The sequence below is a fragment of the Apteryx mantelli genome, chromosome 9, assembly GCF_036417845.1.
Source record: "Apteryx mantelli isolate bAptMan1 chromosome 9, bAptMan1.hap1, whole genome shotgun sequence".
Classification (NCBI taxonomy): Eukaryota; Metazoa; Chordata; class Aves; order Apterygiformes; family Apterygidae; genus Apteryx; species Apteryx mantelli.
The window spans coordinates 16,512,828-16,584,916 of record NC_089986.1 but is presented as its reverse complement, the minus strand read 5'-3'; the positions used below and the strand labels follow the sequence as shown (position 1 = coordinate 16,584,916).

General features: G+C 38.9%; 1 protein-coding gene across 2 annotated transcripts; it reads left to right on the top strand.

The window, feature by feature from the left end:
- Nucleotides 1-35,200: 35,200 nt before the first annotated feature.
- On the top strand, nt 35,201-62,678 carry AGTR1 (angiotensin II receptor type 1). 2 transcript variants are annotated; one of them, XM_067301460.1, is made up of 2 exons: nt 35,201-35,229; nt 60,936-62,678. In XM_067301460.1, the coding sequence occupies exon 2, from the start codon at nt 60,988-60,990 to the stop codon at nt 62,026-62,028; it is 1,041 nt and encodes a 346-aa protein (XP_067157561.1). In that variant the 5' UTR covers nt 35,201-35,229; nt 60,936-60,987; the 3' UTR covers nt 62,029-62,678. The 2 variants fall into 2 exon arrangements, with proteins under 2 accessions (XP_067157561.1, XP_013799776.1); XM_013944322.2 differs by lacking the exon at nt 35,201-35,229 and adding an exon at nt 40,633-40,656.
- The last annotated feature ends 9,411 nt before the right edge of the window (nt 62,679-72,089 follow it).

The following is a 72,089-nucleotide window of genomic DNA, read 5'->3' as shown; positions in this document are numbered from 1 at the left end:
ACAAGAGTCAAAACTTCGAAAGCTATGCTGTGTTCACCACAAGTGTATTCCTATCTTAGCTGTCACTGTCAAGCACTTTCACTTGGAAAGTGGCCCAATAACCATATGGTAACTTTCCACAGAGATTTCTTGATTTGCAGAGCTCAAAGAAATTCTCAGAAGTTGGAAGGGTATAACCGGTTTCTGTTTGCAGATGGGGCAACCAAAGGGCAAAAAGAAGCAAACATTCATGTAACAAGCCAATAGCAGAGCTAGGTGCTAGATGTTAGCCATCGAGACGCTACAGTTCGCAGAGTTAAGATGTTCACATAATTTAGAGACACTTGGTCCTTTGCTTGCCCTCCCATGCTCCACATGCCACCCATATCCTTGTACTTTCACTTGAAATGGATGTGAACTCAAAAACACAAAGCAAGAAGGATACTATCATGAGGACGTGGGCTTGGCAGACCAGAAAGGATGTCGAGGCTGCCACAAAGAGGAGCTCAGCAGGCAAAAATGGAAGCAAAGCACTTTTCTGACTGGTTTTCCAAGGAAGCAATTCTTACATTATCATATCAGTCCCTCCTAACTTTGGAGCATATTGCCCAAAACTTCAACAAAATTTGTCAGAGGAGCATAGGTCTTGGACACGAAGGTCCTACAACAGATGCCCAGGGGCATGATGCAGCCCCATGCTGCCCCTAAAGCCGCTTATTTCGTCTGCGGCAGCCAAGAGTCAGGGCTTCACAGACCTTCCAAGCAGTCAAGAGGAGCAGCAGGCTCGAGACAGAACATTGGCAGGTCAGTCTTCGCTCACACAGCTCTGCTGCTGTCTCTTGTCCAGCCAGCAAGCCAAACATACACAGGTATGAAATATGGTACCATATGTGATAACCTAGGGAAGCCAAGCTTCATTAATTTTATTACTCATAAACTATTTATACAGAGAGGAAAATCCCTGGAAGAGAATCAACAGACATTTTAGACTTTTTATTGTTTATATTGATAAGGGGCAGGATGTCCAGTGATAAACATAATTTCTTTTTCCTTTAAACTATGTACTGAATTCATCACCCAAGCCTCTTACAACCTTGAAAATGGGCACTGCATTATAAAGTATCCTAATAGTAACTTCAGGAAATCTAGAGCAGAAAAGTTTACCAAGTCTATACACAGAACTTAACGTCTACATATGCACACTCACCTCCCACCCTTCATATTTCTGTGTTGCCAGGAACCAGCAAGACAGCTGGCAATGCTGATTTATTTATTTTTTTTTCATATCTCATTTTTTCCTCTTCTGAATTGATGCTTATCATTTGCCTCTAACAAACCTTTAAAAAAGCCTATAAAGTCATCATGATTCTGAATGCATACAGGAACAAAATAACATTTTTGCATCTCATGAACTAAAAGTTTGTTTTATTTAATATTAAGTGGTGTACCCAGGAGCCCAACTATCCTCTCACATCCATCAATGTAATTTCATTACGTCTGATGATTTAAACCAATAAGAGGGCTGGAACAGACTATAATATTGATAAAAATATACTTCCAAAATTCTGTGGAACTGAATGGAAAGTTGCATATCTTCTTCCAGAAGAATCAGAAATTAGACACAAACACACACAAAAACAAAAAGAGACAGACAGAATGACTTCCAGGTTAAAACAAGTCTTAATGTTTGCTAAATGGTAGAAATAAATTTTTTAAAAAAAGCATCAGTATAGATATTATACACTCCTATTTTTTACTCCTAAAATAACCACCAAAATGGCAACATGCATTTGCCTTAACCCATAAGAATAGCTACTTTTTTTCTGCATAAGAAATGAAGTTTCATTAGATTTCACTTATTTAAAAAAAAAAAAACCACAGTTCTGGAACACTAAAACTTTCTGAATAAATTCACATACTCTGAACTAAGTGATTAACTCTTCAAGTTGCTCCACTTTTCAGCGTAATCAAGGGAGTCTTTTCCATTAGTTCAAAGGAAGCTAGATTTAACTTTTGCAGACATAGCTTATGTGGAGGTTAAGCATTAAATTCACTAACACACACAGAAGAGAACAGTCGTGCATGTTTATACCAAACATGTTCCATAGAAACCACTTTTGGATGGCAACTTAAAACACCCTAAGTAAATCGGGGGGGGGGGGGGGGGGAAGGGGCAGCAAGGGAGGAGGAAGACACGGACACATTTTCATAGAAGCATAAACTATATCATATATTTGGTTCTAGTTTGTCAAATTTTGTCCAAAAGCACATTTTAAAAAACATCTTATGTCAAAACAGTTCTTTAGCTCATTGGCTAACATTTCACTGTAGAGACTGCATTAAAAAAAGAATTTTGATTTTGGTCATGAGGCCTTAAAAAATAACAATCCCTTTGCAAGCACTAAGCCAGCTGTTATCATGCAGCTGCAACAGAAGGGATTTGCACCTCTCTCTTATTCTGAGCTCAAGCTTCACATTGGGTGTCTCATCCTACAGTTCTACTGTCCCGATTACTGCCCTAGGATGTCTCTGGGTGGGCCATCCCCTTTTCTATGAAACTAGATTATCCAAATGACATGAAATCTGCAAAAATTGCCTGAGAAAATAAATAAATAATAGACTTTATCTGAAAATATACCACTGATCAGGCAAAGCTGCCATTAGCTTTTTATTAATAATAATGAAATACTGCCTACACTGATTCAGAGAATGTAGTTCATCAAGAACATCATTTCTAAATAACTACAAGATCTCCTTGGCCAAGAAGGAAAACACATGCTTTCAAAACTATCAGGGTCTGAAATGATGTCAACAGCGTAGGAAGAATTAAATCTCAAACCTATTGGAAGAAGAGTATTTTTCAGTCCACTTTCCACACTTGAGTATATTAACTATGCTATGTTAAACCTGCAATGCAAAAACGTGTCAGGTATTCTTTTCAAACTGTTTATATTGGTTGCCTTTCCAGAGTATTGTTTAAATGTTTATGTCTCTCCCTTCACTGCAAGCATTGCAACTCCACCATTAAATGAATAAATAAATAAATAAATTCAGATATTGGTTCACAGACAAAGGACCCTAGTCAAAATAACTTAAAATCCCAGTCCTTCTGAAAGCAGCACTTGAATAGACCTAGCCAACACAGCACCACATCACCTCCTAGCTCCACGCTCGGGAGGGAGCTGGCTGAACACCCGTGGGTTGCAGCCCTACAGCACTACTCAGAGCTCCATCTTGAAGATCCAAGGAACATCACTGTGCTTTACCCAACAGTCTGCAAAGTAGGATCTTCTTAAATGGAAAATTGCAGGGAGAGGGTGTCAATAAAGTTACAACATGCAGGTAATTTTTTCCTGTTAGCTGACGAACTCTTACAGATTTTTCCATGGATACCTCACATTATTTTATAGACCTGCAGCTAAAAGCAAAATCTCTATAAACAGAGTTAGGTTGGTGATAGAAGACAGTGAAGCACAAAGCCTAAAAAGAACCAGATGTAATAATATCTTCAACGCGTTTCAGTTGACTTTATGGATTTTAGGGGTTACTACTTGATTTTATTGCGCAGCAACAAGGACCAAAATACAAAGCATACTACAAACAAATCCTTTCATAGGAGACTGAATATGCCTTTTGATTCCATTTCTGTATTGCTTTAGGTTTAAAAAAAGATTAGAAAAAAAGGCTGCGCTACATGAAGATATGTGCCATTACAAGTAGCCCTAATGATTCAATACTCCGAAAGTAAAAGACATGTATGTGAAAAGGGCTCTCCACCCTTCTTAAGCTCTGCTCAAAGCTTTTGTGGAATCTACCCTGGCACATGCAAACAGTCCTTAAAAGGTCTCCTCACCAGTAAAACATGTAGGTGATATGTTATGGAGTACAGATAGTTATGCTGACTGCAGGACAGAATACACCTTCCTGTACTCTACACATCAGCCTCTTCTTTCTAGAGCTGATATATAACTCTCATATACTTTAACCACGCCACCTTCTAAATAACAGTACAGCTAGGGTTTTCCTCTGGGAAAGATGATTTTGGCCAATGTGATGTTTATAGAATCAAGCTTCAGGGAAGTTTTGTTATTGATTACATTCCCAGAAAGAGTAGAAACTTTAAACCATGCTTTATGCTAGAGCCAAGGCAAATCTAATACACCAAACTGCCACTCTACTTCCTGATATTTACTGGGCTGCTTTATAAAACCAGGCCAAAGAACTGATAGAAGTGGTTGGAGCCTTTCTTTCTACAACACTTTTGTTAGCAAGAGCTTTTCATGACAGTTTTTCAAATTATCGACTAACAAAGTATTTTATCATCTTTGGCTTCCAGATTAATGCATAAATGGGACAGAAGTGGTTCATGGATCACAAAACAAAAGGCAAGCCTAGTTGTCTGGCACAATCAAACACAAGACATAATTCAAGGTTAAATCAAAAGATTTCATTACACTCACAGTGTTTGTCAACAGTTAAATCTCTTTTATATGTGCAAAGCATTTAACATTTAAGCAATTGTCTTTCCAGCTATCTGTCACTGCATGAATCACCTCTAACGCAACACAGCACAATACTTACTGGGGAGAGCTGCTGTCCTGCTACGCAGATACAGAAAGAGTCTTGTCTTAGGTAAATTAGTAACAAAATGTTGTGTTTAGTGGGTTTATTAAAATTCTCTGAGGGAAATCATGAGTACCTTTTAAAGCATTTCTTTATCATATGAGTCATGGCCCACATGACAGAAACTTCTGTCTGTGTTTAAATGCGTGTGTCCTGCTGCTGAAATCAATGGAATATTTATGACAAAACCAGAAAACATTCCCATGAACCTTTGCAGAACTGGATTTTAATTTCAAGTCCTTGAGCTGCATTCAAATATGAACTCAAAACCAGTGGAGGTCTTGGAGCACAACTGTGAGAATTCCCTCCATTCCCTAATCTTCAATGATAATTTTAAATAACTTCCCCAAAAAAGAACACCCTACTAAAAAAGAAAAGAAAGCATCTTGAAATCCAAAACACAGTGATGTGGCCTCTCTCCAAAACTAATTTTAAGTGGTCTTTTAAACCTTAATTCAAACACGTTACCTTTATCTAACACCCCAGGAAAGAGAACAAAGTCAAGTCAACCTTGAGTTCACGACATAACAAATTCATTGTCTTCAACCAAAACTCTCTAGCCCCTGAGCTAAAGTCTTGCATTTATCTCCACATCAACCCAGTGGGGAAAAGCTTAGTATTAGTCTATTTTTACAGAGAGGAAGCTGAGACTTACAGTTTGAGACCAAAGTGCCTACAAATTTTTGCACCATGTTGATGCTTTTGAAATGATATTTTTTCACGTATTTATTGTTAGACACTCAAAATCACATTTTCTATTGTCTGCGAGAACTCAACACTCTTGCAAATGAAACAGAACTTCAGATTGGGCATTTGCAGAAGGACGAAAATCAGTGGTTACCTGTGAAAACTTCAGTTTAAGATGACATGTCTAACACCACGGACAAACCTTGCAGCATAGGCAGGGACAGAATCCAATCCTCCAAGCTGCATTCCATTTTTTTTTCTTTTTTTTACCAGTAGACTGTTCATTTTAATGCAGTCTCCCGCCTCATTTACTCCACACCTCTCCGTTTCTGTAACATGGGAGGCAGGGGGTCTACAGACAAAAAATAACAGTGATTCATTTCCATGGCAGTTCTACCTTGAGCAGCACATCAGGCTAGGGATGTTTGAAAAGATAAGTTATGATCACGTAATTAAACAATGTATCATAACTCATCACCAAAAGGGATGAATTAGGGTATGACAGGCAACTTTAATACTCTCATTTTCTAAATTCTGCCTGCTTGACATCGCAACCTACCCTTCCTTAAATACATCCTTCACATAATTTTGAAGGGTTTTTAAAAGCAGAATGAAAGCAACAAGAAATCCATCGTGACAAGACTTGGAATTTGCAAGTCCCCACAGAGATCTCCACCACTTGAGCTGATGACTGATAGTTGTAATACTCATGGTCTCCCTGCTCTCCTCACAAAGCATCAGAACACAAGTTCCCGGTCTTCAGTCCCCACGCACAAATGCAAGGTGTCAGACATGAGGAATTATGAGAGGAGGAAGTACTTTTTCTTTCTCACAAAACAGCATGTGCAGAAAGTGGCAAAAGCCATCTTTCTGGTAAAAAGCTCACATGCTCCTGCTCCAATGCACAGGAGTGCCAGAGCCTCTAATATAAGAGGCTTTTTTTTTTTTTTAATAAATTATGAAAAACTGTCCTCTCAAAATTCCCTGCACGGTTCCAACTGAAACTTTGCAAGAATGCTCAGCCTCAGACAGGCAACTATTATGGAAAACAGCAGCCTCACTGCCCGAAAGATGATAACGTTGCAACCATCCAAAACAGTATAGGGAAAAAAAAAAATCACTCTAGCTCTTGGTCTGTGCTGTAAAACACTCAAGAACAACCTATAGCTTCAGCTTTCTAATAATTCATTTGGTGCTTAATGTTAACGGGACCAAATTCTTCACCCTGTTGAAATCAGTGACAGAACTCCACAGTGACTGTTCACTACATGCCTCTCTGGCCCCAATATAGGTAGGGGGATGTTTGTTGGAGAAAAAAAAAATTTTTTTTGAATCTTTCAAATCTACCTATTGTTATCAACCAATAGGACATAGTATAGTATATTTCTCCTAAATGTAACATCTCGAATTATTCACAAAATAATTTACCCCATATAGTCCTCCAGGAGCTAGATGGTTTGCCTTAGAAACGGTGGCTTTATTCCACTGTGGGGTTAAGAAGAAAGCCTTAAAATATTAGCTTTTGAATTGAATTTAGACAGTTTCTGAAATGAAATTTCATCTCCCTTACTGAATTTAGTAATCAATCCATATATTTTTCTTGAAAGCTCTTTTCTCTTCTGCCCCAGACAGAGATAATGAGCGTACTGAATCATCCACGCGTTTCTTCATTTTTCACACATTTAAACTTAAATCTCATAGCAGTTTGGCTCTGACACTAAGGGGAAATGACCACACAAGTCTGATCGATTCTCCAAGAAAAAACATCACTTTAACTTTACAGTGTTTTTTGAGATCAGTCTTTCCTTCAAAGACTTTAACAAAGGTTATTTTATAGGATGAATATAGAAAAAGAAGAAATGTATTTAAATTATTAATTACATAGTCACAGTTTTTTCACTATTATTACAGGGGAAAACAATTATATCAGGTTTTCTTCAAGGTAAGAATTAACATCTCTCCTTAGATGAATCAAAGTTAGCTATTATTTTAGGACCCTAACAGAAATCAAAAGAAAAAGATCAGAGAATACACTCTTTGGAAAAAGAGCTGTATTTTGCTTTATTATACAACACAACAATAAATGATTTCCTTATCCTAATTAAAGTGCCCAGTCACACTGCAGCTCAAATAAATAGTATTACTGGAAACATGAGTCTAAAATAATTTTGTGACATATAAATGCATTATAGGCATAAGATAGCCCTTCTAATTATAACCAAGAAAACATGAAAACCTTATAGAGTCAGTAAAACATAAAAGGAAGAATCTCTTTTCTCAAGCAAAAAATATTTTTGGACCTAAACACATTGAACTAAGTGCTTATTACTGCACAGACTTCTAATGCAAACCAAACTGCCAAAGAAATATGGTACAGTATACTTTGATTTCAAAGCTAGTTCAATTTTTGCACTATTTTTTTTGTTTTGTATTTCTTCATTTTCAGTTTGTATCTTAAAATGAAGCTGAAAATACAGGGCATCAGAAATGCCCTGGAAGAAACGTGCTTAATTCGGCTGTGTCTCATGAATGACCTACCTGCACATGAGTAACTTCAACTGAAAGTACAAGCTGCAAACAGCAAATGTACAACAGCCCTTAAAAAGCAGCTTCATTTTAAACAAGTAATATTAAAAAGTATGAACAACTACTATATCACTATATTCATACATACAGGTTACATGTGTGAAACAACCTTCCTAGTTCCAGCAAAGCTCTGGATAGCTCCAATGAGAACAAAGAAAACCTGAAGTATTTGTACACACACAGCAGCTAGAGGGCATCGACAAGCATTAGCTGCAGTGTGGATTTCATTCCGCAGTTACCTGGGAAGGACACAGTATCCCCCTTAGTGCAGACCATTCATAAGATCTGTAAATTGACTGAACTTCTGTACCTTTTAAATCACAAAAAAGACTGCATGACTAAGGATTTTCTTCCAACCTTAACATTTTATGTCTGATGTGCAACTGTTCTCCATCGTTACACAGCATAAATACAGAATTCCCCAAACTGGTTATCATACATGGGTGGAAGTTGTACCTTGCTTAGGGTTATTGTAGATACAACAGGAAATTCAAAGAATCTTAAATTTTCCCTGTTCCTAACAATAAATTTGTAACCTCTTTAAAAAGCAGTCTTGGCAGACAGCTTACATTATTCTTTTAATGCCACTGACCCCATCGTTCTAAATCTTTATCTGCATCACTATTCTCAAACATATTACTGACATTTAATACTTATGGGAGATGGAAAAGTCACGACCTCTTCCATCAGGAAGTTGTTCATCACTGGATTTTATCCAAGGGGAATGTTAATGATGATACAGAAAAGCAGTCAAGCATCTTTCATAAATATAAAAAGCCTCTCCTGTTAAGGATATGTTTCCGGCTTACTGTGGGAATTACAGTCAGAGGTGACATATTAAACTTGGTTTGTTTGCGTGAACTCTTATTTTATAATATAGAAAAACAGCTTCAAAATTATTCTACCTGACAGCTGAGGGACTGCTCCAACTTGTCCATTCAAGTCAAAAGTAAGATCTAAGTTGAACATGAGGAATTGGACCAGGACCCTGTGCTTTCATTGTGCTGTGCAAACTTACTCCAAATTGTAAGACTTCTCTTTGCAAGGCTCTGATGAGTAAATATATTACAGGAATTATCAAAATAGGATGAAGAACTGCCCTGGTGGGTCAGACCTGAGGTCCATCTGGCCACGCACTCTGCCTCAGCAGCGGCAGTAAGAGACGCTCTTGGGAAGAGCACCTAAGTGCCCTGTGTGTGGTCCCTCTGACTCCCTCAGGAGAGATAGCCTGGGTTTCTCTCACTCTCAATAACCTTCCTGAGGATGCCCAAGATTTTGTTGGCTTTTTTGGCTGCCTCATTGATAGGATGTTTTCAAGAAACTGTCAGTGATAACCCCAAGACCTCTTCCCTGAGTTTTAATTGCCAGGTCTGAGTTCAAGATCATGTTGGCACACGTTCCCCCCACAATGTTACTTGCATTATTTATACTGAAGCTGATCTGCCACCTTTTTGTCCATTCACACAGGGGTTTTTTGTTTTGTTTTTTTTAAAGAGTTGCTCTTAGAGCACCACAGGCTATAAGAGACAATGTTGAACTTGAGGCATTGCTGTCAAACACAGTCACATTAGGAAATATCTAGTAATCTACATGCAAAGGAATAAAAGGATAAAGAAAAAATCCAAGAGGTTGTACTGGATAAAACTGAGAATCTCCTTCAGAGTGATAATAGGCATTTATTATTATTTGTTTGTGTCAGAGTGGTAAACTATAAATTTAAAGAGAAAAGTGTCATTACTTTCCTGCAGTAACTGACTAAGACTTGAAACTGAAGAAAAAAAAAGTTAAGTTTCTCCTGTCTAGAAGACTTGGAAACCATAAAAAACAGTTATTTCTTTCCTTCTACTATGAAATTACAGGAGCGACATGATTGCATTAGCCTAGAGAGAACAAGACAAGATATCTATTACTATCATCACACTCATCATACTCTATTTGGCTAGTGTTGAGAAAACTCCAGTTCCCTTTTGCAAAGTTAATGCAGTCAAAATTAATGGAGTTCAGTTAAAAAAAAAAAAAAAGAAAAAGCTAGCATCAGCTTCACAACTGTTTACATAGCAAGTACTGAGAGACAGCTTCACTGTTGAACAGATAAGGCTAACTCCTCACTTTGGCTAAACTTCTGCTGCCCCACTGAAGATAGCTGGGGTAGCAGTTAACATACAGCACGACTAAGACCAAGGAGGGTCAGCTCCAGATCAGTTTACACTTGACAGAGCTCCCCTGAAGGCAATAAGTTAGGTATGAGGAATCTGACCTACTGTGTATTAGATCTGTTAGCATTTTGTAGCTCCATCTCTGTGGCACCCATACAGCTGAAAAGGAAGGGCCACATTGCTAATGAAAAGAGCCAGCAGAGTTGCCAGTGGCTTTTTCCTCCCTAAGCGAGGATTCCTCTTGCCTCCTGTTCTCTGGAGGCAGCAATAAGCCTGCTCTCAAATCCACTGTGTGAAGCATAGAGCAAAACCACATAAGACACCCAACAACACGATTTTTCAGAGAATTTTAGGAGAGAGGTACTTTGATCCATTTCAGAGATCTTTTTGTTTTTCTCCAGCACATTCCTTTGGCTATTTAACTCAGCTAAATGGAAAGCTGCTCTTTGAATTATTTGTAATAAAAAAAAAAAAGGACAAAGCACAATCTCCTCCTTGGCCATACTGCAAATGAATTCATTTTGATCAATTTTAGAGTGATCAGCAATTTTATAGGTGTTAAATGAAGTTAAATCCTTATATATCAATGGAGCTGTTCATGCAAATAGAGACTGATTGCACAATAAAAATTTCCTGAGTTATATGCCTAAATAATGTCCAATTACCAGCAGGCTTTGCTGTTTGGGACCTATTTTGCAGAATGCTGAATACTGTTGTATTACAGTACATTTAAGATCTTTCATTTTCATAAATTTTAATGGCTATTTCATCCTACAGTGTCTACTGTATTTCAGAATCATTATGATAATATTGAATTATTTAGCAATCAGATAAATCAGATTCTGCCTTGGGTACAGTAATTTAAATCTAGCATAGTATATGATAGAAGGGACTCTGGTCACTGGTATTTATGTTGCTTCACGAATTAAAGCAAACATGCTGTGCCCAATTATATTTAGAATTTTTTTTATTTGTAATTTTATTTATATAAATAGTAGCTGTCAGGTTGCATTACAAATGAATGTGTGTATACATACAAAGGTACATATACCCAGAGGTTTCTTTTAATATATATATGGCATCTAAACTTTTGCATTACTAGCTTTTTTCCACAACTGGTCTATGAGGTACGAATTTTTATTGATTTAGGATTTGATCTAACTATTAGACTACCATAAAGCCACTTTATCGGCCTTGTCAAATATACAGAGTTATTTTATTGCTAATGTAAATCATTCACTCTGTGAGTTGCTCTGCAAACCTCCTTTCTCTGCAAATGAAAATATGATTGGACAGAGTCACCATGCAGTGCACTGGAGGTGAGAACAAATGCACGAAGCGTGAAATAAATGTAGCAGAACAAGGATCTCATTGCTAACAGTTGTTTGGCAGCACAATGTACTATCCTCAGAGGTAATGAGACTCATATCTACACAAGCACAGAAGACGCATCAGTTCCAGGGAGCCCCACAACCGAGATCTTGCTTCACAAGATGCCTCACTTTGGGTTACAGGAAGCTGGGGAGCAAGCATTCCTACAGGCAATAGCGATCTCCTGAGCCAGCTGGCAAAGCAGTATTGATTTGATATTGATTGTTGTGCCACTATCCAAGTGGTATGACAAGTGGTTAGTGTTGATTTAATAGTATATTCCTCCTTGGTGTAATTAGATACTAAAAAGGTAGATCGAGTCCTAATCTGGCCCCTTTTAGACATATTCAATTTAATTGGGTAAAAAATAGAGCTCTTATCAGGTAGAAGCTGTTGTCGTGGCTGACAAGGAAACAGAGCAGTGAAACAAAGCTGAGATGACTAAGTAAGAGGAGAGCAAGATCACTGAGAGCTTGTGGTGGAGTATGAGAGAATGAGACATGCAAATAAACCTACAGTCAGAAAGCCCAGAAGACCAGTCCAACATGCTCAGAAGGGCAAGTATCCAGAAAGCTCTTTTCACGGTTTCTATTATCCCTTCTCTCTGGTGAGCTCTTTCTGAAAGCAACCTGTCGGGAAAATATGCAAACCTAGCAAAGACCTTAATCATCCACAGAAGTAAGTGTGCTCATTTGGGATGAGTTGTGCTCTCCCCTCCAGGCAGACTTTGCACGTAGTCCCTGTGTGCAAGAACCAACACACCAGGTCACAGGACAGGGCACAGCTGCCTAGTTCATTGCAGAAGGACATGTCCTGTTATGTGACAGGGAAGGTGCTACTTGGCTCAGCTCAGATACGAGCCTCCAAACAGGCCTTCTCTCCGTTTGCAGCATTGCTGAGACTGCACTACCTTGGCCAGGTCATTGAAGAGGAATCACCTCTTCCTCAAGCACTCTCTACCTCAGGCACCACTGAGTCTCATCTCCTGCAAGGACAGAAACTGTGCATGAGGTGCCAGAGATGGAGTGCAAGGCAAAGGTCATCAGAACAGGTCTCTGATTCACCTTCTCTACCAAAGATCAGTAGGGAGCTACATGACCCCACAAGTAGAAGTAAATTGATTACAGCTCTGTATCATCCCCTATTCTTTAATAGGTGTGAAAAGCACCAATAATAAAGGTTCTTGATTTAAAAAAAAAAAAAAAAAAAAGCTGTTTGTCCTGGATAACTCAAGGGAGGTTGTCATCTCATAAGGTATTACTTTCTGTTGCAAGCACCGGAAATACAGAAGACAACTGCAGACTGATATTTATCACAGATACTACCTGGAAGTTTATGAAGGGACATCATTGCCAAAAGATTGAAATTATCCATACACACATGCTGAAAATCCTGCAAAGTCAGTATTTGATTACACACAGACCAGTCCCACAGTCCTTACTCATATCAACAAACAACCAAAAAAAACAGTGTATTCTATTATAATGGAAGAAATCTAATGGACTTTTAAATATAAACACATTCTATGCAAGGTACACAGAGGCAATAGCAACTGTTTAATTCATTAGACAATGCCAAACAGGTGGCCAAAAGTAATTCTTAGGTTTTTTTAAGAGCCATTATCCCTTCTCTTCCCACTTTTGAAGAAAAGTTTTCAGGATACAACATGATAAACAGAATTACAGGTGACCCTTCAGTAGTGTTTTCATCTGATAAAAGTAAAACCAGGATACTATAAATCTAACTCATATTCAGGCATTTCTTAATTCTTATACAAATCAGAACAATTGATAAGGATCATGCTTTGAACATTTGCCATCCTATTTTTCAGCTAAGAATCCTCCACATTAGTCTGCATTAGCAATTTCTAAAACAGCAGTGCTAGCCAGACATTGTACTTCAGGATAACTAAATGGATTCGTAAGAAAACAATAGATATTACTGAAAACAGCACAAGTTAGTACTCTTCAGTACATGCTGTTAAGCGTGTGCATGGGAGGAAGGACATACTCAGAGAATGCTAAAGGAGTAATTTGTTTACAAGATTTTTTTTTTTTAAAAAAAAAAGCTTTTCTTTTAAAGCAGATATAATCTAATAAACAATTTGCCCAGAACACAGCCTGATCCACTTGGAAACCAAGTGACATTTTTTTAACTATTGATAATGCTAATCTCTAGTAAAATTAACATTTATCAACACTTATTATATATTCATTAAGTGTCATATTCAGACCACTTATACTTCAGGGCAACTGTCCTTCAGTCAATGCAGCAAAATGTACAAGGGCTAATAAAAACAACCGAAAGATGATTTAGCACACAGGATGTGGCAAGATTGGTAAGGCAGACATTTGTTACTATGCAAGAAAATCACATTGCACATTGTGGTTCTTTGAAAGCCAATTCCAAAAAAACTAGCTTGCCTGAAGGAAATCAAGTGCATTTCAGATCGGGACCTTCTTTACATGGAACTGCAAACACTGCACAGTCCTAACCTACAGATACAGCAATGTTTTACCATACAGAAATACTAAGAAGCAGAAGGAAAAATAGCATCAAAGTGAGATAGCATCACAAGGGGGAGAATGGAAACTAGATATATTCTCTTTTATGTATAGAATGATTCCTGGATAAGAATTCAGGATCATAAGATATAAGAATATCTTCTTATATATATAAGAAGATATAAGAAAAGATATAAGAAAAGAGAATCTAATTCCCTGGGTAAGATTGAAGAAAGGGACAGAAGTGGAACCAGAGGTCTGCTTCCACCTATAGTATACAGCTCTGTCGGAGAGGGGGCCCAAACACTTTCCTGGAGCCACATCAGTGCAGAGTTGAACAGCCCATTGCAGCTTGAACTCCAGGGCACATATGCCTGCACAGGCTGTGTCAGCTCAGGCAAAGCCTGGACCCACAATGGTCAGATTTTGCTTTATTTATTTAAGCCAGCCAAGTTAAAGGTCCACTGGCAGGAGGACATCCAGAATGAGATTGCATTGAGAAGATATATTGGTGAGACAAACTAGGACAGGTAATTAACCAAAGCAATCACCCAAAAGAGACTGTAGCTGGACAGGAGGAAGGAGTCCAGGGAGAAGAAGGGAGCATACATGAAACACTGAAAATGGCTGCAGGCAGGAAGGTGACCTTGAGTGAAGGTTTCACAGCTTACGATGCAATACATAGCTGTTTGCTAACACAAGGTACTGTGCTCTATATTTAAAAAACACTTTTGTCTAATTTGCAGCAATGTTTTCATCAAAGATGACAAATAATCAGATAAGAATGATTCATCACAGCAGGCTCCAAAAGGACAGAATTAAACAAATACATACCTGTATCCCTGGCTAACACCCAAGTGTGGTAGATTACCATAGTAACACAGAAAGAACATAAGAGACAAGAATTAGAACCAAGATATTCTCTGTGCAAGGGGCTGCAGAACAGCAGAATCCCATTTGGTGATCCCAAATGGAACAGATTTTCAGGAGAACACTGTAGAAAGGGCATCTTCAAAAGACTAGTTCCATAAGTGAGAAGTACTTTTGCCTACCACTTCATCATTTCAATTTCATCATTTCAAGAAGCACTCAGGACTCAGCATCAGAGCAAAGGCCTGGAGAAGATTTAGCAATAGTCTGTGACATACCGCTTTCCACAGAAGTGATCTGGTTTTACAGTGCATCCAAATCCATGTTCTGCACAGAGGGCAGAATTCACTGCAACGAATCACAGTCATTCAATTATTGAGGCCGAGTAGTAATTTTCAGAGGCTGAAGAACAGAACAGAGAAAATACTGTTTATACATTTCTAATCTTTTTGTCAAGCTCTCATTTTTCAGTACTACTCCCTTGGAATTTGTTAGCATTTCTTGAAGGGGAACTATTCCCACTGGATCAATTTTATTTTGCCCTTAAGTCTTCCTGGTACTACCACAGGCCTCCTTGGCAACCACGTCTCTGTTACTGTGGTAGCACCGTACATATAAACTAATACAGTAAAAGAATATTTAATGCAAAGCATGTTTTGGCAAAACAGTTGTAAATAAGAGGAATCTGGTACTTATTATGCAATAAATACCATAATTAAAACCAGATACATGCGTGTCCTTTACGCATTTTAATTAGAAAGCTTTGAGAAATATACACGAGGTCAGAAGCAAGAAGGACATTCTGACAAAGAGTTTGATTATCACTTACTGTAAAATAAACAGATGTGCACTTTGTGTGCATTTTGGCATGCTCAAGAGTTTTTTTTTATGTACAAAACAAGACAGGGCAAGACTGTTCCTGTACTCCAACCTGCTTCTGAAGAAATACATTGTGCATCTAAAAGTTTTAAGTAAAACAGATCAGCACTTTGTTAGTATTGAGTTAGGATATGAAGTTTTCTCTGACCAAAATACCAACTGATCACAGGGCAACTTGAAAAAAAGGACCCCAAAAAATATAATTTAACCTAAGGAAAGGATCATTTTAATAACTGAAATAGCAAACACTTGCAAGGAGATAGGAGGGTAAAATAGAAAAGATTAAAAAAAAAAAGTCAAGTATCCATTCTTCCCATCTTTGAATGCAAAGATTTATCAGAAAGTCACAATTCAACAACATAATCCAGCAGTTACTAAATGATCTGCTTTCTTGCCGTTGCCATCTTGTGTACTCCCTTCTAAGTTTTTGTTCAGCTATATGATTTCCACAGACATTTTTCTAGATGCTTTTTCTTGTCCTTCCCAAGACTGAAAACATAGGGAGTTTTACTATAGACACATGCACCCTCACTGTGCCTGGAGTACAGAATCTTCGTCCACTTCCTTTTAGCTCATAACACCAGTGCAAAGACAAGATTGAGACACATAAGAATCAACTTTGTTTCACCCAACTAACAATGCTTTATCTTCGACAAACTTCTGGCACCATTGTCCAAGAAACATTCGTTTTAGTGTCTTCCTCAGAGAATTAATAGAAATACTACCCAGAGTAGCCAATCAAGAAATTTTGTCTCAAGCAAATCTACATCTTGAGAGATCCGATTCCAGTGCTCTCGCATCTCTGAGCATACAGAAACACTTAAAGAAGCTTCTTTCTGGCTGTTGTTCTGGGACAGGACTTTCATTAAACACCCCATATTTGCAACTCTTCAGATTTCATCAAAAGGACTAATTATTTATTGTTTTTGTGCTGTCACCATTCCAGTAAATATGAATGGTAGAACTTCTCTCCTTCTCCTGCATGACACTAACTTGCTCACTTCATTTTCCAGTTATAACAAAGGCACAAGAGAAGTGCCAGACCTTGTGCTTCATTTTGTTCACAGGCTAAGTGAAGTACATGCTTTGAAAGAGATGGTCATATGGGCATCTGGAGTTCTGTTTTCGGTTTTTACAGCCCTCAGTGATGAGTAACATTAGATAAAAAAGCCACAGCATTAGATAAGAAAAATAAAATCTACTGTGTGGTAGTAACAGAGAGAGAACATGAAGGGAAGTGACATTTCTCTATTTAATAAGTATTACTAGAGTGTCATGGAAAGTTTTTTTGTGTTATTTAATCTGAAACTTTGATTTTGGGATGAATAGTCAAAGCCAGTGACTTCAATCTCTCATTGTTCATCTAAAGTCATTAGCAGAGACTTTGACTTTAGATTAAACAATGTAAGCTTTCACTGACATTTCAATAGCATTTTATTAACATTTGATAGTGTTCAGAAATAAAAGCATCATTTCTCTATTAGCCACTTCAAGGTTCCAAGGGCTGATGATCCTCCAGATCACTGATACTTTCTTGTCTAGCATTGCTAACAGGTACAAATTGGAATTTTTAGATCAAAAAACCTTCAAATTTTACCTTAGAATACAAGAAAAGCACTTTATACATTTTTCCATAGGTACAAATGTGTGTAACAATGAGAAATCAATTACTTCATTCCAAGTCAAGTCACCTACTCTGTGGAATCAACACTGCCTATTCCAGGAGACAACAATGGAGCAAAGTCCTTTAGCAGAACATCAATTATTATATGACTTGCTATCACACAGCTCCTAACACCCAAGGGGTACAAAAGAGCCAAAGACCCTCCAAAGATCCAGAAGACCTTTAATGGGACTTATCTAAGTCCAACCTCAAAGCTGGAAACAAAAATCCTCCCTGTAAACTTAGTTTTTGCAGTTTTTCCTCCAGAGAGGCTTTCAGCAAGAGTCTGATTTTTTACATAAAAATAAATAAGGTTAAAACATCTGTGACATCATATACATACTCAGTTCTGCAGATCTCATTCTGTCAAAGTTTCATAATGTAAGAAGTGTACGGTAAAGTATATAGAGAGAGAAAAAGAGATGCAAATTTCTCTATTTACCCTCAGCCCAACAAAGGCTAATTAAGGCCAGACTCATCTTCATAGATGAACCAAATTAAATTATGAAAAATCAAAATGTTTATTTCCTTACAAATAGAAAAACATACAAGAAAAACAGATCTATGGGAGAAATTGCATTTAAGAAGTATACATATATGCCCACCACATTCTCCTACAAATCCATCCTTATAAATGGCTACAATGTTACCTTTCATTTTATTTCTGCCTCCCTTATTTTTCCCCCTCTTGCTGCCAGTGTCACACAGTGCTTTTTCTCTTCCTTACCAGCATTGAGATGAAGTGTAAACTCCCCAAGGCAAGGCTAACCACAACAGGCAACTTCACCTTTCTAACAAGACAGAGTCCCTTGCCTGCAGGTCTAAAGGCCTTGAGACAACAGGTTGCTAGTGAGGAATTTCTGGCTGAAGGTTACAAAGACTGCAAAGCAGCCTGAGCAAAGACAAGTACAGAACAGTTAATCACAACCAACATTTCTGCCAGCGGGGTTAATTTCAGTGTTGGTGCGCTCCACAGGGCCGCGACGTGCTCCGACTCAGTCTGCCACATCCAGGCAGCCCAGGTTGCGAGATGCTCAATATTCTAGCTGCACCCAACCACATTTATAATCTTAGTTCACTAATGAGCCAAGTGACATTTAAAATAAACAAACCACCAGACTAGGAAAAAAGAAACCTACCCCCTCCTCTGAGCTGGGACTAACTGGATTATATCACCCCAGCTCACTTCAGCCTCCACCTGTGTTTGGCATCTCTCACAGGTGGGGCAGGCAGAGGCTAACAGCACTCTCAGCACCTCATTAACCCCATGTGGGCTGTCATTACTTCAAGGCTGCTTCCAATATTCAAGTATTTTTAATCATATGCTATCTCCATCAATCACAATCACTGCGAGTGCCTTGAAGCCCTTTTCAAATTGATAGTGCTTTTCCAAGATCGACTTGGAAATGTATTTTAGAGCAAATGAGCAACAGTTAGCCAAATGTAACACATTAACCCTGATTTGGGGAAAGAAGAAAGATATGGAGTTGAAAATATAAACATCTGCTAGCCAACTTGATACAAAATGAATCCACTGCTATACTTCTATATGCTTTAGAGAACTCTTACATTTCTTTTTAATTGGGAATAGCCATATAAATCTTGAATAAAAGTGTATGCTCTGATCTCTCAAAGATCTTAAGATATGTAAAGACTGATTAGAATAACAAAATATATTTAAGTATCAGTCTCCACCCATGTGGGCTCTACAATAAGACAACTGTCAGAAGCAAGTTATACATCTTAAGCTCCAGGCATCAAAATTAATTATTTCACACCAGAGCGTGGCTCAAAAGGGCCCACTGTAATTAGGATAATAAGCATTAGCACACATTGTGACTATTATGTGCTTTTTCTTTAAGTTTATAAATCCCTTTTAGACATAATTAATTTTAATTTTTCAGTTTGTGTTTTTATTTTATTCTTATTAAAATGCATAATTTTGAACATATACTAAAGTGTATATAATCTCCCCACATGAACAACATCTATTGTTCTCAGTCTTTAGTACATTAATCGTGTGGATTCTAAATACAATTAATATTCATTCAATATTGTTATTCCATAAAGCTTCCAGCTAGGATTAGGAACTTTTGGAAACAAAATTTAATATGCAGGGAAGATAATCATATTATGTTAATTTTAAACTATATGCATGTATTAAAAATGAAAGGAAAATCAGCTCATATTGCTTTTAGCACTGGAGACCTGGCCCACAGCACACAAATCAAAACCAGTTCCTCCATTGATGGCAAACTGCAGATCAGACTACAGGTGAGATGGGCCCCAGTCGGGATGTAGTTCACTGCATACGACACATTTACTGCTGCACGGGAGGTGCGAGCTAATGTACCTGTCATATTCTCGTCACCTCATCCGAGCCCCTAACTAAGAGAGCGAACAGATGCTGAGGTGGAAGCAGACACTTCATTAATTGCTTCTTTTAGGATTAGCAATGAAGTGTGTAATGTATAACATTTAACCTCCGTGCTCCCAAAACACCCTCTGCTCCTGTACCTTTCGGTCAGCCACTCGCACCCCACTCTCTCCATCTCCTGCACCAGCACACTGCACAAAGATGGAAAAGGAGGATTTTGCCTTAAGCCAGAAGAACATTTATAATCATTGGACTTTGTACCACTAGCATAGTTTAATCGTGCTTTTGTTTTTAAATGTGGTGGTTGTTTGCTTTAGAAAGTGCTAGAAGGCAACATTGTCTTCTGGTGGCGGATACCATATTTATAACTACATCTCAGAGTCAATTTATGAAACAATTTATTAACCTACAAAAAGTGTTGTTGGTAAGGGGGAAATTTTTGAAAATTTTCTGCATGTTGTCATTATGAAAATCACAGTATTTTCTATGACATTTAGGGTTGTTAACCCTACACTCCAACCAATTTTTTCCAGTTAATTACCGCTTTTCTCCCTAATTTTCTCCAAAATCTTGGATGTCAAAATGTGCGTAATTTCTTCCCTCAGATTATGTTATAGCATTAGAATTATCTTTAAAACAGCTATCATTTTCCACTCAGAACTTGCTATGTTTTAGAAGTGAACAAAACAATCTTTTCCTACTTTCAGTGCTGTTGTGAAGGCTAATTAACATCCGTAAAGTACTCTGATACCTTAGATACTGGCAAAGTAACAATGAAAAAAACCTGTTATAATTGTCCATGAATTTCCTCAGGAAAAATGGGGGGAAGGAGTCTTACACAACAAATTTCTTTACATTCTTCTCTCTAATAGAAACACTGCACATTATATGGCATAAAATTTGACAAAAAGAACAATGATTTTCTTGCTAAGAACTGTGACACGTATTCACTGAATTATTCCCTTTAGAGAGAGAAAGCACACACTGCAAATGTTGCCTGAAAGAAGAAAGGAAAATTCCACTGAGAATTTAATCTGCCACTTACCATTGCTGGAGTAACAGCTGATAACGCAAATCACACTAATGACACTGTTAACATCTCTTTCTGCATTGGTTTACACTATTTCTATCTGTGAGCTGTTGCTGTATGCATCTTAGTTCTTTATAGACATTATAGATATGCCCTTCAGGAGACAAGGACCTATCTGATCTAAAGCCAAAGGAAACCTTTTCATTAATGTCAGTGGGCTTTGGAAAAGACCTTCAAGCCCCAGACAAGAAAAGAATATGCACGTACACTGTCTTGAACCAGCAGCTATCTAGTCTTCCTCCTGAAAAATTAAAAAGGGAAACCTTACAAAGGTAAAGTTTCAGGACTGGTACAGTACACATGTAAACTAGGGATGTAAGACCAACTTTGACAAGTTTATGTGCAGCAAAACTGGAGCATTTTAATTAAGAGAAGGTAAAAACATATCTTCTTTTAAAGCAAAAAAGAAAGGTCCATGAAGACCCTCGGAAGACATATTTCATTCCATAGTCTATGTGAGGGGAGAGAGGAAAGGGGAAGCAAACAAAGCATTGGTGATTATGTGACACTTACTCAGTATGATGGGATGCCAGGAAGACAAACTTTACTGTATAAATTTTACTCAGCAAAACAAGCCTGCTTAGATTTGTCCACAGTGAGAAGAGTGGGCTGAGTACAGTACAGGCTGGCTTATGGCAAGCCTCACACCATAAATGCTTTGGATAAGTATCTGCTGACCAGATCTGCTGATTTGTTCAGAACTTTCCAGTAACTGTTTCTAAACAATTCTGCTCTAATAAAATTTAATATATTAACCTTGACCTTTTTTTGGAATTGGGTTGTAGCCTTGATACAGGATCCATGCATAGCAAAGAGTAGCTGAATATTGCAATCCCTGCTCTGACATCTGCCTGAATGAAATGGAGCACTGCTGTTAGCCACAGAGGTAAAGTAAGTGAGCACTAAAAGCAAAATAGTTGAGGGACTGATAAAATTTAGTAGGCAGAGTAGGATAGTGCTTGAAGGAATAGTGACACTACTGAAACTACTATAGCAGCAATACTTATATTTCTTGACAAAAAGGTGACCTTGGCCCACACAAAGTATGTCAGTTATTTATGCAGCTCCTAAATTCAGAGGCAGAGGACAAACCTATGAACACTGGCTAGAGCCTCTCTTCATCCCCATCTGAAGAGTGGGTAAAATCCAAATACAGAGCAGAGTTAGTATTGCTGTAGGGAAGAAAGATCCTGCTGTATAAAGCATTTTACAACAAGAGTAATCAGTAGAGCAAAACCCCCAAACATTTACAAAGGAACATGATCAGTTTGCGTAAAAGAATATGCAGTCTAGCTGCCTCTGATAGCAGGGCCTGGACTTGATACCAAGTAGTTCCTTCTGCATTCCTCTGACCCAAGAGCTCAGTCACTTGGTTGCCACTACACAAATGCAGAAAGGCTGGTAGAAAATGCATTTTCCTACCACCCACCCACTGCTTTCCCATTCCTGACAAGTTACCAGTCCTTTTCCTGACATCTCTGTCTTTCAGATGCACCTCCCTTTGCTCCCCCTCCTAGAAAATGTGCTTATACCAGTCCTTCTTGGACTACCTTTTGGAAACACAACTGCAGTTTAGGTGCTTAGTCACCAGCCACATTTTAAGTCTGTAGATAAAGAACAGTTCTAATGCACTGAGTTCACAAAAACACCACAACAGTGGTCACAGCACCTTTGATTCTTTTCCACATTTCTTATCTGGATCACCACTCCCAGGCATCTTCATATGCTTTTGCACCATCCAAACTCTTTTCTTGTATAAACTCTATTAAATACATTTCTGCAAGTCAGCCCTGAGTTTTAATGACTTTATGCTTTGCTGGGGGAGTGTTATTCCCTCCCCCCTCCAAGAGCATTATGATCAACATCAAACCTTTTTGAAGGCAGTCAGATACGAATCTACTTTTCTTCCAGCCTCCCATATGTTTTTATATATACTAACTACTTATTTATTCCTCTCTACAAGTGACATTTCATAGGCTCACCTCTCATTAAGCCTGTTTCTTTTCAGTCTCTTGATCTCCAAGTCATGCTTTCATTGCTTCTCTCTGTCAGCCAAATTTTGCAGTTCCAGCTTATCTCCATCCAGCTGGAGTTCAGCCAGTTCCAGCCCCTCATGAGTTTGTGAACTTGACCCTGAAGAGGTCCTTCCACTTTTCTGCCAACAGTTATTCTTTTTAACTAATTCTAGTTATGACCAATTTCTACTTCCTCTTATCTTTGCAATCAGAATAGACTCTCACCTAGTTCCCGTCATTTCCTTTTCCATTTATTTTGTTGTAGAGCAAGCCAACTTGGTTAGCTTGTCACAACATAGCCCCCTTTCCCACTTTTCCACAGCTTTATCAGCTACTTCCTTGGGGTACCTACCATTTCCATTCCTTTCCATTCCTTTCATAAAATAATATGAACCAGTTCTCTCCGCTACCTTTTCAGCACTCACACCACACTGTTCTGTCACTTTCAAAAGAAAACGGTTACCTTCAGCAATTCCACCAGCTGGGACTCTTCCCTCTGCATAAGGGAGCATGCAGTACCCAGCACTGTGCAGTCCCTAATGGTTAACTAATGATAGGATTTGAGCATTCGGCTCCCCCAAACAGGAGTTTCAGTAGTCATAAAAACGGATTCAAACATCAAAGAAGTCCTACATATGACTCTTATGTACTTTTAACTTCTGTTCATGCATTTAAGCAGTCACGGAGTAGGAAGAGTGAGCCTGCGCTCCCCAAGTGCCTGCTGTTGACTCCCTATTGGTATCATCTTCCAGAGCCCTTTCTGTAACCTTTTATGCATTTCAAACATTTTTGTTCCCCAGGTGCCATCTCTGTGTCCTCTCATCATGCTTGAACAGAACTGGTTTACTCCTCTGGATCTGTGAAGAGCATTGCAGCTTGAGGAAAGGTTCGAACAAAATCTACCATGTGAAATGCCTTTTGTCTGTGATAACTGAGCTACATCTGTTCTTTACTCACACTCACCCCATAGGGTCAGCAGCAGTTCTGGCATGATGTAACCTCTTTAGTCCAAGTAGTTGCCAGCACAGTATCAAACTGGTAAGGTGAAGCACATTAAAAAATGCTACAGGAACCTCCCACATTCTCCATAAAGCAGTATCTAGAAGAGAAGGAGAAAACAAAACAGTGAGCTCCAGTTTGCAACTATAGGCATCCCAGAGACAACACAGAACAGCATGAAAGTAAATCAGATAGTGGTTCACCTGTTTTTCAGAGCTATGCCATAAGAAAAGGGAACTTGGAGAATTCAGGTTCATTTAACCTTTGCATTTGAATTCAAAGACAGGAGAATTGAACATGATAGTATTAGGGTTTATGAATGGCTGATGAATGATTCCTGAAGCAGGTACTCTTTCTAGCAGTGTTTTGTTTTTTCTGATGAGTTCTTTTTCATTTGTATTTTATTCCTGACCAGCTTTATCGCTTTTTTAATAAAATAACATTTTAAACAAAATCCTGTTGCTATTTGTTTCTGCCAATTTTGTTCTACCAAATTCAATTTTGCCTGCAGCATCATTTAAGTTTATGACTTTTACTAGGTAAGGCCAGCATTGTCTCTCATGGTATCACTTTCACTTAACCTAAACAGAATTAAAGAGTTTCCCTCAAAGCAGATTTCTTTCTTCTAAGCCATATTTCAGGTGGTGCAGGAATGTCCAAAAAAGGAATACAAGTTACAGATCAGAAAGTGTTCAGTTCCACTACACTTGCAGGCACTAGCCATTTTAACAAGTCTCCCAAGAAAGGTTGAAAATGAGTCTTGGAGATACTGGGGATAGAATGTAGTAAGTGTTGATGGGATTTCAGCAAAACAAAAGGAAAAAAGGGCAGAGAAGAGGAAAAAATAATAATTTCTGGTTTGTGGAACTTCCTAACCAGTTCTCTCTGTTCTGTTTGCGTGAGTAATAAGGTGTCCTAAACTCCTGCCATGAGTTCCTACTATTGACATCCTATTGCATCTAGCTGAACTCTTGTTTTTAGTACAAGTTTCCCCACTACTGACAAATTATTGACACATATCCCTAAGAATAGGGAGAAACATGCTGAATAGGACTTTAGTCCTCTTATTTTACTCACCTTTTCTTCAGTCTCTGTGATCAGTGAGATTAGCAGAGAGAACGTATCTCCAAGAAGGCAGATTATCACTCAGCCAAAACAGCCTAAGCTGTTTTCCCCCCTTGTTTTGCCTAATTTAATACATTTGGGGACATAGTTGTTCAAAGCTTCCCCATTCCTTCAGTGATAGGACAATGTTCCAGCTGGGCTGTGTCAGCACCTCCTTCAGACAACAGGTATCCAAAGTTCTTGCAAACTCATCAAGAAAACACACTCTGGAGCGAACATAAACTGGGAATGGCAGAAACACATTCTGTTGCCCAACCTCTTCAAAAAACTGACATAAGTGATAAAATGCCTTTGTAAATACAGCCTCACTCCCTGCTTACAAGCAAAGCAGGAAGTACATATGTTTTACCTAGTACATTTCTAAAAGGATATATGTAAGTGTCTTTGTGCTAGTATTTTGATTTCAGCATTTGATTTCAATATGTTGAAATCACCCGTTAGATGATTTCAACATCTAATAATTGCTGGCTGGACAACATGGAATGATCCAGACCTTTTATGTATGTTTCAGAGGAACAAATTAAGAACATTAGTATTTATGATTGGAACTGTTCACCTAAGCCCACTACTCCAAGCTCCTGCTATCACAGGTAACCACATCAAAAGGACATATCTGTACTTTGGATGAAAATTATAACACACAGCACGCTTTTTTACATATTTATATATAAGTATATAGAGAATATACACATAGATACATTTATACTTGACATCTATACGCATCTTTGTATGTATACTCAAGAGAGACTTTACAAAACCATCATTTACTTTCCGGAATTCATATTTTCTAAAGATCAGAACCTTCTAAATACTACTTGGGTGTTAAAAACTCTTAACGGTATAAAGCTATCCAATACAAACACTTAAAAAAATTAGAAAAAAAAAAAGCCTGATAAGTATAGTATACTCCTCTTTTGTTGCTGGTTTGTTGTTCTCATCCCTGTATGTACATAGATAACTGTTAATAAACCAAGCCAGCCCACTGCAATAAACCAAACAATACTGTAAAGAAGCCAAGGCCATCTGAATTATGAACAAACTAACATGTTCTTACCATTCATTAAGGTTGCCTAGGAACTAGTTTTACTTTTTTGAAAAAACAGTCAATGTCTGGATAAACAACCCAGTCCCCCAAACATGCAGTGAAAACAGAAAACATCTGAAAGCTATGAAACCGGAGTGTCAAAGGCAAACCCCGCCTGGCCAGGCCATCCGAGGGCACTGCGAGATCCCCACAGGGATGGGAGTGTGTTCTGGCCAAGATTTAAATAAAGCAAGCAGCCACCTAAATTAGGTTTTTAAATCACATGTAATCATATAAAGAAATATCCCAGTTCTCTGAACCATTAAGAACCAAAATTAGTAGAAACAGCTAGGTCTTCTAGACATAGATTAACCCTGGAAAAAGATGGCTCCAAGGCAGAGGTTAGCCTCACTCATTAGCCTCTTTCTCCCATCCTCTGCTACAGCAATGTCCTCCCCTCTTCTTAAGGCAGTGCCACAACATGTCTTGAGACCCTTGACCCCCTGTGCTAGACACTGGAGGGGCAGAGAGAAAAAGTGGAGAAGTGCCTTTTTCCCCAGCCATAGCCCTGCACAAGGCTATGCAGGAAGTGTAAGTGGGGAACTCCTGCCACATGGGCAAATGAGAGGGAGGAGGCTCATACCACAGCCTGTTCACCCAGGTGCTCTTCCAACCCTACAATCTAGGGACTTCAAAACACATATTAGAGTTTAGCCATTTCAAGTTGGACCAAACCCAACGTTCTGTCTCCAATGCAAACACTCCAAACTGTAAGAGTGTGTGAAAACTGGAAGCTGATCCAGATTCACAGTTTCTGGAAAAATAAATTTGCAGACACCAATACAACATGCTGAGAAGTTGTTTTTTGCAACATTTTGTAGAGATATCTTTTAGCATCCTAGAAAAAGGTGAAACAGCTATTCAGGGGAGTCAGGAAAGTGTCCAGGACCTTTATAAAAACGTTAAGATTTTAATGATCTAAGGTGACTAAAATTCATCTCATATTCAAAGTTTAGATTTTTATGTTACAGCCACATATATCATTTAAACCAAGTAAAAGATCCTTCACACACACTGAAATACCAAAAGAGAAATTCTCATTAATGATCTTGGTACAACAGTAGGATCATTCTGATCAGTTAAGTTGCTTCAATAAACCAATGATGTGTTTTTAAAGGTAAAAGTGATCCTTGGTTTTCATACGGTCCTAAATAACACAGCATACTATTGTATAATATATTTACTACAACATGCATAAGATATTCAATATTAACACCTTTCAAAGAAATCAATCCAGCCATTCTAGGCCCATTTTTTTCCAAAATTTTCCTATCACAAGAGCAACCAGCTTTTTGCTCTAGTTCAGGATTTTGTAAGGTGGGAACTTCTGGTCAAATGGTAGTTCCCATTTTCTAGCCATTTACACATGTGCACATTGGGTATTAATTGCTTCCTGCTTCATTCTGGCAGGATGTTACACCTAGTCCTTACAGGTGTAAGTAGTGACACAAGGCAGTGAGGAGCCAGGGTCTGTGGTTCTGTAGCTCATACACACCTTTTAAATAGCATACTGGGTACTTTGATTAGATTTTGATTAAACTGACCGACTTGAGAGGAAGGATTACTTCTGCAATAACATAGGTAACATTCCATGTTTGGAAACCTGCACCTATTTTTAGCAATACCAGGCTGAAGAGTACTTGAACTTGGCTACTCTTTATCTTACTCCATAAAACTGTGTTTGCTTTTATTTATAATAACATGATTAGGAAGTGCTGATTCTTAGACCGCACTGGTTTGCAGATAGCGCTGCTCTGGGCCTGAGGCAATAGGATATAATTCTTGCTCTGCCAGAAGCTTCCTCAGGACCACAAGAAAGTTACTCAGCAATTAAGTAGCCCAATTCCCCTGTGAGATGGAGATAATAGTACCTCTGCCCTATCCATTCCCGCAGGAACTGGGCAGGGTTAGGTTGATGACTGCTAAGTGTCTGGAACAATTGGGCCTTCAGCCACAAGTACAATAACCATCATCCTCACTCTTTAATGTTCTAGGGAAGAAAAACTGATGTTTCTGTGCAGGGAAGCAAAAGAAGGTGTTTAATAGCTCTGTGTTAAAAATACTCACCTGTTGGTTACATTTTTTTCAGAAACAGCAAAAATTCTCTGTAACTACAAAATAGTGTTTCCTCCAAACAATCTCTCCAGAAAAGCAGATTCATCTTTTTGTGCTTATATTCAGCTCTAAGAACATGGTAAGTAACACCAAGAGGGTCTTATAGCTGGAATTTGTGGTAAATTTAAGGGAATTCCAGACGTAAAAACTGACTTCTAAGTCTTAACACAGTTATGTTGAAGAGGAGAGTTTTTGACATAATAATTATCACTCGTAACATCGCACACTTTCCATCAGCTTTTAATCACAATGATTAGGCTAACCAAGAAGTAGAGGCCCACTCAGATACCAATTTTTCTCTGTCCTCTTGTTCCAAAGTACAGATTTGTTTTTGTGAATACATATAGTATTTAAGTTTACCGCAATGGGAAATCTCGTTTGTTGTTTTGAGAAAAGACATTTTAAAAATGACTAATTACACATTAGTCCAAACCCATTTTTCAGAGATGATTAAGCAAGCTGTTTGTATTTGCATAACCACAGCCTCTTCCAGAAACTGATATTTTTATGATCAGTAAAAAATTAAATGAGATAGTTCCTATGAATTACAAAAGACTAAAAACATTCTCATGTCAACAGCAGGTTTCCAAACCATCCTGTCTTATCGCACAGTAAAAGAATCAGAATACAGAAAGCAACTTTACAATTCAGATCTCTCTATTTCAATATTTAATATGCTGCTTTCAAATTTTAATTCAGTTGTACACTGAACAGCATTTTTACATATGCTTTGCCTCAGATGGGGTGAATTTATTCAAAGGAGGAGTAACTAAGGGCTACATTTATTCAAGAATAAATCACACAGCCTCTCCATGGTCCCCAAGCATACTTTCCCACCGTCATCACCATTTCCAGCTCTAAGGAATTTAAACATAATGCCTTCTACAGAAATACTGTTTTTATCTGAAATTCTGTCCTTGTATTACCTGAAACACAAATGATGCCAATAGCATGGCACTGTGTAGAGATTGAAAAGGAATTTGGAGCAGGTGCAACACACTAATAGAGGTGGGAGCCAAGCCATCCAGTGGTCACAGCCGTGTGCTTAATTTTGTAAAAAACCACATTTTAAATGTCATGATCTGTGTAATATTTTGTTTGACTGCATGTAGCATTTTGGAAAACACATTTAAAATAAAATTCTTTGCTTCCAGCTCCCGGAAAGAACATCACCACGATCTCGCAGGATGGGCGAACGTCCACAGGGCCAGATTGAAACGGCAAAGCCAAACTAAGTGAGTTAAATACCCACAATGGAACACTATTGAAAACCAAAGCCTGTAAATTTGAGGAGAAAAAGCTTTTAGGGATTAAACAGAGACTGTCTCTAATTCTGTGTGGCGGTTTAGAAAATCGCCATCATATTCAAATCACCACCAGGCTACCCGAACAGACCAGCTTTCGTACAAGGTAATTGTGTTACCTATGAAGCTCGTACCGCTGAAAGCCGCCAGGAAGGCTCAGGCAGCCACACTTAGACACAAAAAAGGCCAGGAAAAGGCAGGAGAGCTCTGCGGGCCGCGGTCCCCTCGGTTTGGCGCCCGTGCAGGGGCCGCGGGGCACGAGGCAGCGCAGGCCACCGCGCTGGGGCCCGCGGGGCGGTGGTGGCCCCCCAGCGCCACGTCCCGCTGCCGGCCGCGGCCGCCCCGTCTGGGTCACAGCACGGGGCAGGGAGGGCGGCCGGGCCGGGCTCCCGCGGGGCGAGGGCACGGAGCCGGCCCTGCTGGTCCCTCGCCACCCGCGCGGCCGAGAGGGCGCCGGATCCAGCCGCACGGCCGAGAGGGCGCCGGACCCGCCTGCGCCGCCAAAAGCACGGCCGTGGGTTTGGATAAATAAATGACCCCAAATACCTGCCTCCTCATAAATGGAGTGTTTTTACTTCAGGCTGATATTTCTCAGAGGCTGATATTTCTCAGAGGCACTCAAAAAGACGCCTCTTCTTGGCTCTCCCTGCCCTGATCAGGCGCAAGGCAGCGTGAGCAGAACAGGCCGCTTCCTGGGAGCGCTCTTCCTTCATTTAAATGGACACGCCAGAGTTTTAACATGAACAAGAAAGGCAAATGAATGAGGAAAATAAAGGGAAGGAAACACATCCTGCAGTTAAAAAAAACCTCCCTCCTGTCTATTTTAATATTAAACTAAACACCGAGTCCAGTAAACCCAGGTCTATTTTACTTCCAGGCCACGGACACTTTGTCCACGTGGGAAGACGGGTGGCTGGGTTTTGCAGCTGCCAGTCCCCTGGCAGCCCCCGTGCCTACGCAGCCAGACCGAGCAGCGCGGGAGCAGCAAACCCAGCCCCAGCGATTCCTCCGCACCCCTCCGCACCAGTCAGAGCCGCGCCAGCTAAGGGGGCAGCGGGGAAACCAGCTGAGAGTAGACACGTCCACTGAACAGTACTGTGCTTCAGCAGTGCTGTCTAGGATTTTCCAGACAGATGAACTTCATGTCATGAACCCTTAAGCAAGTCTTGAGAAGAACAGGAAGCATCTCCCAAATTATTATTCTTTTCAGTTATTTTCCCAGAGAGCTGATTATGGTTCCCAAACCCGGTGGACTGTGGAGCAGATCACAGTCCAGGGAGCCCAGCCCCTGGATCCTGCCTCATCCGCATGTGCGCGCAGCCGGCTCAGGTCTGGCTTCCCAGCAGCACAGCACCCAATGCCTTGATGTGGAGGTCCCTACCTCCAGAAGAGGCTGGGTCTCTCTCATCCGCTCCCTGGAACAGTGAGAAAATGATGTGTCTCTGCCACTTCTGCTTCCCATGGATCCTCCCACTCCATCGGGAGCCCCCATTCAGGCACATAAGGACGTGCGAGGTTCACACCCGGGCAGCATCTCGTTCTGTCCCAGAAGGAGCTCTGGGAAAACAGCCTGGCTTCTCTGTCAGTCTGGGGACCTGGTGGTTTTATCGAGCATGGATTTACTCTGGGGATACAGGAGAGTTTTGAGCCTTCACGCCTCGTCTCCCTGCAGCACCAGAGCAGAGGTGCGCGCTCCTCGGCCGCCTGCGCGGGGACTCCTGCGCCACGAGCCCTTTCTGCCTGCTATGTCTGCCACCCAACTCCATGGTCCAAACCCCAAAGCCGATGCTGTTGCTGCTAAGCTAACAAAGAGCAAAACCCAATCTAGAGAGAAAAATAAGTACACAGTGACCCTATTTTACAAACTTTAAAAAGCGAGGGCATGTCACGCACTTCTCATTCAGTCCAGCTTCCTAAACTAACAGTACAAATCAGTCAAAAAAACCTACTACTTATCTATCAAAATAAAACCAATTAAACTTTACAGTGTTGAGGCAATGCTGAGATTTGAAACATTGGCTTCTTTGGAGTCTTCAGATTTTTCAGCTTCCTGTTTTGCTGTATGCCATGACCATTATAAGTGGTACAATTAAAGCATAGCAGCTGAGGAAGACTAGAAGTTAAAGCATATAGCTTCCTGGAAAGAGATTAACTACCTTAATTATTCAAAGACCTCATCAGAAAAAAAAAAAAATAATGTAAATTTCCATAGCTCTGGGCAGGCAGGCCTTGTGGATACTAGCACCACTGCTGCTCAGACCTCTAAAAATGACTTGTCACTCTTCCCAAAAGACATCTCTCCCACTCCTGCTGTCTCCTTGTCTCACAGCACGGTCCTCTAGCCTTAGCAAAGAGAGTGGATGACAGCAGCGATATACATTCCTATTCCTCCAAGACAAGCTGCCAGCACTGTTCCTACTGCTGAACATGTTTGAGATCAGCAAGAATAACAATGTTTACCTTTTCTTTCAAATTTTCTTTTCCTTAACATTTTCCAGTCAGTTTCAGCTCTGGTAGATAGGGAGAAACAGAACACACACTGTAAACGCAGTTCATTCACAAAAGAGAATGAAAAATTCTAAATAATAGATGCAGTGGCTTGGTAGTGACTCCTGGTCCCTTTTCTCAGGAGAGGTCTAAATGCATAAACAGGATGTGACTGAAATACTCATGGCAGAAAGAGTGTCTTTTGAAGAGAAGCTTTTCTAAAGAAGTGATGGTAAGTACTGTCATCTTCAGGCAAATCTTCAGCACGCTCAAATCAGTGTGCTACGAGGACTTGTAAGGGTTTCCAGCACAGGGGAAGACCTATTTCTGAATTACTCATTTTCTGTTAAACAAATGCATAGCTATATTCTATGTGCAATTATCTATTTTCTGAAATAAGCAACAGTAGGAAAGTGTATCAGAAATATACTTAAAAGAATACAGTAGAATAGAAGCAGCATGAAATAAATCATACAACCTGCAGTGTTTTCCTTAAACCTGGCTCTTGAAGTCCAGTGGCATGGGGATCCACGTATGGAAAATCAGCTTTCAACAAAGAAAATAATTCTACGTCTCATTATTGCAGAAAAAAACTTGAAAAATGTGAAAAAAACACAATAAAAATGTTCAGATGCAAAACATCATTACTTACTAAAAATCAGAGGCTTTTAAAGGCAATGTTCTTATGAAGCCCCAGTGAACATTTGTTTTAAATAATTTACTCTGCATATACTACAAGTGATTTTAATAAACATCACTATTGGAAAAGCTATCTATTTGATTTGTTAGCAATTAAATTGCTAAGTCCAGTCACCTTCTTAAAGGTAGCTGTTTGAGCTAAAACAGGCAGTGGAAAGAAACCTGCTTTCCAAAGCCCTTTCTGCATTATAGACATCTCAATTAATTTTGGTGGCAAGGCTCTTTATTTACAGCAATTCAATGAAAACAGAATTCTAGTCATTAAGTCTATTATTTACTGGATGTTCCTGTAAATCACATTTCTATAGTGAGTGCATGTTTCAATGCTCATCGTGTCAAAATTCTGCTATCAGCATTCCAGGGATTCCAGACACAGAACTGCTGGTAATGATATTTTCCCAAAATTACATGAAACATTATCTTCTCCCATGTGAACATCCACCAGAGATGAACAGAACTCAACAGAGAGTGCAGGCCCAAATTCAACTTTACATGCCTTTTTAAAAAAAATCCAACAGAAATTAAAATGCTTTTTTTTGTGTGTTATTCAGGTAAAAAGTACAGTTATCATCCACTTTCCCCATCCCTTTTCTGAGAAAAAGGGATGATGAAGGTAATAAAGTGAACAACTGGTCCCAGGCAGTGATTAACACATTCAGAGTCATTTTGTGACTCCAGGGAGTCAGTGTTTCTCTAATTCTGGCATTGTGATTTGGCTTCAGTTCCTTTAGCCCAGCTCTAGGAGACCTGAGAGACCACTAGAGGACAAAACACTGCAAGCATCACCTTAGCAAGGTCTCCTCTCCATCAACTCTATCCTGCAGGTTTTACTGCAGGACTGAGGCAGAGTCATGCCTGTTACACTGGCAATATCCCCCAAATACATTGATATTCAGTAGAGTTTTGTAATCAGTCACACATGTACGAAGAAATTTTTGGCTAGAATAAATGTGTCTCATATGTCAGGAGTCCCATGTAATACAACTAATAACATACAAGGGAGTAGAACAAACTGCAGTAGTCGGCTGACAGGACTGCAGAGGCCTGAACAGTACTTAGTGGCAGTGGCTTGCAGTCCGTGTCATGGTAAATTTGTGAACACGCACATAGTTCATCATTAGACGATATCTCAGCACGATAGAGGAAGCCAATTACACACTCCCCAAGTGGCAGGAGGGCAGCGAGCTGCCAGTAAGACTACTTAGATCCTGACTGCTGTTCTGACGAAAATGCAGATGCTTTTTCTTGACATAAGATCAGAGCAAGAGACTCTGCCAGAGGTGAATTCTTGTCTCCATGTAACCCACTCATGGTCCATCAGAGACAGCCTGGAACAACTAAGTTCATGTAAAGCTCCTCAGTTCTGTATTTCTGTTGAATCTCTGATTTAGCTAACAGACATTTAGAATCAAATTAGAGCCAGACAATTCCCTACTGATTGTACATGTGCAGATGCTGAAGAGCAATTATTTTATTCCAGCTAAAGTTGTTCTTATTGTAAAGTCCAAATGTTTCCTCTTGATTTACTTTCTCTTATCACTATCACTAAGATTGCTGTGGATCCTAATAACTATCAGTTACAATAAAGTTACATTGCTTACCCTTGAAAGATATTACTGTCCCAGGTCACAATGTCTTCCTTAAGAGGTCTTTCAAAAACACAGGGGGTGTAGAAAAACAGGTTAGAAAGCAATCCGCTGTTGTGCAGTTCCCACTGCAAGTATTAGCTCCGTCCATAACTACGGACAGATGACTCTAAAATAAAACAGGATTTTTGAAATCCTGTTCCTGGTGAGCAGGATAATGACAATCTCAGGAATCCTGCCTGAGAAGTTGTTCCATGTCCTGCTTACCAGATCCAGGTTAAGAAAAAAAGAGAAACAAAAATCCCTCACACGCAAAGTCCTGTTTTTGCCAGCCAGCGCTGATGTGCACGCGTAGCTACCAGGACATACGTTCCCAGGGTGGTTAGCACGCCTGCTCCCTTCTCCCCTCCGCTCCCAAACCACGCTACAGTTTGACAGCTTAGGGCTCTCGTACACACGTCGCCACTTCACCAGCGATGCCCCGATCACTCCGGGCGTGCTCACGGCCGGGCCTCGGGATCCCGCGGGCAGCCGGACACCTTTGCGCCCCTCGCAGCACCTGCAGCCGCCGGTGCGGGCAGCAGCCGCCGGCGGCCTCCGCGGCCCCGCCGCGTCCCCGCGGGCTCTGCCCTCGGCACCCGCACCTGCGCCCGCGCCCCGCGGGCCCCGCTCCGCTCCGCTCCGCACCTCGGCGGGGGCTGTGCCGGGGGGAGGGAGGGCGCCAGCGGGGGGGTCTCTCCCGGGAGATGGGTGGGGAGAGCGGGCGGGCGAGCCGCGCTCTGCAGCGACGCCCCTCGCTATAAATGCAGCGGCCGCGCCGCGGAGCGAGAGGAGCGGCGCGGCCGGGGAGGCAGAGCGAGCCGAGCCGAGCCGAGCCGAGCCGAGCCGAGCCGAGCCGAGCCGAGCCGAGCCGAGCCGAGCCGGCTGCGCTGCGCTGCGCTGCGCTGCGCTGCGCTGCGGGCGCCGTCGGGGCTGCGCTGCGGGCGCCGTCGGGGCTGCGGCGCCGGCGCTGCCGCCCCCGCCGAGGCAGGTAAGGCGCGGGGCGGCTCGGTGCCTCCGCACGGATCCCGCTCTCCCACTGCCCTGCGTCCTCACCGGGGGGCGGAGGGGGGCGCTTGTAGTTTTGGGCGGCGTTTAGAGTTTCCGATAGTCTCCGGATGAATTTGTACTTTGTTTGTATGAAGTTGGCAGTTGACAGTGGCAGTCTCTCCTCCTTGGACAAAACGCAGGCATTGAAACGCTGCTCCCCGGCTCGCCTTGCAGGCCCTCTCTCTAAGCCCACACATTTATCTTTATTTTAGAGGCAGCTAAATGAGTCCGGCTCACAAGCTCGTGGCCATGGCACGTGCATGAGCTCTGGTGTCTTGTCAGCAGTCTCAAGACGAAGACACCGTTTGACGGCAGGCATGGCACTTGGAGCAGTAGCCCCCCTTTGACCATCCAGCCTATTCCTGACAGCCTGCGAGAGTCATGCTTTTACCTCTAGTCGAGATCAGATGAGCACTTGAAGTCTTTGTTAATCTGCTAAGCCCATGATACAAACTAATCAAAAATCACTAAAGGGGATGCTGCTCATTTTTTGACTTGTACAAACACCTCTATTAAAAGAAAAAAAAAAAGTCTAACAGGTGGGCAATACAATTTTCACAATTTAGCAACCGGCATTGCTTTCATCTAAATTCTGTAGCATACGCTGTCCATAACCAGATTTTATCCCACTTCTACAGAATGAGTGGAGTAATCTGCACTTGGAGATTTTTAATCAGTAGAAGTTAAAATGGTTGTTTTGGCATCATCCAGCTTTCAAACTCAGCTTGGACTCTCAGAAATGAAGCTGGACTAAAGTTCTTCAAAAGTTCAGGTCAAATTCTATAACATACATAGTATCCTCCCACTTTCCATACATTAAAATGTTTAGATGTTATCAGTTATTTACAGACACACAAGCCATATGTATTCTTCTGACGTATCAGGAAATAGATAAGTCAATCAGTTCACAGTATGTATAAACAGTAAATTTGCAGGATTAGATTATGCCTATTTTTATATTTTTCCAAACTGACTGGAATTAATGAGTTATATGGGAATAAATGACAGCAGGATTCTGTCCAGAGCATGCTACAGTTCACTGTAAATTTCCATCACTTCCATAAGCAGCAGTACTTGTTTTGGTTTTCTTGTGTTGCATAGCATGGGGCAGTCTAGGAATTGGGTTCAGGAAAATTACAAGTCTTAAAAAGTGATGATGTTTAGGAGTTTATTTTATTTTATTTTATTTTTTTGTGGGAGTTGTCATTCTCTTTTCACTTAGTTGTATGAACCTGTACCACTAACATGATTAGATTTTGCCTGAATAAGGAGTATGGAGTATGGCCTGAAGCAGGTAATTACCGTGGTGATGTAAAAGGGCTCTCATGGCTCTGCTTTAGTGACAGACAAATGTTTCATGCTGCTGACGATGGCGGTCCATTTTGTTTGTTGCCATCACAGTCTTTCAAATTACTGTGTCTTTAAAAACAGTGTCTACAAAGTAAATTTTTGCTCATTTCCTAATAACTTTAACTTCCTGCCTTGCCAGCAGGAGCATGGTATTTCCGTACATTTTTTCTCTATACAATTTGAACTACACAGCAGTCAGAATATCAGAGTTACGTCTTCCCAGTTTATGTTACTAAACTGTAAAAGCAACTGGCCCTGTACAATTTAGAAAGACAAAATCATATTTATCATGAAATTTGATTATGGTTGGTTTTATTCTCCTCTTACTTTTGCCAAGGTAGTAGATGGAAACATAGTTAGTTCTTTGCTAACTGGAGGAGAGCAGCAGTGGGCCCTTTTCCAAGAGTGTGAGGTGCCCTGCCCTCTTGCCTGGCAGCAGTGCTTCGCTTGGGCTGGGCAGCACGGGTGAAGTGCAGCTAGAAGTTACTCCTTTCTAAGCCAGTAAAGACCAGCCGGAAGCGCTAGTATCCGCAGCACTGCAGAAGTGAGGAGCGGGCTACCTCTCGGTTTAAAATGTCACAGCCCCACAGCCTGTTTTTAGAGTTCTCTTAGAACAGGAAAAATATTTGTCTTTAGGTCCTATCTGCTGAATGAATTATACTCAATATCTGATATATACCTCATTTCTTGTTGCTACTATTGGTAGCATTATAAAAAGAGGCAGATACAGAATGTGAAGGTGGTGATTTAACTATATATTCTAGAATAATTCTGTTGAAATGTAGGGACTGCGTATGCACCCATGGAGATGTTGGAGAGCGTCACATTAAAAGTTTTATTTCAGATGCAGTCACTGCATTTTCCTACACCTCTAAGTTTTCTGCACTGTGGTAAATTTATCCTCTGCATTTGTTAAAGGATTACGTTTAGGTGATCCTTTTCACTTGCACTTCCTATGGTTCTTTACTACAGCTCCACTAATTAATATGGTAACTTAAAGTTACATAAACTACAAACTCTCACTACACTGTCCCGGTTAAATTCTTACTATGCAAAAGTATAGTCTGTTGAAGATGTTTTAAATAGTCACATATTACTCTCATTTGCTCACTACTTTTTCTCTGAACCTTCCTGAGGTCCAGAAGCTATTAGTGTCACCTGGAGCATTCATAATCTATTTTAGGGCTATTATTGCACACATTTTAAGGCATCTAATCAGACTGTGAAAACCCTCCATTTTTTTCCTGAGGCCTTGAACCTATGAGTCCAACACTTCATCTTGTTTTCTCTCCTGGTGATTTCATAAAAGGTCAAGTTCTGTCTAGAGACCATGGATTTTCATACACTATTATAATCAAATATTACATCTGACTCAGTTTACTTGGTTAATCTCATTGTGGTTTTTTGGCCAAATTTGGTTATCGTCTTTCAGAGACACCTCAGTAGGAGGAGAAATAGGCTAACACTCAATCTGAATATATTACACCTAAAGCTGAGTTGGGGAAATGGGTTATCAAGATTCATTGACATCTACCTGGGCAGAATATTAGGTATGCCAAAGAAAGTGGCCAAATGGCCAACTCAGAAAAAAGAAAAACAAAACAAAACAAAACTCTGCAAAAACTGTTTGTGACAGGGAGATTGGCAACCAAGCAACAGAGCTCTTCTAGCACCCAAAGTGCTACCTAAAGAGAGGTCTGGAATTTAAAAAAAAAAAAAGTTTCCTTCCTTAACCATAATGTAGAGAGCTCAGGCAGGTAAGTGGAACTGCATGGACAGAGCAGAAGAGACTTATTTATTATGTGGGGAATATAATCTGAATGACTGAGAGCAGAAACAGAAAAAAAGCAAGCAAAATGAACACTAATTCATCTAGACTATTCATAAGACTATTAATACATCTAGATTCTAATGCTAGTTAAAGAGTAATTGCGCTATTACACATTAGACCTCTTGCAAATTCTTGCAGCTATTTTACATCTTATGTTTATTTGAAACCATCATGTCTCTCCAAAAACAGAAGTGTAATCTCAGAATGCTTTCAAAGTTGCCAGGGATGCGCTTACATCCGTGAGAAGTGGGACAGGGTATAGCCTGGCCGCTACAGCCACGGCAGCTGAGTGACATGGGCCCATTTCTGTGAAGAGATAAGAGACAAGGAGTCTATGCTCTGGAAGTATATAGCAAGGGTCTAAGGAATTAGTTCGATGCTGTGCCTATGCAGGCATGCTGTAAAACTCCCAATCTTGTTATCTGGTTTTGAGCACATTATATTTTTAAATATATTATAGACTTTTGCATGTTTACTCAAAGACTAGAGATTTAGCTAATCTTGTTTCATTGCTTAAGCCTTATCTAGCTTACTGTCCATGTTTGTGCCTCGCACTCTCAGTTGTGCAACAGTTCCATCGGAAATGGTCCTTTGCGCTAATGTTGATACTGTGTTCTGCCATATGTTCCTCCCAAATAAAAATTAACAGTTTTGCAGTGTTCCTGGATAGCAGTTCTGATTTGTGGACAGTTCCTCCTTGGGAAAGCTATGGGACTTTTAAAAAGTCAGCCAGCCTCTGTATTGTTAGGATCACTTTTGAGAAACTAGGTGAAAGAAAATTGCAGAACATCACAAAAAAAGTTTTAGAAATATTGCAGAATTCTGAAGACAAAGCTGGAAATATGGGTCACTGGTAAAGAGAGGGGAAAGGGGAGGGAAGACTTACACACACACACACACACACACACACACACACACGCCCCCGTAGTGTTGGTTTCTACCATGCTAACGGGAATAAGCAGAGGCTGTCATTGCTGAGAATTTTGAACCCCAGCTACTTATGAAGACAGTGTGGGGTTATAGGTTTTACTCTAGAAGTGCGATCCTATTTTCAAGGTGAATCAGATACCAGTTCTGGAACTAATGTTTTATGCAAAGTGTAAATTTTTGTATGTAGCACAGGTTGAGTTCAAATACATTGGAGAATTTTGCGTGGGCTGCAACACAATTTACTCATAGAGCTTAAAGATCTATATAGCTTGTGCATGAGGCCCAGACACAGCAGCCTGGTGAGTGCCAGGACCGGAAAGGCTCTAACAACATGGCTGTTTTCTTGTATACAACTGCTATTGCACAGACAGTTTCTAATCATCTTATCATTTTATGTCTCTTCCCTGTGGTCTTAAAAACTCTGCAAGATGAAAAACAAGTCAGTAAGCTTTGCTAACCACAAGGTTTCTTTTAGTTCACTTTTCATCAACAGATTTGTCTCATAAGATCTCTGTTACCAATACACACCATCTATCCAGAAGTCATTGTACTCAGAGCATTTATACCATGTTTTGTATCATCTTCTAAAAATCATGCTTTGGCAAAGAAAACAATGAAAGATGTACCCTAGAAGAATCTGTATTATTTTTGAGCATTGTAGGGAATTTAACAAATCTGATAAAAAAGAGAAGTTATGATACTCATACTCAGCTTTTTACCTTAACTGTAACAAGTAAGTTAAAAGAGGTTATCTTTATTGTAAATCCTAACAGCTGTGATTGTTTGAGACAAAGAGCATATGAAATAGAACGGCTGGTCTAATCATTTACTGACTTATCTTCAGATAAATGATGGATTAGACTAAAATTACTTTGGGCTTTCAACTGAACCGTAACCAAGGGCAGGAAAATATGAAGCTCAGAATGGCATGCTGTTACTGTTCGCTGTTGCACCATCATCTGAAAGTACTACAGATTTGGGGCTCTCAGGCGCCTTTTACAATTTTCATTCCATTTGGTTTGTGCTTGATAGCAAAACTGTCCAGGTATCTGCTATATAAAAATGCTGGCTAGAATGCTTGGTTACTATTTGTGGTGTTTATCTGCTTTTATTGTAGTTGAGTAGCATTTCTCTTATGGGGACAGAAAATGGGTAATAACTGAAGATAATCTCACAGCAGGAAAGTGAGAGCAGATTGGCAGTGCGTCAGTGAGTGGCATGATTGAAGATGAGGCAAAAAGCAAGCTACAGCAAAAGGTAACATTGGCAATATCTAAAGAAACCAGTACTGAATTTGGGCAAGACCAAGATTTAGTCAGTATTTCACTGTTTGAGAGGAAGGCTCTAATTAGAGTTTAGGACAAAGAATGATTTAACCAAATGCCCAATTTTAACTAATTCCTCTCTTTATGCCTAGATTTCTGGTTCCTCTCTTTCTAGATTGTGCAAATTTGCCAGTTACTGATACATTGTTGGCTAGTGGAATATAAAATCAATAGATGCAGTATAGGAACATAAATAGAATATAAAACAGCATTCCTGAGTTCCCTCAGTTTGTGGAAAACAGAGGGATACACTGAATGAAAGTACTGTGCGTCAGCGTTTCTAGCTCAGAAACACCCATGCAAGTAGTAAAACGTTCCAGAAAACCACTGAACAGCTGTTCTTTCTTGTTGGGGGGCTTATGCAAGGGAGAAAAATGCATGAACTGACTTCCCTAAAAATGTCCTGTTGGCAGTTATCCTCCATTTAACCCTGCTTTCGCATCCTCCCAGCCTGGCCAGACCCTTTGCTCGAAGCAGCCAGCACAGAATGTACAAAGATGCAGCCTGACCTTGTTTATTTAGAAACCATGCATGACCCTCCCAATCAGAGTTCGCAGCATGGGTTTCTCCTTTTTGTCTTTTTCTTTATAAAATCCTACTCTTTTTCATCTTTTCTCCTTTCTCCCCTCATTCCTCCCCCATTCCTGTTACCCCTGCCTAAAAGTTAGTACAATTTTCCTTTTTCCTCTCTGAGGTACACTTATCCCAAGAGTTGGTGGGGATAGAGGTGTTTCTGACAGCACTGAGCTTCTGGCAGTTGCTCAGGATTTTCTCTGTCCCCAGGTTTTCTCCTTAGTGTATGACACTCAGAAGTGGAGAGCACAGGGCAGGCATAAACAGCTGTTTTCAAAGTGGGACTCTAGCTCTACTGTTAGTTTTCTCTCTTTATTATTTTACTATTAGCTTTTTTATTAGCAGCTTTCCATGATAAGACAATTACCGTTTTTCTCAAATCAGGCCTTAATTCAGGTTAAACATATTTCTCAACCCATATGCCTCCTAAAGAGCACTTTATAGGGAAGGGTTCAAGAATATTTTTGGCTTAAATACATTTTATCATGCTGTCCCATTTCACCAACTGTTCTTAAACATCTTATCAAAAAAGGCATATCAGTACAGGACAATCACACATCCAAGCATTCACTGAGCTCAATTAGTAATTCTTCTAGTGCTAAAGTAAAGCTCACATGAGACCATTCAGACAGCATAGTGCTATCTTTTCCAGGCATTTGTACAGTCATGTTTGCTTGAGAACCAAGACTGTGCTTGATCCAGGATGCACTGATTCACAGCACCTCAGATGAGCTCATGCTCTGGCTCTAACAGGGAGGCACCTGCTCTCTAGGCACTAGAATACTATTTTCTTCAGTAATCTTTTGCAAGTGAAGAGTTTCTTTTTTAAGTGTAAAGTGCTTGGAAAATCATTAAAAAAAAAAAAAAACATAAGGGCATTTCACTTTTTGGGTTGTTCCATTCTTCTTGGTTTGGCTACCTCTGCTGCTGGTCCTTAGTACCTGCAAGGAGCATCTGTGAGGGACAGGACAGTAAAGAGTTCATTGATTGCTGAATTTATTTTCAAATTGACTAATAAATTTTACTTTGGGGAAAAAAACAGGAAACAAGCTGTACAAATTTGGCAGAACATCTATTCTGCTGTAATTCTATTAAGTGTGCTGCCTTCCAGACAAAGCACTGGGGATCACAGTGTCTGTTTTATCATGGGTGATAATAGCTTTCACACTGGCATGGATTTAGGTGTCTGTATTTGACCTTCATTCTCTTTGATTAACCCCTTAGCATCATGCTAGTCCCACTGAATTACATAAACATAAATACATTGCTTGTATTTATATTCAGCTAATCATCAAATTTCCTTGTAGTCCTCATATGTTCTGCCTTAAATAAGAGTTCTGTTTAAGTGAAAGCACAATTGAGCCTCTAGATTTTCTACGTTGTACTTGCTAACATTTACGATACTGCTAGTTTCTCTTGGGCTCAGCTGCATTACCATTTTAAAGATTTTTTTGGTCTGAATAAACTGTTGTACTTTATCAGTTACCCATACTGTTTTCCTTTCTGCCTTTGGTTTCCTTTTTCTGACCCTAATGAGGCATTCATTAAGAAGCCTCCATGCTGATCCTTTGCTTTTAATCTTTTAACTTTTCCCTCCAGGCTGTTACTAACATTCTCATTTAAGGAAAAAAAAATGTCCTCTTTGAGGTGTATTGCCTTAGCATAATATTTTCCCACTGTAAGAATATCTAAATTAATTTTTATACATACTATATATTAAAATCAAGTTTCTCAGTCATACTAACACACTGCATCAGGTCCTGTTACGTAGTGCTGAATTATGACACATGGAAGACAAAGCTTTCTCTGAATCAGAGAATCAAAGCTGAACAATCATTTTCTTGCACCTAAATTCACAGTGCATTTGTTTTCACTTTAAAGCTTGTGCAGTAAGACAAATACCACTTTTCAGAATGAAATATGAAAAAAAAAATCATCAGAAGAGGTTTGTTTTTCCTTAAAGCCAAAACACCTTGGCTAGCAGGAGTTATGGGGAACATGGTGCTAAAACTTGCACATTAGTTGGTTTGGTTAACATGAGAGATACTTTAGTGATACAGTACTGATATGTGTCTGTGTCCACATATGAATGCCATATCTGCGTGAGTATTAGATTTCCAGCTAATGTTTTCATTACTCAAAGCAAAAGTTTCTACCAGTGACTTTAACTGCACTGGATAGGTAAGAAACAGGGATGTGATTTGTTAGAGTATTTTAGTGGTGGGGAAGTCTTTTTAGATAGCATAATGTGCAACATGAACTACTCACAGCCACCTAGGCTAATTTCCATTAGATCAGAAAGTGAGACAGAAGAACACAATTATTTCTAAAGCTTGAAAAATATTTACTGGCTTGCCGTTCATTAATTTACACTTGTCTTCTATGTTTGCAGCAGAGAGAGAAAAAAAAAAGCCACATTTGCAGAAGGGACTGTATATTAAACCTGTAGAGCTTTCAGGTACATCATGGCCCTGCGCCGGTGGTTTAGCTTAATGGCAGGAAAGTATCGGTAAGGCCTCGCACATGCGTCAGAATGTTTCTGTTTTGTTGCACAGTTCAAAGCAAGTTTGTGTGTGTAAGATCTTGTAGCACTTTTCTTACTGTTTTAAAAGAAAGTCTTACAGAAAGGCACTTCCTTGTATCAGAGGCGTATAAGTAACTTTATCCTGTAGCGTTCATTACTCATCATGTTTATTATCTCACTTTTAACTAGGGAAAATTATTGAGACGCTTATGTTACGTATTTGATGTGAACTTTCACTTCTGCATCTTCTAGCTTTGCAGAAGAGTAATGTGATTGTGAGAATGTAGGTAAATGACGCTATGGGCTCTGAATAAATTAAACTACAAGGAAGAAGCAGGGAAGCCTCTATTTGGACTAACCTGAAATTCCATGAAGAATCCCTATAACCTCCCATCTTCCTCCACAAAGTTAGCTATGTCCCTTACCAGCTGCAGACAGCTTTCTCCTGAGGAAGCAACAGAAACCTAATTAAAGCATCCCTACAGTATTTTTATACTAGTAACACCACTGATTTTATTGAGTTGCTTATTTCACAGTAAAATGAAACTAGAAGGCCTAAGAACCTGCACCTAGATTCTCAGAAGAATCCTTTTCTCCCAGGAATGGGTGATTTGGTTCACAAGGAAGCAATATAGCTTTGGCCTTTCCATTCTGTTTTCTACTGTGATCTCTACCAGTGACAGAAAAGATACCAACAATGATTGTATTTTGCTGTGAGCATATCACTCGTGAATTAGCCATTTCGGAACATTATGATTCCTAATTTAGATGCACAACATCCTATTTTCTGCTAAATTATCAACCACCGCTAATATAATAAAGACATTGAAATTATTCAGCATTTCTCTATTTACATTCATAGGCTGCTATACATATACTTATTCACATCACTCTGTAGCTGGGCTTTCACAGACTAGATTGTAATAGCCTTCTTATTTAGATGTGCTACACTGTAACACCCCTCTTATAGCCTGTCTTAATCTGGCCATACTGAATTTTTTTGTCTGCCTCCCTATGCTAGTACTTATTTTCTGTGCTCTCGTGACCATTGCATTTTGTGGTTTCCACATTCTCAGCAGAATTTGTAGGGCCATTTTATCCTTTACCACATTTTTTTCTACCTGGACTGAAAAGCAGAAGAGGCCCAGATTTCATCACACACCATGCATTACACTTCAGTACAATTAGCCTTAACAAACTCAAGTAAGAGATATGACCATTTACCTTTCTCATTGACTCATCCGAAATAACAAAAGTTGAGGTTGTGGAAAGTCTTCAGTGTCGACGGCAGGAGAGTCCAGAAGGAAAACAAACTGTGTGCCTGTCACTTCCTCGCAGGCTGTTCTGCAGGAGTAGCATTACTTTCCTGTAGAAAAATAATCTCTCAATGTGATGCAAGTTTATAATATAGCTGGCTTCAAATTAAAATACAGCAAAGTCTTGGACTCTTATGTGCTGCATGACCTGGGAGGAAGAGCCCATACACACATGTGACCTCTCTTATGTCCTGGAGTCAGTATGGGAATAATAGTTTGTGAGCAAGGAAGCCCCATGAAACACTAATATTTTGTGGCTCAGTTTTACAAACCTTAGTGTATGTATGTGAGTTGCTGTTACTTATTTATGAGAATGATTTCAATATGTGAAATATTTGGTGGTCAGGGCCCCAGAGCATTATTTATGCCATAACTGTCATCATCAAAAAATTAAATCCCAAAATACAAATAACCTCCAAAGAGGCAGAAATTTCATTTGACTCCCGAAAGAAAGATGTGGATAGCATTCTTTAGGTTACGAACCTTCACTCCCTTCTCCCATATTGAAATAATTTCCATATGTTATGAATTCTTGGTGTATATTTTCACACAAGAAGGCCTGACTCTTCCTTTCCTACTGCTGTTGGTGCATCTGACCCATTAAAACCTTTGCATTTGGATTCCTGAGCATCAAAACCCAGCCTCCTTTCCTTTACACATCCAAATTGCTTCTGTTTGTATCTTCCATGTTGACTGTGCCCTTAATATCATGTTTTTTTGAAAAGTTCCAATTCTTACAACACCAAAAGAGCAACAATCTACATATGAGATTTTGAGCATTTGCCTGACTTTGACCATAGTGACCTCAGGAGGAAGTGCATCATTGCCTATAGTGCAGATAGGTTGTCCAAAGTCTGGCTGACTTTCAGCAGCTTTTGAATATCGTACACAAGGTAACTATGTGCTTTTTTAAGCTAACCAAGGAGTTAGCAAAAGCAGTTTCCTTCTCACCTCAAGCTGTGCTTCACACAGCACTCTACTCTAGAGCATCATCCTTTCAATTATTGTATATAACAGAAATGCATGATTTCTGCTACTGGATCTTTGAATATTTGTAGTAACAACATTTCTTTCCAGTTTTCAAGATGCTGTTCCCAGTTGCAAGCTTTTTATCTTGACAGTGTTTCATCAGCAGACCAGCCCTAGCATTGCCACAAGGCAAGTTTCTTGATACCTCCATGAAACTGGGGAAAGAGCAAGTGGCTAAAGCATACACAAGTTACCTGGTTAAATTACAGAATGAGATTGTGTCAATGAGAAGAGAAATGCTTCCAGAAAATTTACCTTTCCTTGAGCTTTGGAGATGAGCTTGGCTCGATAATCACGTTCAGGCCTTTTCAGTTCAAGCCTTGCATATCAAAATGGGCATAAATGACTGAAGATCCTCAGTTCTATAAAGAGAGCCATGCAAGTTGTGTTTCTTCCTGCCAGACACAATCCTGGCCACAGCAATTCTTGGCATGACTGGGACCTCCAAGTTGTATCTAGATCTGATGCTATTGTCTTTTATAAACTCAAATATTGTCAAAAGCAATAGATCATCAACCTAAATGCCTAAATGTCTATGTATGCTGCTCATAACATTGGCTTTTCCCTGAATAGCAATAGAATAGAAAGGCTATGTCTTACATTCAGAGCAGTCTGTGGAAGCATCCTTTATTTCCCAAGAGAGACCACTCTCCAGTTGATACCTACCTTCCACTGGACTGATGAAATCATTGACCGGTACTGAGAAGAACTTGACAATGGATCTAAGAAACTTGTTTAGTGTTAGATGCACAAAGGAATTCACCTCAGCAAGAAATAAGAATGACCAGAGATCAATGATATGCAAAACTACAATGTCTTGTAACTCCTTATTAAGCTCCGCATGCTCTAAACTACCACAGTTTTTCTCCTGCAAGATGGGAAGGAAGAATGATTGTTGTTATTGATATTTTTACATACCTTGAAGGCACCCAGAAGCTTCAGTGATGAGGACCACATAACTTTAAAGACAGAGACAGATTAATAGGTATATTAAATATCCAGTAAGTCAAATTGCCATTTAAAATTTGATCTGAAAAGAATGAAACATATCTCATGTGACATATGATCTCTGTTCTGTGGGAAAAGGCCATGATAAGGGCTTTCAGCAGTGCTTTTCTTTTCCATAAGGTTTTCTCTCTTTTTTTTTCCCCCCCTTGCCTCTCCACAACTTGTAATGCAGGACTGAAAATAATTCTGTGCTAGAAGATCCAGATCTAGATGCAAACTCCATCAATCATCAGGCTGGAGGAGTTCACAGTAGAAGCTTATGGTTCATTCATCTATGAAAATAATGGTGCTGATAGAAATTTCAAGTCTGTGAAATAGACCTTAGGGTCTATCTCTTATCTAAGACCTTTAGGTCTTAGATATCCAGAAGTTATATTTGTGTAGGAATGTGCATTTCTGTGGAATTTAAAAAATATATGTATTTGAAAACTTATTATTCCATGGAACTAAGCTATCAGTATAGAAACCTATGAATTTATCAGATGATTTCACTCACTCTTAGCAAACCTGAATTTGATTTTTCTTTTATTAAAAATGACCACATGGGGCACACTATATTTTATATAGTCAATACCAGCCGCAATAAAGGAAAAATGTTAAGTCATTCTTTTACTATCATTCAGAGAAAGTAACCATGCAGCATATCACCTTTCACAGCTCAAACTAATCTCACTCTTATTTGTTTTGGGACTTGATGGCTTAATCTTGTTAACTATTGATTTTCTTGGGTACTTCTAAATACCCAAAAGATAATACATAACCAGGCATCAAATCTGAAGTTTTGCTATGCATGTATTTAGTCTTTGATGATGGTTCCTGTTCCAGCACAGGACTTTCCAAACTGAGAAAGTAGATCACTTCTCTTAACCTGAAGCTGTATGTTCTTAACAAAACAATGCCTTATTTTATGTTGCCCTTCAAGAACCTTCAAGAGTTCAAGTACTACCTGATCAGAAATAGATTTATTTTTCTTTTCTGGCATCCGGTGAGTAGTAAATGGGGTTGTTAACAGTAAGATGAGATGATACAACCCTGACTTCTGGTCAACCTACCAATTATTCATCATTTTTCTCTCCTAGGGAGAGCCCCATTCTTTCTTTTTGGTAAAGCTAATGGTTAGAACAGACATGCAAAAATCCATGCTGGATTGATGAGACTTTGAAAAGAAGGCATTTACTATCATTAACATATCCAAGCATCTTCAACTTCTTTTAGAAAAAAGGGCAATTCCTTACCCTGGGGTACGAACAAGAAGAGTGATTGCCTACTACTTTTACAATGGATTTATCATATTTAAAAACTAACTCAGGTATTGGTTTAATAACTGAGATAAGGAAAAGATGATCTTCATTCCTGTCAAGACAGAGCAACTGAGATGACTGGGACAAGGGGATGTCACATGGAGATTCACTTCTTACAGTGAAGATACAGAAAAGATACTGAAGCTCAGCCTTTTGATGTTTAGTTTGAGAAGTACTGAACTGGAAGCGTTAAGCTAAAAGTTTGTTTTATTTTCTCTATTGAATCAATTTTCAGTTTTAAATTACTGCATGGATCATTTTATATGAATATGTCCTAAGGGCATATAATACCTAAGACATATTAAACACTAGAGAGTTTGCAACACATTCATGCAGTCTTGGTCAAGGAATGAAAACAGAGATTGCTCTGAAAGATAAACATGAAAGGAAGAGACCGGAAAGTGATGTGGAAAATGTTAGATACCAGGAGTATTGGGTACACTGTCAAACTAGAACTGGTGATCCCTAAAACTGCTACCTCACTGATCTTCCCCAAGAGATTAGGTGAACACACTGCATGTTGAGAATGATTAATCCTTTAGTGCTTTGGAGTTCAGTTCTACCTTTATTGAACATGAGAATGTTTTTCCTCCCCTTAGCAACAGAGAAAAAATCGTGTACAGAAGACAAGTTCCCAGAAAATAAAGCTTGCTTTTAAAGCTAAACCTGGGAGATCTGAAAAAAATGAAAACTATAAACTAAAATATTTTGCTGAAAGTTAAGAGTAGTACTGTTTTGGCTAACAATAACAAGGGCTCTGTAGATCAGTCAACAGCAAACTTTACACACACATAACAACCACCACAACACCAAACTAGCATTCACTAAACCATTAAATTCTAGTGAAGTTGAGCAATCCTTCCTTGGCAATAACATCTGTGAATAAAATTTCATGGAAATGCGTACATCAGAATTTCCCAATTCCTGGGGGAAAAAACTAAAAAACAAACAAAAAAACACACAGACAAGAGAAGGGAAGTGGTAGAGTTAACTTTGGCCAAAGAGCTAAGTATTGTGAAGAAATATTTCCAGTGTTCTGGACTCTAAGTACTACCAGCGTATAGGCAAAAAAAGTCCAAGCCTTCACTGTTAAAAAAAAAAAAAAACACAAAAAAACCCCCCACAAAAACAAAAACCACCAACAGTGAAGGCTTGGACTTTTTTTGCCTATACGCTGGTAGTACTTAGAGTCCAGAACACTGGAAATATTTCTTCACAATACTTAGCTCTTTGTTAACTCTACCACTTCCCTTCTCTTGTCTGTGTGTTAAAAAAAAACAAAAAACAAAAAAACCCCCACACAATTCTAGCTGTGAAATTATTACACTGTAGGCTGTTAAAAAGAAAAAGTAGAAAATTTGTCACATCTATACATTGTAGTATCATTAAGCATGGTTTGAAGATGTTGCTTTTCTAAAGCTGACATTTTTCTGCATTAAAGAGTTTGTTAGCACTTGGCTTGTTCTGCATTCAAGGCATGATCCACAGTCTGCCTATATCAATGAGTTCTCCCCCCCGCCACCTCCTATGAACTTTGCTTCAGGCCCTTGGATTTTAGGAATTTAGACTGGGTCAGTGTCCCCAAACTGGTGATCTCTCACACTCCCTGCAGAATGGGGCAGATCTCTCAACTCCTCCAAAGTCTTGGGGATCAACAGAGGACCCTCAGGACTGCCCGAGAGCAGAGGCAGCAATGACAGGACTGGCCTTGGGAGAATGCTGTAGTTTCCAAGCTGGTCCCCTACAGATCCCTAGAATAACTTACTGATGCTCCAGATGGTTTTCTCTCCCCTTTTAAACACAGGTGGTCAAGAGAGGCCCTGGGTAACTCAGCCTACCAGTATGGAGTCAGAACCTCAACTAATTGAAGTCTTGAAGAATTTTATGAGTTCTGAATACAGAACAACTTACTTTGTAATATTGGATTATCTTCCAATAGTGTCAGTTAGGAAAGAGTCACAGAAAGTATTCAGAAGCTTTTTTTTCATTACTGTGCAGCCACAGTGGTTTAAAGGAGGCCTTTCACTTGCACTGACTTTTGCCACAATCCATTGTACAAATGAAAGATTATTCTTTTTTATTCTTCATTTTAAACTTAGCCAACCTTTTGCTAGTTTTCTATCTCTAGAGCCAGAGTTTAGCCATTCAGTGTGAACTTTATAGCACACTTGTCCAAACTTTTCTCCATTTCCACAGAGCACTTGTATTCTGTCTAAATACTCCTGTTTTTAGAAGCTACAAGATATAACCCTCGTATGGTTGTACAGTGTTGCTTCCAAACATCCCTTGAGTGCATAGGGATTCATTGACACTGTATAACCCTTGTTTGACATAAATATAGGACAAGACACTGATTATTTCTGCTTATCTGGCAAAAAGTGGTATAGTTCATTTCAAGCTTGTGGTTCTACTTCACTCATCTGCTTGCCTCAATAAAATAAATACCACTATAGCACTCACAGCCATTTTAGGGTTGGGTTTTTTTTTCCCCATCTAGATTGAGAGGGTAGAAAAAGCCTAGAGTGGAAGAAAGCTTATAAGAGCTTTTGCTCTCACTAGTGTTAGAGAACTATTTAACTAAATAAATCATTTGAAACAGAGTAACACCATCATGTCTTGCCAGCGTCCAAAGGGGTAACAAGAAATCCAGGTGCATTAGTGAAAGAGGCAGAAGGGAGCAAAATGGAAAGGACAGTTAATTTTCTTTTATTATGAGATTGTTTACAATTCATGAAATAAGGCACTTGAGGTCTAAAAATCACCATTTGGATAGTAAAATCTGTAGGTTCACATTGCCATGTCATTTTCCAAAATTCCTCAAATTCCTTGAGAAAAAAAAGAAAGGATTAAAAATAGTTCTGAAGTGGCATTTTTAGCAATAAAAACACGTCCCTCTAAATAGGAAAATGCATGTTTGAGTCAAGTTAGCCTAGAAGTGAAGTTAACCTAGAATTAGCTAAAATTACTTTCAGTAATTCTGGCTGATATTTGGTGGAAAAAAAAGAAAAAAAAAGACTTGTATAATTAATAACATGCCTAGTAATTTTTAAAAACTCTTTTAGACTAATGGGTAGGTGTCACTATTTTTCATTTACATTTTTAAAGTAAACTATAATTTTACTCGCCCTCTAAAAATCTTTCTTTTCTTAATTTGGCTCAGAAACCTTAGAGAGTTTAAGCTGCATATGTCTTTGAAAAAATAAAATGTCAGGACCTTGCTCCATGACTTACTAGCACAAGAATTGGTCTGAAGGTTAGCAGAACCAAGTTAGTTAGAATAAAGGAAATTAGACATATGCTATTAGATACTACAATAAACTTAAAATTGTTCCCTCTGGTACATTATACTTTACTTAAATGCAGGGGTACACATTACGTCTTTTGTTTTGTGTTTGCATCTTAAAGAAATAATGTTGAAGGAAGAGGATATTCAAAAAAGACTAAGTGTCAAGATTTGAATATAAAATAAAGCAATTCTCTTATCTTTAAATAGGAAATACAGACCTCTAGTGGTCAGAATGTATATAATATGAATTAAACTTCAAAGCAACTTAAATGTCACTGTGGTTAACTATGTTACTTCCCTTCTCCTTTACATTTTCTTTTTTTCTCCAAAAAGCAAAGAATTTCACAATAATGTCCCCCTAATTCCACTGTCTAGTCATTCTGCAAGCATTGATTTTTTCCAAGGAAAAGTCATTTCATCTGTCCTTTTCTCACATAAATTTTATGACTAAAATTGAGCATAGTTGAAAGCTACTTGGGAAGTGAATGGAAAATTAATGAGAGTTGTCTATGAAAACAGACAGAAGAGAGATGTTCATTCTTTTCAGAATAAACTGTGAAAACCATCATATATAAGGACAGGCTCTTTTGAAGTATGCTGGAAGAAATAAATACAGAGAGAAGTTCTCAAGGTCAGAGTATATAAACAGAGCTTACAGTGAAACAGTGACTGGGCCACTGCTAGCACAAAACAAGTAATAAGCAATTTAGAGTTTTGATCTACAAGAAGACCTGTATCCTAGAAAGATTAGAGGCAGTTTGTTTGCCAGTTATATAGAGTCAGCACAGATGAAGCAGACCAGCTCCAACTGTTGCAAGTGAAAGACTAAAAGAATCCATGTAGAGGTTAGGGACTTAAAAAGATAAATATTTTGCTCTAAAATAATTTTAAAATACAATTTTATAATCTTAGATTGTCAAGAAAACACCAAAACACTGCCTCACCTCTACATGATTCTGGGTTACAATAGTTAAACTTTTATTAGCAAATAATTATTGTAATTGCTGCATGCTACATAAGGTAAGCAAAACATAATGAAATAAGTTAATTAAAATTTATTTCAGATCAGGACCCCACTCTTTCAAAAAACATGAGCACAGAAGAAATTCCACTTAACTTATGGAGTAATTGAGAGTAATAATTAACTGAGAGTAGTACAATTACCCAGAAATATATTGGCATAGGTCATACTAATGTATGTTTATACAGTTAATACTGCTTTTTGCTTCAAAAATACCAAAGCATATTTCTGAAGCATAAAGTTAAATACCTTAATGTAACTCAGAAGATAAGCAAAAAAAGCGCACACCACAAAATTGACAGTAACTTCAACTGATTATGGCAGTTTCTTTGTGAAAGATTGAACAGGAGGCCAGCTATTAAAAAAAAAAAAAAAAAGAAAAACAGAAACAAAAAACAAAAAAAGCAGGCCAGTACTGAGGTCCTGCAGGTTCTGTTTGTTCTCATGTCATGCCACCTTTTGATCCAAAATTTGCAAAAGCAGCAACTTCCTTGACACTTTTTGATAAGGGTTTCAAAGTTTGCTTTCTGTTCCTGATGCTCATGAACTGATGTACAGACAATGCTCCGGTTTTATACTGGCAATTGCTGCTTCATTTTAGTAATATTTTGATTTATTCTCATTTAACATGAATTCTGAAACACTGACCTCTGTGGAAGATAGTGGCAGTGAGACAGGAAGCCTACGCAGAATGCAAGGCCACGATAGTTTGAATTATCTACCTTTACTTGCCTAAGCATGTGATGTGGCATTGCTCTCAGCTTCATTCACATGTTAATTCTGGACTAAAAACACTTAAGCAAGCCAGAACTGGGGAAAAAAAGAGTGTTAGAAGGATCAGCAGAAATAAGAGCTAGCAGAAATTTGCAGCTTCATAACGTGCCCATCCTCTGCAGGTTGGAGGAATGTATTGAGCAGGGAATGGAGCTGCACCCCTGACTGTTAATTCTAGCAACTGTGGGCTTTAATTTCACACAGTCCTCTAGACCGTTTTGCTACCTGCCAAAAAGTACCTGGTTTGGGTTTGTTCTTCGCATAGGCAGGCCTGGGTAATCTGGATGCCAGCAGGAAACTAGAGCAGGCAGGGGAGTTTCCTCCTCCCTATTCTCAGTGTTCATCCAGTGCCTGGGATAGGCGCTGTAAAGGAAAGCCTGTAGCTCAGCTCAGTCCCTGCAGGAGATGAGGAACAAGCTAACTGGAGCTGGACAAACCCATACAAAATCTAAAAGAAATCTCTGCAGCTTTTAGCATTTCCTTATTTAGGATTTCAGTGAAGTAGGATTGGGACACTCAGTTTGAGAAACCTGGGAATGTAATGTTCTTTCAGCATAGCATTAAACACTAGTATTTATTATAGGAGTATCTCCAAATCTAAGAAATTTAAAATGTTTCTGTCTTAAAGTGCTACATGGCACTATGGCAACAGACTGACAAGAGGTATACATTCTATATGGGCCATGAACAGATGCCATTCATAAGTTTCATTGACTTGATCTGTGTTGGAGCCACAAATCTAGGGAGACCCCCATTTGAAACTCTGCAGCAAGCTGAGCATTCCCACTTCACTGCAAATCTGCATATTGAAACAACTGACATCAGTCACGGGACTCCCAGGAAGTCCTTCCCCTTGCTCTGGAGCATGGGTTTATCATAAATACATGAACACAGGTTTCCTGCCAGAATATTTGCTCAGAGAGGAACAGCACTCAATATATTACTTATAATCACATATCTTCTAAATCCATATTTGCTAAAAGCAGTAATTCTTTCCTCTGGACAGATTACTATTCCATTTCATGCAGAGTGTTTGTAGAATATAACCTTGTTGCCAAATGAAATGAGCAGTAGTACTAATACAGGGAAGAGTCTGAACTAGACATATGAAATGGAAGAAGAGATATTCACTGTGGCAATGAGGATAAAGAATGGGTGGGTAGAATTGCTGGGTAGAAAAAAAGGCAGTGAAATAAAGCAATTGGAAAGTGTCATTAGTTTTCCAGCAAAAAGAAAAAAGAAGAAGAAAGTAGGAAAGGGGGAACTAAGCTCTTGCGATAAAGGAAAACATATGATGCTGACAGCAAGAACTAAGTGTAGTATACTGAGCATACTGTTCCAAAACATTTTACAGCCTCTCTTCTTCCTGTGTAATAATTTTGCATAAAAATAAAGCATATCATCCTTCTAAAAATGGAAATATCTTCTCATTTGTACGAAAAGCAAATAATCCACCTACCAGCTAGAGAAGAAAAAAAAAAGAAAGGAAAAAAAAAACCCTTACATTATCTAATGGTGAGGTGGCTAATCTGTTGCAGTGCAGTCAGCCTGAATTTATTTAGTCAGTGTCAAAGCAAATATCAAAAACACATTTTCATTTAAAATTTGACTAGTGACATCTGCTTACCTATTTATAGCTGATGAAGCTCTCACAGGAAGCCACAGTCGGTGCTAGCTTATATGTCAGTAGGCAAAGTGCAGTTTACCTTACATGGGCCCTGCATCCCTTGTTGTTTCGACAGGCAGTATAATTAGGATGCATGCTCGCCCAACAGAAGCAATGAATGGAGCGGTAAATAATAGTTGGTAGAGCAGTCTGAAGCATTTCATTATCAGTGACTTATTATAATCATTGTAATTAAAAAAGATAAAAGGTCAAACAGGACAGTAACATACAACAGGGGTTTGCCGCTCACCAGATAATTTGCTTTGAGACTGATGTTGCCACACCATTCACAGTCGCATCAATTCAGTCCTCTTAGAAAATGCTCCTTGTGTATCAGCCTTAAAATGATCCAATTATCATTATGTTAACTCAGGTCATTTGAGATGCTTTAAATGGAATTATCAATGTGCACAATTTCTATACTTGCATTTAACTGGCCAGTGGTTTAACCAGCCCTGGTGAATTCTGGCAGCGTAAAGTCATATCAGCCATCTATTCCTGCAAAGTTTCTAAACCATCTCCAGTGCTTCCCTGGGGAAGTATTTGCTTTGTCTAAAGCATATATAACCATGGCCCTGGGACCAGTGAGTGAACTGCAGCAAGTGATAATGACAGCAGAAATAACAGTGGTATAAAAAATAAAATAGAGGAATAACTGCCTGTAAGGTTTTCACACCACCACCCCTGCCCTGCCTTACCACTCGTAGCTGCCACAGGCCCAAACTCTTCAAAACAGATGATTTTTCTCTCCCGCTTTGAAGCTTTTTCTGGTATTCTAAGGTTACAAATGTCCTCAAGGTGGCTGATCTCACTGAGGCTAACTTTGAAAGTTTAAAAATTCTAGTGAATCTAAAAAAATCCAACTGAGGATTAGCAGTGCCTTCCCCACTGCAGCTTCAGAGGGTCAGTCTCGCGGCAATATTCAAACTGTCCATGTTTTCAGATATACAAATTGCAATCCATATCCATTTACTCAAAAGCAACTACATATTACATTTCTGCTTCCTTTTCACTTAGTGGAAACAGGAATGGATTTCTTCATGTATTCCTTGTAATTTCTTGGTATACTTCAAAGCTGGTAATGTGCCAAACACATCCTTTGTGCAATTCCACCGACTTCAACAGTGTTGCACCAAAAACTAGGTTGGTCCTTTAATTTGAGAAGGGTTATATCCTTACACAGATAATAAATTAAAATATGACACTATTTCTTGACCAAATTCCTGATTCTCCTCAGGAATTGTTTTTCATTTTTACTTTTCGAACACTCCAAAATAAGTTAATGCAATTTAAATATCTCATAGAAAGCACATAGAACCTCAGAGCCAGACACAAACATCCAAACTTGATTTTTTTTTAAAACACATTTTTGAGAATTTAATATAGTCCTTAATACACTTTCAAGAAAGTGCATATGCTATTCATTACACCAACTAAAGCTACTGCTGGCATGAGAAAAAACAGCCACCATGTGAGTAGAAAAGGGAAATTGAAAGTTAAAGTGAAGTATGCTACACTCAAGGGATGGGTAAAGTAACGCTGAGAAAGATATCTTGGCTTCTACTACTGTACAGAAACAGTTAATCCCACCAAAAGGGGAGTATTCATCATCAGATCTGATAGGATATTTTTAAGTTTCCTATGAAAAACATGGCTATGTTTGTTTCAGCCACTGAGTCTGCGAGTTAGTACATGCAGAGTAGGATGTACTCGCTGAATAGTACCAATTAATCTAGTCGGGAAGAAAGGTCTTCTTCAACCCGAATTGGGCCTTTATCTGCTTTACTGCAGGTCTAGCTTGCAGTGATGCTTTTCTTAATAGAGACTTCACTATGGTTTCTTCCTGCTAATTTTTGGCTGTAATCTCAATGGGTGTATAAGTGAGCAGAGGCAAGGATAATGAATAGACCATGCAGCACCAGCATGTAGCTGGGACAAGGCAAATATTTGCAGACCTTGATGCTGCAGAATCTATCAGTTATTGTCAAAACCTCTTGATCACTTCCACGACCCAGGGCTGAGATAAGAGGATTTCTTTATCTTGCAATCTTTTTATGCTGGCTCTCCCTGTCCTACAGATAACATGACCTTCCACAGAGCCAAACTCCATGCACTCTAGATTTGGCATGGTTTAAAAGCCAGGAAGTTGAGCTCAGGATGCACAGAGTGCCAAGCATGGTCAGAATGGTATCCATTTGTTTGTGCCAGCTGTGTTTGCTTGACTTTTTCTGCTTTCTTAATATGGTAAAAATAACCAATGCTGTTTTGAGTCATCTGTTACAATTGAGGCAACTAGACTAACTCACAGAATGAATTGGAGAGACTGGGAAGAATTAAATGGCAGTTGTTGACAGAAGTTTTGTCTTTAGTTACATTTAATTAGCTATTGCATTCTTGATAGAATTCCCAAGAAGCTAAACCTTGAAATTACCCTGTTATCTTTATTGAAATGAATCAGCTTATTAATGCAAGAATTATTCCCAGTCCAGGAAAAGATATAGAACATTAGCGATGATAAAGATACACTGAGTCTGTTAAGAGGACAAACTAATAAAGTGAGAGCCAAAGGGTGACCTTGCTCATAAGGGGCTGGCTGCAGCTCATATGCTGGGTTCAGTTCCTGGCTCTGCCTCACGCTTCCTGCGTGGGCTTTGCCAGCACATCTCTGTGCCTCACTTCTCTATGAAAAAGAAGAATTGAAGAGACAATCTGGTTGGAATAAGGCTTGTCTCCCAACAAGAGCCTGTCAAACACCTCACACAGCAGAACCCCACCATTAATGGGAACCTCAGTGCTGAACAACACAAATAATGAGCAACCTCCTCCATAACAGCAGAGCCCATATTTCTATAGGGACGGATATCTTTTGCTGAATGCACATATACTGGCCAGGGTCTTTGGGTCTGTTTATTTATCTGTATAAAAATGACTTTGCATTTATAAGGTTGTGGGGTTTTTTTTTGTTTTTTTTGTTTTTTTTTTTTTTAATACCAATATACTTAATCTGTGTTTCAGGCAGCACAAGTTTGTTTTGGCTGACAACTGTCAGGATGCTGCAGACAGAAATAAACACTACTCTGCAATAATAACTGTCATTTTTTAAAATCCCCACTAATTTTTGAGGAAAGATTGCTTCTCTGTAGACCCTGGAAAAGATTTAATATCAGAGTCACCTACAGTTTATTACCTGCTTCCTAAAGTCACAACTCATTAGTAAGGAAGTCATTTTTGGAGAGCACAAAAGCCCTAACAAACACATCAGGTACCCTGTAAAATAGATTTGGGACCATTTGCACATGCTTCTGTGGTCTAAAAATATTTTTTTGTACACTGAGACTACAACTTTAATTCTCAGGCACACAAATTTTGTCACTAGCTAGAAGGACAATATGAATTGTGGTTCCCACAGCATCTTTCTTAAACTCTTTTTACCGATATTCGTGTGCAACAAAGCAACACAGGTCTGGATTTTCACAATTTGTTTTTCCCGTTAGTAGCTTAAATGTAATTCCATGCCAAATGGGAAGCTAGGTATTCTGAGAATATTTAAGATATTTACAGTACAATGGAATACTAGGTTGTATGAGTGTCCTCATCTTTCCCTCAAGTAATTAAAATTGAAATGTTTTATAGAAATATATATATATATAAAACGGTGATTCACATCAAGGATCAAAATAAGTACCTAATCTGAATTCACTTTTCTTAACACACTATACTTACCATATCTACAGAATGAGCTGGTAATCAAAATGTTTAAGTATAGTTTCTGAGATATTGGAATAATTTTGTCCCTTAGATATATCACCTATTTATTGAAAAAAAAAAAAGAGAGAGAGAGAGAGAGAGAGAAAAACAACCTAAATAGACAAAGACTCTTCAGAAATTATGGTTATTTGCTGTTTTGTTTCTCTTACTACTTTTTTGACATATGTTCATTAACCAGTTTTATTTTAAATTGGAATCTTGTTAAGTAATTGAAAGAAATTAGTTAGTTTTCATTTACATTCTGAAGAACCTAACAGCGTTAGGCCAAATCCTAATGTTCTTACCTCTGTACCGTTTTGCAAACAAAAACTATGCTGAAAAAAGGAATTGGTTGAGAAGACACTTAAAGGTTTTTTTAATTCAGAAAAATTAAATACTTCTGTCTTGGTTCTCCTGGATCTTCTGAAACTCTGATGAATTTATATAAGATAAGATGCTGTCCCTCTGCTTTCTGGATATTTTCAAGAAGCTGTAGTGGTCAGCAAATCAAAGAGTGAAAAGCCACCCTACCAAAACAGCTATCCACCACTAGCAATATGCATCATTTGCCACAGAAGAGCCAGACTTATGACAGAGGCAACTACAGAGTTTTAGACTAATGTAAGTATTCTAAACTATTTTCCCCCCCATAATTTAAAGGGTCAAAAAGCAAGAACTTTTGGAATCATGGGGATTGGCTTTCTGGCAATACTATTGATAAGATAATGGAATGGAAATTAAAAAAAAAATCTTTTCTGAATTAAAGTTTTCCTTTTATGTGCAAGAACTCACCTTAAAAAAAAAAACAACAAAAAAACCCAAGAAAATGTACATCAGTCAAACTTCACATGGATTTGGTTTCAGACTGCTGATTTTCCCCTATATGCTGTAGATTAGAGGTGACTACCAGTTTGGAGAATGGGAAGGAACTGGTTCTGCAGTTGCTAGGTTTTCAAATAAAACAGCACTGACATTACTACAGCTAGTATAGGCAATATATTTATTTGTTTTCTCAGTTTTTTTGTGGACTGAGAATCAGTATGGCCTTTGGCCGGGATTGGTGTGGGGTTTATTTATTGCTTCACTGTTATGCACTGCATTTGTGAACTGTGGCTCAATTCCAGCTCCCTGTAAAGTCAATGAAAAAGCTTCTGCAGACTGCTATAGGTGTGGTATCAAGGCTGTAATGAATAATCCCCTCTTAACTCCCACTCCAAATCAGAGAAGATCAAAGCTAAAGGAACTGTTGGTTCCAATTTGGGCAAATATTTGGCCAGATAAGATCTGGTTCTATCTACTTATCTTCTAAATAGAAACGATTCAACAGAAACACATGGTGTGAATTTCCCAGTGAAGATGATGCAAGTTCCAGCCAAAAAAGTGTTTCATAACTGAGCCAGTTGATATCTATGGTTTTGGCTAAAAGAAAATAAACTGCAAGATCGCCTTTGCAGATTTGAGACTAGATTACCGCTTCTATTCAAAACCAGCCGAGAACCCTATCCCCCTGTTTTTGGAATGAAGTTCCATTTTCACAGGCAATGAGGGCAGGATACTGCCCAGGACTTTTCAAGTAAAAGCATAAGACAGTGGCAGCGTTAGCTACATAAGGCAAAGGCACGGAAAAAACAGGAAGTGCCAATAAGTAGATCAGAGTGTATGTTTATGAACAAAAACTAATTAAAAGAACAAAAACATTTCTATTGTTTTCCATTAAAAGTTTTCCTGAATAAGTACCAATTAAGGATTTGGCCTATAACCAGTTTTCAACTGAAAGCCATAGGCAATGGTCAGTTAATGGCAGATAGATTAATTTCCTACTCTTCTATATCCTATGAATTGGAATTGAAATGTCTTACAGTGAACTGGATCCCCAATTAGGCCCGAAGTCTTGAAGTTTAATTGAAATCTCTTTCTAAATGAATCCTTCTCATGAATAATATTTTCTTCCTTTCCCCCCTTCCAGGTGTGAACTTCATATTTTTCTCTGAAACTAGGCTACAGACGAAGAGATCAAAATGGTCCCAAATTATTCTACTGAAGAAACCGTTAAAAGAATCAAGGTCGACTGTCCGGTTTCAGGAAGGCACAGTTACATCTACATTATGGTTCCAACTGTTTACAGTATCATCTTCATCATAGGCATATTTGGGAACAGCCTGGTCGTTATCGTCATTTACTGCTACATGAAATTAAAAACAGTAGCTAGCATCTTTCTGCTAAACCTGGCCCTGGCCGACTTGTGCTTCCTCATAACTCTGCCGCTCTGGGCAGCCTACACAGCCATGGAGTACCAGTGGCCTTTCGGCAACTGTTTATGCAAGCTGGCATCAGCAGGGATAAGCTTCAATTTGTACGCCAGTGTGTTCCTGCTCACGTGCCTCAGTATTGACCGGTACCTGGCCATAGTACACCCCGTGAAGTCCCGAATTCGGCGTACCGTCTTCATTGCCAGAATAACTTGCATTGCCATCTGGCTTCTAGCCGGCGTGGCCAGTTTGCCTGTCATCATTCACCGTAATATATTCTTTGCTGAGAACTTGAACCTGACAGTCTGTGGGTTTCGGTATGAAAACAATAATACGACGCTGCGGGTCGGGTTAGGTTTATCCAAAAATTTGCTGGGCTTTTTAATACCTTTTCTGATCATATTAACAAGCTATACCTTAATTTGGAAGACCCTGAAGAAAGCATATCAAATTCAAAAAAATAAGACCAGAAATGATGATATTTTTAAGATGATTGTAGCAATAGTATTTTTCTTCTTCTTTTCCTGGTTTCCTCATCAAGTGTTCACTTTTCTGGATGTATTAATTCAATTACATGTAATAACGGACTGCAAAATCACTGACATTGTGGATACAGCTATGCCCTTCACCATTTGCATCGCTTACTTTAACAACTGCTTGAATCCCTTTTTTTATGTTTTTTTTGGAAAAAATTTTAAAAAATACTTCCTTCAGCTGATAAAATACATTCCACCAAATGTCAGTGCACATCCCAGTCTAACAACGAAAATGAGCTCCCTCTCATATCGACCACCAGAAAACATACACTGACCCACTAGAAAGACTGATGGGTCTTTTGACACCAAGGGATGTGTTTTGCAATACACTTTTTCCGAACAACCTTGTGAATGAAGCAGCAAAAGAGTGACAGAATTTATCTGCAGTCCTGATCACCACAGCCTACTGCTCATTACTAAAACATTAAACCACCTCAGAGAAATCATACTGTAAGGATTTAGCAGTGGCCTTTTGTTTTCTTTTATGAAGAGGACTGCTTGGTTTTCGTTTTGTTCTTCTTTACTGGAAGCAACATAAATGGTGGACAGGTACTTGGGGGTTTCTCCCAGCATCCTGCCATTTACTTCAGAGAGGGTAGGTAGAACTGAAAAGATTTCTGAACTGGAGTTAAAGGAAAAGCTTGTATAAGTTGTATGAATTCAGAAGGACCTGTTTTGCACATACCTGAGCAATTTTAATGTAAGTATTGGGAATTTTGTTCAAGGAGTCAGAAAAGGTGCACTGCCTGTTTTCTCTGTAATTACATATATCATTATATTTATAACATAACTTGTTATTAAAATATGTTACATCTACAAGCCCAATTCTAAACTTGGAGAGAAATTTAAGGACCTTGAAATTAATCCAATTCCCCCTTATGCTACTATTTTTCATTTTAAAATGGCAAAAGTTTATAATAATATATGCAATAAATGCAGATTTATTTATTAAATATAGAAGAAATATATTTCTAGATTTATATTCCTACTCATAGATTTCAAATAGTTTAACTAATTTGCTATCAATCACACCACTAAACATCTGAGACCAAACTTTGTTCTTGACTTTTATGGAGTTACTCTCTATTTATATGAAATCAATCCTAGAATAAGAAGCGTTTGCTCCCTGTAAGACTCTTTGACTTGTATGGAACTATTTCAAATTTACACTAGCATAAATCAAAACAAAGTTTGCTTAAATTCCCCTTACAAATGAGGGGGAAAAGGTGATAACCGCTGTAAGAAGTTTCAACTAATGATGTACTCATATGCCCTTTTGACCTTAAGTAACGAGCTCCAGAAAATATTTGTTCTTAATTCAGTCTCATCTATATTCTTCAAAAATAAGTTCATAAATACTTTTCAATATAGCAAAACTTAAGAAAAAGTCCAAAGTTTTACATATATCATGTAGGCAAATAGATGAGCCTGGAGAATCTGCAATATTCATAATCTTAAAAAATATATATATTTAATGTGTTTTTTGACTAGCTAGCAAATGGTTGGATTATCCTTATCTTCTGATTATCAGTGTCTTGTACATACACAAATAGTATTTTAAAAGATAATTTCCTAAAGTTAAAATAATCTTAAGTCAAAATACAACAAAAGAACTTATTTCTATAGTTTAATACTTTAAAAACGGGACTGGGACCAGGTCTGGGAACTTGATGCCTGTCCTGATCTTTCGTTCATTTACTTTAAGGCAGATTTCTTGAATTGTGCCTTTGTTCTTCCAGCTGAAAAATGGGAGCAGTCTCTACTTACATACTCTATAAGAGCATTGTGAGGATTCAATAAAACTTCTAAAGCATTATGTGAACCTTAAATGAAAGGGACATTATTTTAATATTTTAATGGAAGGCTAATAGCTCAGAATTTGAAATCTGGATGCATGTCATTTAAAGAGGCAGGTAAATTATTCCCATTATATATAATGCTTTACATTTAGCTTGTATCTATCCTTAGATGTTCATGTGAGACAGGCATTAAAAATGAGTATGACAATAGTCCCATGCATTATAAATAGCATCCGGAGCAGTAACACCGCCTCAGCACTCAGTGAACTGATGAAGGAATAACAGAGCTTGCCACTTATCTGTATGACATTTTGTTCATGCACACACATGCATGCTCCAAGCAGCACTGGGAGCCTTCCCTGGCAGTTGTAGCTCTTTCTTAGACATAATTCAGCGTGCTGTGCTTGCCACCTGCTGGATGCAGCCAAAAGTGTTGTGGTGTCTCTTCCTATGTCAACTTTAAGATGAAAGACTGTTGCCCTGCCTCCTGATGGATCTGCAGATCCTTACCTATGGTGCAACTCCTACAGAAAGAGCTGCTTCCTGGATGGATGAGTTTCTTTTTAAACTTCCTTGGGAAGGGGCTAAGCAAGCTTTACCCCATCACCTGCTGATTCATTTGGTCACCCACATCCAGTGTCCCAGACTATCACAACAGATGGTTCGTTTCCAAAATGGTGATTGCATTACTACAACAGCCAGCCATCCCAAAGAGAAAATAGAAGCATATTTGTGCAAGTGGTATCTAAGTATTTAATTGAAAGGACTCAATTATCACCTGTAAGAAAAGCAGAATCAGTAGTGACAGGATTACAGCAGAAAACAGAAGTTAGCGACTTTGATCACTTCAGGCCTGATCCTGCATTTTTAAGAGACTGTGTGTCCTAACTGCTAGTGCCACCTGTGCCTGTCTGCACCGTGGGGAAACCAAGGGCACGCACACTTGGCTGGTGGCTGCAGGAAACGCAGGATGGAATTGCAGCTGGTGTGCTTTCAACAGAAGACTGACCTTGAATTGATAGACAAAAAAGCAGAGGGCAAAGCTGCTGTTAAATAATGTTGGAAAGTTTTTTTTCTCCTAAGGGCAAGGAGAACGGTCATCGGCTGCCAAACACAGAGGGTCATATGTTAGTGTTTGCTAAAACTAAAAGCAAATTAGTAGATACTGAGAGTAACCACCTAAATCCACAGTTAAATTTCTCCAGCAGCTGAAGCTGTGAGGCAGCAAAGTGAACTCTTGTGGCGCACAATGTTGCTGGGTGCAGCCACATGTTGTAGTGCCCAGCACCCCGCAAAGCCCTGAGCTGGCAGCTACCCAGGAAAAGGAGCCCCCTTTTCCCTCAGCACACCCACACCACTTCCAACATGCATCCAGCTGCAAGAACGCAGGTGCTGAGAAACAGCTTGTTGCTCAGCACTATGCTCCCCTGCACACCTACTCATCGAAAATGCCATGCTGGAGACCTGGGCACGGGGCATGCAGAGGAGCAGCAGCAGCATGGAGTACAGGATCAGGCCTGTCTAGTCACACTGTGCCATTTCAGCACTTAGATCACATTGCTCTGCCTGCATGCTCCCCAGCACGCGAGAGGCAAAGACCTGAGTCTCTAAGACTTAAGTTTTCTGTGTGTATATCATGTATACGTAACAGAGCAGAGCAGCAAAGAGATCTTCCCGCTTCTGGCTACCAATTACAGGCATTGGCCACTGTTGTGGAGCCTTGGCTGTGACACCCCTACAGAGGGGCAGGCAGGAGATAGCCAGAGCATCCTTTGGTGCAAGATCCTCCTTCCTGTAGGCAAAGAGTAGTAAGATGTGGCTCTCTCCAGCTTCCTTGTCTTTGGGGAGCTTTGAGTTGAGCCTTCTTAATTTAATACAAAAATAAGAACTAGTTATATGTGTTTAAGAACAAACTCCCACTAGCTTAAAGAACACACAAGTTAATTAAGAAATAATAGTGTGATACTATTTTAAAAGAAATATCCAAAGCACTTTTCATTCTCAGGCTGACCAAAGCAAGATACTTGACAAACTTCGAGTCCTTCCCTGTACTTTCCGGGTGTGAGGAACTCAAGCCAATGTTCACGGGGACAGCATACAGCCCTAAACACAAGACTCTCTTCATCTGCTCCTATCACGATTATATTCTGTTGGCTTGTTTGAGTGAATACTTCCTCTCTGCTGGCAGAATAGTTTCTAAATCACATTGTGTTTGACATATAGATGAATAATATTTATTTCTATTTATTGTGCAAAAGTACTTAATATGACTCATGTTTCATTTTGTACTCTCTTCTTGCTTGCCTATTATGGACCTACTCTAAATCATATTTTATAGATATATAAATATCTGCACCGATTAGCCTAAATTCCAGCAAAGTCACTAGAGATGCAGTGAAGATTAATTTGGCTCCTCAGCTTAAAAATTTCCTCATGTTTACAGAGTTAATCAAGATGTTGCAGAGTAAGTATCAGGTCAAAAGTCCATTTTCTTAACCAAAAATCATTATTTAGATGATGGTTCTCATCATCTGCTTGAAACTGTGACAACAGCAGAGAATGTAGTGTGATTCCCAAGTTTGGTTCAGTTTTGCTTGCATAGCTTCAGCAATGATTCATCTTACTGACCTCCTTTCTAAACATACTGAATTGCAAATATTCCCAGAGAGAAGTTTGCCATGGAAAGGAGACAGAAATACTGAAAAAAGGAAAAAGAAAAAGAAATGAGAAATCGTAAAGCAGGAACTTGCTCATTTTGAAAATATTTAGTGTTGTGCTGTATGTAAACAATTTTAATTTTTGCATCAGATTAAAAAAATTAAGAAGAAATCTTTCTGCTGGGCACTAAGAAAGTTTTGAAAGGCTCTTTTAATTTCTTAAAAATGTGCTGCCCAGTGTGGAATATGTCAGACCATTCTTACCTGCCTCGCAAGGTCAGGGCCTGCAGCTCTGCTCCTCGCCGTCGCCTCGCAAGCTTGGGGCACGTCAGCGGTTGTTCTGTCAGGCATCGAGCCCGCTGCACCAGCGGCCTTGCTACCAAGGCTGAACTAACAAATCCTTAGTGTTAATGGCAGTGCTGTCAAGCTCATTGTCACTGGTGACTTCTGCAGATGTGGCTAGACACTCAAACAGGTACAGACCTTGCCCGAGAGCAACATGACGTGATCCTTTTGGTAGATTAGCGTAGTGGCCCGCAGCTTTAAAAATACTTGGTAAATTCAGCAACAAGAACTAGATGTTATTTTCTTTTAAATATTTTCGTGTAGTCACAGTTTGTAAAGTGGTGAATGTTAATGTTTTCTACTTCAATAGAAATAGTTTTATATTGTTTTTGTATTGTAATTGTTTTACTACTGTTGTATAAGAGCATAACTTCTACTGTCTGAAGTATTACTGCAAACAGATGTCGTCAATAGATAATAGCTTTCACAAAAACGTCTCCACTGCTATATTAATACACCCAAAGTAAAGAAAAACGTTTTTGTTTCACTATAAGTACTCAAGCATTATCGGTATATCTATAGCTATTTATCTGAGGCAATATCATCCACACTGAAGTACTTCTGTTTAATGCTGTAATATTTTGTACCACCATTCCTCATTCTTTTTACTCCAGAGTCTAACCCAGGTCCCACTAAAATCGCAGATGAACAGGCTTTGTCTACAATCCATAATGGATAACTATGGAGAGATACCCGCTTAGCTCAGTATCAGCTAGCTCCACAATTGCATGCAGAGCAATTCCCTTGTGTTACCCAGAACAAGCTAAGCTAATTCAGTTTCTTTGGACTGGATATTTAACAAATGGCTAGTTTTCCTATATAGAGCTTAGAGTTTAAAGGCAGAATTTAAGAAGTTTAACTTCAGAAACTAAATGAAGTTATCGTTAGGGAGAGATTCACCCGGAATAGTGTGTCACGTATAGGGTCACATTAAATTATGACCAATTAGTCCTGAAAAGCCACACTCAGGCTGCCTGTCCCCAGAATATTCAGTGTAAATACACCCACTCATTTAGAATAAGCTTTGAATTTTTTCAAAAGCAGTGCCATGTTATGCAGAGTAGATATCACCTGCTGGGTTCAGTGGAACTAGGATCAGGTTCCAGCATCCTAACAGTTGTTGGAGCATTTTTATTTTTTTATTTTTTATTTTTAGCCAAAAGGGTGGTAGAATGGCACAAATATTTGCATTTCAAATTTGTACAAAAGTCAAATTGAATTTAATCTTGCATATCACTAGCAAAGCCCACCTCATACTCAGTTTTTTAGTGTTGCACACTGGAGAAAAGTGTAAAACAGTTATAGGCTGGACCTATAAAATACTTAGAAATTAAGACAGTTATCCAGTAGGTAAGTCTAATCATTCCTCTACTTTATATACTGGCAGCACTGTGACGCTACAATCAAGCATGAGGGTGGGGAAAAAAAAAAAGATATTGTTAGAACAGGATAGAAGGCAGAGACTGTTACAGAACAAAGGAGAAAACTGCAAATTTATTTTCACTCTGCAGATAAAAAAAAAAGTTTAAGTGAGCCAAAAAGATCCTCTCATAGAAAAAAATAGTGTAGAAAGCAAAATACTGGAAGGTTTTATTTTGGGAGCTTACGCAAAGATGAGGGAGGGAGGAAGTCCCCCTCCCCATAATTTTAAGTGTCTCAAATCAATATTCTCAAGCAAATGTAAGCTCAGACATTTTTCTTAAATTGAATGAATAGCCAAAAATGTTTTAGTCAATGAACATGTATGAGATACTAGCAGCTGATTTGCCACTATTGACATTTCTTTAAGGAAAAAACGTTACATTATTCTTTATGAACCCATCAGATATTATATGTCCAGGAAAGGAAGACAATACACTGCATATAGACTTATATCAGCCTTGCCTACCTAACCTGAACTTGTCCTCATCCTTAGTTTATTACACAGTATACAAACACAGAAAACAAACCAAAACAAAAGATAAGGTCACAAAATTTTATATGTTATACTACTATATCCATTTATATATAAATTTTACTGAACAGTTATGGAATACTAAGGGATCTATATAAGTTTGTTTTCACAAGTTTTTATTCATTTATCAAATAGCTTTTATATATATAGCTTTTATAAGCTTTCAGTTTTGCACCGTAAATAAAAAACCCTCCAAGCTCAACAAGAATTTGCAGACCTGAAGCCCTCTTTCTGTAGAGGGGTACCTATAAAGTGAGGGAATGCATATGATTTGCAGGATACATTTCAGGGACAGGGTATAAATAAATGTGTACATGAGATGCAATTGCATCTACTAGATGATTGTTAACATTGAAGCTTTTTTTTTGTGAAATTGAATTATATGATTACTCTAAATGGAATGCAAAGAAGCATGTAGAAATGCATATTTTGTTACACACTGGATTGTATTGTACAGTGCAGTGTGTATATATGTTTAATATAGGGATGTGATATTTCTGATATTCTTGAATTTCTCTGAGTATCTATGGTAACTTTCTGTATGACTTCAATTTTTACATAAGAGTGGACAATAGATATGTCACTGCACTATTTTAGAAAGACCAAGTTTTAGACAGGTTTATGTCTAACTGATAATTCTGCAAGAAAGTAACCATTTTTCATGGAAACATTATCTGTAACAGAGTGATCATATTTTGAAGTGTTGAAAATATTAAACAACCTAAAATGCATTTAAATAAGTGGTGGTTCAATTTAGTCTTCACGTCACATGGTTGGCTTGTTTCTTCCAAGTTTTGTTTCTCACCAAACCCAGAGGTAAAGGTGCTTTTAACTTTAGCTCCCAGCATAGGCAGCAGAACAGAGAAAGCAGGTGGTCTGGCAAGACCCCTGGATCCAAATGGAAGCGTGCCTTATCTGTTCAGCTCGCTCCCCAGAAAGTCTGAAGCTGCAATGCAATTTTGTTTTGATCAACAAGGCTTGTGAATCAATTTCCTGTTAATTAAAGAAAACTAAGTGTTTCTTGGAAAAGTACACTGTGCTTACTGCTTGAGTCTCGGTAATATCCTACCAAGGGATTCACTCCTACACGCTTTCCCCTATGCTTCCTTTATGCATCTAACTAACTTCAGCATTCCTATGGGACTTGCTGCTAACGTACTTATCAAATAAACTTCAAGAGCTTGGCAGATAAGCACAAAAACAACCTTAACACTCATTATTGTGATGCACAGGTAGGTGTTGGATTTAAATGGGAAACCTGAATCATGATACTGTCAAAACACTAGAAAAGGATACAGTACATTTAAAAACAATCTAAAGACATTTCAATTTTGACCTCTTGCCTTCGGCTCAGAGGAAGGCTGCAAACTTCAGTATAGATTACACGCAAGATAAATTTTTCCTTACACTCCACTGCTTATCTTGGAGCTGTTTAAAGGCTAAATTTTCTGCCAAGTTAATTCAAATACTTTAACAAGGTTATTCCATGACGGAATATGCCTTTATCTCTCCTGTGATATTCTTTGATTGATGATCTGCCTATGTCACAGGAAAAGCTAATAGATATTGCAAAGCTCCATAACTTCTAGTCACAGGCAGATCATCGCCACCAGACATCCACACTTGCATTCAGCACATATTTATGCCATCCAGTTGCACATACTGCAAATAAAGTTTATTCATGTGGCCCAGTATAGCCACAGAGGCGGTGAAACCCTGGAAGAACTCTACTGTAGATAGGGACTTCCCTAAATTTCACCTACAGTCATGCCTGCGTTATTTCATTTCCTGACAATATGTTATACTGACTGCTACCTAGCATGTATGATGTTTGTGTCACTGCTGCGCTCCAGTGTGCTGCAAATATGCACCAAAATGCAGTGTGGCTTGCTTTCAGGATTGGCAGAGGCTTGTATTTAAATTTACTGTATCTACAGTTAATTTTTATTTTCTCTATTGTATGCTCATTTCCTAATCTGAGGAGAATATTTCATGCATAGCTGTAAATTTGCTGCAACAATGAAGGAAAACACATAGGACAGTATTAAGGATGTGGTCTATAACGCATTGGTTTTAATGTGCATTTTCACAGAACACAAAGGAATCTAAGACTTTCTTGGTATGTTTTAAATTTGGGAAACATTTGATTTCCCCAAAGTGCTGTTATGCATTTCTTCCAGGAGGTCACTATCAAGTTAGAACAAACAAGCATTCTTATGCACAAATTTCTCATAATTTAATCATGATTTAAAAATGTAAACTAGTTTCTTTCTGTTATTCAGTCTGTTGACAGCCTTCTGCTTGCAGTCTTATCAGTGTTTTTCTCCTCCAGTGGGCCTCTCTCAGTAACAGGAGATAACTTTTTTCCTCCTCGTTTAAAAAAAAAAAAAAAAAAAAAAAAAATCTGAAGAAGGGTCAGCTGCAGCTGAAGTTCCTAGAGCTGCATGACACACTAGTATTTTCAATACATTGAAAATTAGCAGACTTCAGATTAAGAATCTGTCTTAGCTCCTTTTATAAAAGCAGAATGACCTGTCTGGACAAAGTGAAGATCAATGTTAGTTCAGGCCGTTTGACAAGTATAAGTTCTCAGGCATGGCAGTAACCAAAGGGGCAAACATGCATTCGAGTCTACTTTAAACCCTTTAATATTGTACACTTAGACTTTAAGATTCCACCTTTTAATAGCAAGCCTTGTCGTTGATATAGGGAAGTGAAGTCAAAGCAGTTCTGAAAACATTAGCCATAAGCCTATCGATCTTGTTCCAGTGAGCAAACATAACAGTCCAAACATTGCTCCTAAGATTTCTGTACTGCTGTACTGAAATCTATTTGCTTTATTTCTATCTAAAATGGTATTGCAGCATGGATAGGGTTATGATTTCCAGCCTGTAAAATGAGACTTTGTATTTAAGATTATGGGAAAAGAGAAAAGCATGCAATCACCTGCAATACACAATATAAGAGAGATTTACCTATATGGGGACTGGTACTGTGGCTTGTGAAAGAAATCTGTCGAAAAATCATGAATGCTATTTCAACCCTGTTCCCACTGATGTCAACTGGAATTTTGCTGTCAGCTCAAATGAAAAAAGATAACACTCAGGCCTGAAAACAGCACACAGCACCTTTAATTTTAGGGGAAAAAAAAGTAAAAATAGCATCTGAAAATATAGTATGCGACCACAAGAAAACTACTTGTATCATCATGGGATATGCACTGTGCAATCAGCTGGGCTGCTCGACACGGAACGGGTCAAGTCAGGATGGTGAAACCAGGCATTTGATTCATCTGCTTGGAAAGGACGTATTGAACACAGGCATGGCAAGCTATGAAATATAACTAAAATATCAAATATTTTATTCTCTTGTGCTGCACAGCACTTCCTAGCCATCATCTTTGGTTTTTACAGTGCACAGCACTTCTTTGTAGCGTATATTAATCAGGAAATGAACCTGATGTTTTTCTGTCTCACTATCAGAGTTTGAAATAATGTACATTAACACCATGTACAGTGTTGCTTAGTAACAGAGACAGTGGAATAAAGCCATAAATTGGGAGGAGGAAGATGAGGCAGGA

What these genes read in the sequence shown, in the direction of transcription:
- AGTR1 (XM_067301460.1), top strand. Translation starts at nt 60,988, where the DNA reads ATGGTCCCAAATTATTCTACTGAAGAAACCGTTAAAAGAATCAAGGTC.